The 62,057-nt window shown below is 43.9% G+C and overlaps 3 protein-coding genes, 7 non-coding genes and 1 pseudogene across 10 annotated transcripts; 1 reads left to right on the forward strand and 10 right to left on the reverse strand.

Moving 5' to 3' along the window:
• Positions 1-18,696: 18,696 nt before the first annotated feature.
• Positions 18,697-18,805, reverse strand: LOC124693811. The gene has a single exon (XR_007000266.1). It is a non-coding gene; the product is annotated as a small nucleolar RNA Z118/Z121/Z120 (small nucleolar RNA).
• Positions 18,806-20,507: 1,702 nt separating this feature from the next.
• LOC124691588 (F-box/kelch-repeat protein SKIP4-like) lies at positions 20,508-24,726 on the reverse strand. Its single transcript, XM_047224879.1, has 3 exons — positions 24,556-24,726; positions 21,390-21,876; positions 20,508-21,269 (listed from the first exon to the last, which is right to left on the reverse strand). The coding sequence occupies exons 2-3, from the start codon at positions 21,830-21,832 to the stop codon at positions 20,669-20,671; spliced, it is 1,044 nt and encodes a 347-aa protein (XP_047080835.1). The 5' UTR covers positions 21,833-21,876; positions 24,556-24,726; the 3' UTR covers positions 20,508-20,668.
• On the reverse strand, positions 22,624-22,737 carry LOC124693804 (annotated as a pseudogene).
• LOC124693722 lies at positions 22,818-22,925 on the reverse strand. The gene has a single exon (XR_007000181.1). It is a non-coding gene; the product is annotated as a small nucleolar RNA Z118/Z121/Z120 (small nucleolar RNA).
• LOC124693752 lies at positions 23,036-23,143 on the reverse strand. The gene has a single exon (XR_007000211.1). It is a non-coding gene; the product is annotated as a small nucleolar RNA Z118/Z121/Z120 (small nucleolar RNA).
• Positions 23,253-23,360, reverse strand: LOC124693734. The gene has a single exon (XR_007000192.1). It is a non-coding gene; the product is annotated as a small nucleolar RNA Z118/Z121/Z120 (small nucleolar RNA).
• On the reverse strand, positions 23,449-23,556 carry LOC124693775. Its single transcript, XR_007000236.1, has one exon. It is a non-coding gene; the product is annotated as a small nucleolar RNA Z118/Z121/Z120 (small nucleolar RNA).
• On the reverse strand, positions 23,727-23,834 carry LOC124693719. The gene has a single exon (XR_007000178.1). It is a non-coding gene; the product is annotated as a small nucleolar RNA Z118/Z121/Z120 (small nucleolar RNA).
• Positions 24,003-24,110, reverse strand: LOC124693790. The gene has a single exon (XR_007000250.1). It is a non-coding gene; the product is annotated as a small nucleolar RNA Z118/Z121/Z120 (small nucleolar RNA).
• A 331-nt stretch (positions 24,727-25,057) lies between the features above and the next one.
• On the forward strand, positions 25,058-28,373 carry LOC124689532 (RNA-binding NOB1-like protein; the record flags this gene model as incomplete). The annotated part of the gene is made up of 5 exons (XM_047223049.1): positions 25,058-25,385; positions 25,918-26,878; positions 27,001-27,169; positions 27,673-27,789; positions 27,964-28,373. Coding segments are annotated over 5 exons (1,722 nt in total), but the record flags the coding sequence as incomplete, so codon positions are not given.
• Positions 28,374-45,276: 16,903 nt separating this feature from the next.
• Positions 45,277-46,810, reverse strand: LOC124686261 (transcription factor MYB4-like). Its single transcript, XM_047220240.1, has 3 exons — positions 46,675-46,810; positions 46,088-46,217; positions 45,277-45,901 (listed from the first exon to the last, which is right to left on the reverse strand). Exons 1-3 carry the CDS (start codon positions 46,808-46,810, stop codon positions 45,277-45,279), a joined length of 891 nt encoding a protein of 296 aa, XP_047076196.1.
• Between the last annotated feature and the right edge of the window lie 15,247 nt (positions 46,811-62,057).

Consider the following 62,057-nt stretch of genomic DNA (forward strand, 5'->3'; position numbering starts at 1 on the left):
AAGGGGTTTAGGCAAAAATCCAGAGGTTAAAAGGATGTATCTCCAATTCCAAAGTCTGCCTGCCAACTGTTTGATGAAATGGCCGCATGAAGGTTTTTGTTGAATTTTGGAAATCTTTTTGGTGAATCTCTTTTATATAATTAGAGAGGTAGAATGGTGGTGGTGGTGGTCAATTTGGTGAAGGTTTGCAAGAATTCAAAATGGGGGTTAATCTTCTCTTTATTTCAATGTCTCATCTTGTCAACTCTTTTCTGGTCAACCTGGTCAAAGTCAGCACTGGTGGTCAACATCAAAGTTGTTCACCTTGACATGGTCTTGGATTACATGGCAAGTGTTGACCAAGGTTGGTTTAAGAAAAGTCAAAACCAGGGGGGTAAAGTGGTGAAGATTTTATAAAGTGGCCATATGACCATTATCATATGTAAGTTGCATTTGCAATTTTCTTTGATTTGATTCTGGTTTCTTTGATGCATTTGGGTTTGTAATAGATATATAAGTGTTTTACAAACAATGGCACAAGCCAAAGTGGCCTTGATGGAAGATTTGCAAAAATTGGCTAAGTGTATGTGAGTGAAAATGGGATTTTCTCCCTATTTGATTTCTCTCTTTTTGATTTGATTTTTCTTGACTCCAAAGTGATTCTTATTAGTTTAGGAACATTTCAAACCATTGAAACCATTCCAAATGGTCTAGTAAGATTTGCAAAAATGGCCATAACACATAAGAGGTGATGTGTCAATTTTTCTTAATCTTGTAAATTGTTCCCCTTGCTTTACTTGGGCAAGGTTGAGGGTCAATTTAGGGTTATATTAGGTTTAGAGATGGTTTCACACCATTTGGTCAAGGTTTAAAGGCATAGGGCAAGAATTGAGTATTATGGCTATGTGTCACATATGCCTCTATGCATATGTTGCATTTGAGTTTTAATTTGACTTGGCTTGACCCAATTGGTGTTGTTGAGTGTTGAAATGGTATAGAGGAGTGATCCAACCATTCACAACATGTGTTAGGGTCAAGATCCTTAAATTCACAAATTTGCTATTTTACTCTCATATGCCTCTATGGCATTTTTAGTTTCTTTTTATTTTCTTGTGTTTCACTTTGGATTTGGTTTGATAAGTACTAGGTAAGGTGTATGAAGGTTTTCCAAACCTCTAAACAAAGTAGAAAGGTCTAGGATAAATATTTATAAAAATAGCCATAGGCACATATGCCCTTTTCTTATTTAATTTCCTTTTATTTTATTTCAAATTGGGTGATGAAAAGAGGGGTGAGGTTTAGGTTTTAAGATCAGTTTAAACTACTTTAACAAGCAATCATGGCAATAGCACAAGAATTAAGAAAGATCACTATGTATCAAACTTAATTTAATAAAAGTTTTTGTTGGTTCCAAAATTTGGAACTAGGGAAATTCATTTGTTTTGTTTTGAAATTTTTGGGATGTTACAAACCCTTCCCCCTTAAACAAATCTCGTCCCGAGATTTTAAGAAAGGTTAGGTTCCTAAGAGAGATTCAGCATTTTGGATTAACAGGAAGACATACTTGGCATGGTCTGGGGTGCTTCCTGAGCTTCAGTGGCATTCATGTGGTAGAGATGGCCGTTGTTGTTGTTCTGGTTCCTTCTTCCTGCAAAGCGGCGCTGTTGCTGAGCAGGTGCAGCGGTATTGGCGGCAATCTTGGCAAGCTTCTTGGGGCACTCGTTGGAGTAGTGACCCACAACTCCACATTCATAGCAGTTGATTGTTGCCTTCTCCTTGGGGTGATGGGGGTAGCATTGCTTCCAGTCCTTTGGGCAGTATTGGTGTTGTTGTTGTTTCCATTGTTGTTGTTGCTGTTGTGGTGGTTGTTGTTGGTGTGGCTGTTGTTGTTGTTGTTGCCTCCGGGCTTCGGGGGTCCTCCGTTGTTGTTGGTGTGGTTGGGGCGATAATTCTGGGTAGGGGGCTTGTTGTATCTTGGGGTGAATCCTCCCGAGGAGTTGTTGCGGTACTTCTGGGTATGGTGGGGTCCATTATGGTTCATCATTCTGCGTTTGCGGTTCTCATTGGCCTGATGCAGCTTTCCTTCCATCTGTATGGCTGAGTCCACGAGGGCTTCCAAGTCAGCGAACGGAATGTTCACCAACACAGTTTGCATCTCATCATGCAGTCCGTTCAGCAATCTTTCCTTTCTCTTCTCATTGGTGTCGGTCTCATCCGGGGCGTACCTTGACAGAGTGAGAAACCTGTCGCGGTATTCCACCACGGACATCCTTCCTTGCTTGAGTTCACGGAACTCGTCTCTCATCTTCTTGATCGGTCCTTGGGGCACATGGTACTTGCTGAATTTCAGCTTGAAGTCTTCCCATGTCATCATCCGTCCCGCATTCATTGCACGGGCACTTGTCCACCAGGCTCGGCAGGTCCCGACGGGTAGTGGGTGGCAAACGAGTACTTTTCTCGCGGCTTCAACTCCCGCAACTTCGAGGTTGTTCTCCATGGTCCGGAGCCGGTCATCGGCATCAAGGGGCTCTTCGGTCTTGTTGAACATTGGAGGGTTGGTGTTCGAAAGTTCTTCGACTTTGATCCAGGGTGATCGTGGTTTCCATGGCCTTGATTGTTCCGAGCTATCCGTTGCGGTGCGGCAATGTTGGCTTGGCGTTCAGCTCTTTCGACTTCTCGGTCCGCCATCATCGTCCGAGCGGTTGCATCATGGCATCCTGGGTGGTGTTGCGGGTTTGTGGGGCCATCTGAACATTGAGGTAGATGATAAGATAAGAGGGAAATTTCTATGGTTTGTTTTGTTAAAGTTTAAAAAGTTCATAACTTGAAAATTTGAGTAGTGTTGCGGGGGTAAAAACCAACAACACTTTTTCATTCATACCAAGCATCATACATTACAAAGCTAACACACCGGTGGTTTGAAGAACCATTCATTCGTTCTACGATACAAGTGGATCCTGATACAACTCACACATACGAAAGTGCTTTAAATGAAACTACTCTTCAGGGGGGGATTCTTCATCTTCACGGGTAATGTGCTTGGCGAAAGGCGAGGGCGTTGTCCAACTCCTTGCGGGTCTTGTACAACATGTAGTCGAGGTAGGCAACATAGTGGTTCATCTCCGGGTGCGGGGGCATGATTATTGGTCTTCCCATGGAGTCATGTCCTGGGTAGTAAATGAAGCGGGTATTCTGGAGCTTGTTCATATTCTGTCGGCACAGACGGGCAATTGCTTCCTGCATAGCTCTAACTAGTCCTTCCTTCCAAGTGCTTCCCGTTACAGAAAACCAGATGGTTTCCCATGCTGGGGCTCCAAGCTTTCCTCTCAGATCTGTAGTAACTTCCCACCGAGGTTGTCCTCCCGATGGATGGTTGAGGGGTATTCCGAAGAACTCGGGATACGGACGTCCTAAATAATCAACCAGTTGTTTCAAATCCTTCTCGAACATGAGGTTTCCTCCGTGGCCAAGCTGATAAGACTTGCACGTGTACTCCATCTGTGAAGAATTATGATGAGTAAGTTAGAGAGGTAGTGTGTCAAAAATTTATGTAGTAGTATAAGAAGAATAGAGCATAACTTTCTTATTTTGAAGAAGATCTCAAGGATAAGAGGGAGAATAAGTTTTCTTAAATAGTCACTTCCTTTGTTTTGAAACTAAATTTTTCAGACGTCCATTCTAACTAGGGTCTCCTAAGGTCAACAATGGCTCTGATACCAACTTGTCAACACCCGGATTTTTAAGTCCAGATGCCTATTATGCCATCCCTCGCAATCCCAGGAATATTGTTTTTGCGAGACATAATAGATTGATATCACAACACATCATTCATTACAACACATAATCGTCTTACAAATAAAGGATCACATGATCCAGCCTCATTACGATAATATAAGTTCTAGTGATCCATTACATAACACATAGCGGAAGCGAAAATAGTGTAGTAGTAGTCCATCTATTCCACAGGCAACTGTTGACGTCAAGAGTGATCCTAGTTGTCGTAGACATCCTGCTGTCCTTCTTCCGGGTTCTGGTACTCTTCTTCATAGTCTGGCCATTTGAATAGCCAGGGACACAGCCATGAGTACTTTAAAGTACTCGCAAACTAATACTAAGGTAAAAACTATCAACTATAGTAAGGGGGTTCTAAGCTCTAGTTTTATTTGCATAAAGCCAATTTTATTTTATAAACTCTTTAATAATCCAAGCCTCTCCATTTAACTATCAAGTGAGAACATTAGTGTCATTCCCACAACTCAGTTGTGATTCAAAGTCCAAGTCACCTTTCAATTCAAGTCACAAGTCACCCTTCATATTTTTAGAAAAATTCTGATGACGGAACAGTATGGCATTTCCAACTGTCCATGACCGCGGACGCGGCTATTCGAATAGGTTAAACTCTGCAGAGGTTGTACACTTGGGCCACAACAATTGCAATAGTTCGTCAGGGTAATCGGCCCCGATTTATCGTACGCAGATACGCGAACTACCAATCCTAACCTTTCATTTACATACTCTAGTATAGGCACCTCTCCCCATGAGCTTGGCCTCCCGGTGAAAACAAACCGTCAACCCGGGAACTGCACAGGGCTTGGGTAGTACATTCACCTCATTTCATGTCATTTCACATTCAATGGAGGCAGCCTCGGCATAACCCCTATGACGCTTGTTCAGAGGGAACCCATACTAAAATACATAAGTTTCCAGCTAAGCCTTACCCAGATTCAGGTATTGTGGGGGTACTTGTAAAATTGGAATGGTATCGCATCCGAACCCAACCATCAGTTTTGATAAAATTCACCAAGTCATTCACAAATCATATTCACCTTCAAAATCTTTCAATAGAATGACTCATCATTCCAAGGTTTTCAAAGTCATTTCAATTCACAAGTTCCCAACTAGAATAGTCACTTTTTAATATTGAGCACTAGCAACTAGTTATGAGGGGTGCTAAGTATCTTGGAGCTTGCTAGGCTAAGTGTGATGTTCTTGTACTACTCTATAACTCAACCAAGTGAAATCATAAATTAAAAAGTAACTTTGATAAATAGAATTTAATAAAGCTTGTATAGTAAAAACTTGGGATAGGACCATAAAGTAAAATGTAATGGTGCCTTGCTCTTGTAGAGCTTTGCACAAAGTAGCTTGCATTAGTCTAGCTTGCCTTGATTGTTGATGTGATCAAAGTTCTCTTGCTCTTCCTCTTGGTAGAAAACCTCTTCCTCTTGATAGTCTCCGGTACTAGCGTCTATAAACGAATACAAGGATACAATCACCAAACAACACTTAAGTAGTCTTAATTAGCCTTAATGGCTCACACAATTGATCTAGCATTACTACTTAACATTTATTCCCAAATTATGCTAGGGTTTCTTACTTAGTCTTAGGAAAATAATTTCGTCTCATTGAAATTGGAATTAGGGTTTCTATGTAGTTCTTTGGAGAAATAATTTCCTCTTATTGAATCTTCTTAAGATTTAATCTTCTCAAATAACCAGGGATGATCACATGTTGACCAAGGTCAGCACTTCACACTTATCATCTGAGAAAAAAGATTTAAATGAGATTCATCATCTCATGTGATTTAAATAACCATTGCAATTTAAATACTATTTTGATTTAAGTTCCCCAAGTGAGCAAGTATGAGCCTAAGCAATAGAGGTCATCACATTACTTCATAACACTTGAGAAAATGATTTAAATGAGGTGCTACACCTCATAGATTTAAATTCCTAAAATTTGAAATAGTTTAAATGGACTAGTATTGACTACATAGCCAATATTTTGCTTCTAGCCCATGATCATGTACAGAACCCATATCATATTTTTACATAGTAAATTAGATTTGGTAAAATGTGAATTATAGCAATTGGATTTACTTCAAAATTCAAAATGGTTGATTTTTAAGATTTATTTGAATACTGAAAAGTCTCTGTCTTGTTAATTTTGCTATTCAAATTCTACACAAGATATGAGGCTGAATCCGGTGGAGTTAGCTAGATAATTTCATAAGCTTTCTGGAACATTTTGATTTGCTAAATTGGGACTTGCAGAATTTGAACTATTCAATTTATAGTAAGGGACGAGTATTGAAATATTTGCTGAATCAAATTATTTGAATTAAACCCAAGTGGGCTAGGCGGGAACAGAGAAAGGCCAGCCCAGTAACGACGCAGGCCAGCTGACAAGAGGTCCCACTAGTCAGCGAGAGTAACTCGCCGAATCGGTATGCTCTAACCTGTACCATTGGATTAGATGCAGATCCGATGGCTGTGAGTCGTCGTCACCGACGGGGAGAAGACCTCGCTGCAGCGGCGGAGGTAGGGGGTCGGCGGCGTGCTGGAGCTCCGGCGGGGGGCGACGCGGATGCTAGACGACATTGTCGATGACGAGGAACCTACTGGTAGCCGTGGGAGGAGCGGAGGTGGACGGAATCGTGCGATTGCACGGTGGCGGACTCTGGCGATCGACGACTAAATTGGGGCTCTCTGTGGCGTAATTGGCGTGGAGAAGAGGTGGAGGAGGTCGAGGAGAGGGAGGGGAGCAGGAATGGTGTGGAGTTTGCAGTGCGGGAGGGTCTCTATTTATAGTCGCGCGAGAGCTGTGAGAGGCCGTGGAGGGTCGTCGGCGGCAATGGCGCTCCAGGGCGCGAAGGGGCAAGGTGATGGGGGCGTGGTGTTGCAGGTATCATGGCGGTCATGACGCGCGTGAAGGGACAGCGAGGGGAGGACGGGAGCGTGCTGGCATCGTCGCCGTCCTGGCAGTACGGGTGCGGTAGAGATTGGATCATGGCGACGGCGACGGGTCTTCCTCGAGCTAGCGATCGTGTCTACGGGGTAGAGGAGATGATGGCCAAGCTTGATGCAGAGGGAGGGCTGCAGGGGAGGACGAGAGCGACTGGACGAGTGACACTCTGGCTCGTCCAGGACGTGCCCGTGCGCGCTCATCGCGTGCCTGGCATGTTTTCTGGCGTGTCTGGGCGTGCGTCGGGTGACCAATGCCGTGCAAGCCTTGAGCTAGGAAGAGTACTGGCATGCGTAGAGGAGTGCAGGCATGCTTGATGACATGGTGCTGCTGACCAGAGAGGAAGGGTGAGGTAGGGTGGCATGGTGGTGTCCTTGTGCTCGGCATGGATGCAAAGGTGATCATGTCTCCACTTTAATCAGAGCAAAAGGCAGGGCTTGATGCAGAGGAGGTACAGGAGCAACAATGATCAAAGATCAAAAGGGGTTTAGGCAAAAATCCAGAGGTTAGATTAGGTTTAGAGATGGTTTCACACCATTTGGTCAAGGTTTAAAGGCATAGGGCAAGAATTGAGTATTATGGCTATGTGTCACATATGCCTCTATGCATATGTTGCATTTGAGTTTTAATTTGACTTGGCTTGACCCAATTGGTGTTGTTGAGTGTTGAAATGGTATAGAGGAGTGATCCAACCATTCACAACATGTCTTAGGGTCAAGATCCTTAAATTCACAAATTTGCTATTTTACTCTCATATGCCTCTATGGCATTTTTAGTTTCTTTTTATTTTCTTGTGTTTCACTTTGGATTTGGTTTGATAAGTACTAGGTAAGGTGTATGAAGGTTTTCCAAACCTCTAAAAAAAGTAGAAAGGTCTAGGATAAAGATTTATAAAAATAGCCATAGGCACATATGCCCTTTTCTTATTTAATTTCCTTTTATTTTATTTCAAATTGGATGATGAAAAGAGGGGTGAGGTTTAGGTTTTAAGATCAGTTTAAACTACTTTAACAAGCAATCATGGCAATAGCACAAGAATTAAGCAAGATCACTATGTATCGAACTTAATTTAATAAATTTTTTGTTGGTTCCAAAATTTGGAACTAGGAAAATTCATTTGTTTTGTTTTGAAATTTTTGGGATGTTACAAATTCGCTCCACATGTTGCTAGTGAACACTGGGTCTCTATCTGACACGATTGCCAGAGGCAACCCATGAAGCCTATAAACCTCTTTCACATACAGGGAAGCCACCGAAACAGCTGTAAAGGGGTGCTTGAGGGGTAAGAAGTGTGCATATCTCGAAAACTTATCCACCACCACCAGTATGCAGTCCAACCCCGATGATTTCGGCAACCCAGTGATGAAATCCATGGTGACCACTTGCCACGCTCCCTCTGGTGTTTTGAGTGGTTCCAATAGTCCCGGGTAAGGCACTCTCTCGGCTTTTGCTTGCTGGCAAACAACACAATGGGCCACATACTCCTTCACATGCTTCTTTAGATTAGGCCATGAGAAGGTATGTTTGACCCTATGATAGGTTGCATGGAACCCAGAGTGTCCCCCAATTGGACTTGCGTGTAGAGCATGGAGAATTTTTTGCTGAATTTGAGTATTAGATCCAATCCATATTCTTCCTTTATGGCGGATGATCCCTTGCTGCAATGAATAGTTGCCTTGTGGAGTTTCCAACGCAAGTTGTTGCAATTTCTGTTCTGCGATGGGATCTTGCAAGTAACCCAGTGCTACTGCTTCTAACCAAGCCGGTTTGCATTGAGACACAGCCAACAGCTCTTCTGTATCTGCATGAATGTGTCATGAAAGGGCGTCTGCCACTCTGTTGTCCACCCCTTTTTTATAAACAATTTTGTATGTCAAGCCAAGGAGCTTAGTGAGGGCTTTGTGCTGCCAGGGTGTTGTTAACCGCTTGTCATCAAGGTGGATGAGGCTGCGCTGGTCAGTGCTAATGATGAACTCCCCATGCTGAAGATAAGACCTCCATTTGTCTATCGCCATAAGGATTTCCAAGCATTCCTTTTCATAAGTCGAGAGTCCTCTGTGACGTGGTCCCAAGGCCTTGCTCAGGAACGCTATAGGATGTTTATTTTGCAGCAACACGACACCAATGCCCTTACTGCACGCATCAGTTTCAATTACGAAGGTCTGGGAGAAATCAGGCAGGGCCAGGACAGGGGTTGAGACAAGCGCTTACTTCAATGCTTGGAATGCTGCTTCCTTGTCGGAGTTCCACTCAAAGGGAACACCCTTATTACGAATGAACTTTCTGTAATATCCTGTCATGCCCAAAAATCTTCTCAGTTCTTTGACGTTTTGCGGTGGTTTCCATTTAACAATGGGATCAATTTTGGCCTTGTCAGTGGACACCCCTTCTGCACTAATGACATGGCCCAGATACAGGATTTCTTGCTTGGAAAAGGTGCATTTTGATTTCTTCACCTTCAGTTCATGTTTTAACAAAACTCCTAGCACAACTTCAACATGGGTTGCATGCTCATTCAGTGTCTTACTGTAAATGAGGATATCATCCACAAAGACTAACATGTATTTCCTTAGGAATGGTGATAGAATGTCATTCATCACACTTTGGAATGTTGCAGGGCCACCAGTAACTCCATACGGCATAACTTTGTACTCAAAATGCCCTTGATGGGTTTGGAAAGCTGTCTTGTACTCATCACATTCTGCCATACGGATTTGGTGGTAGCCTGCTCTCAAGTCCAGGCTGGTGAACCATTTCACACCCGATAGCTCATCAAGAAGCTCATCAATCACTGGCAATGGGTACTTATTCTTTACTGTCAGTGCATTGAGATGTCGGTAATCAACACATAACCTCCATGTTAAGTCCTTCTTGCCTACCAGCAGAACAGGGGAGGCAAACGGGCTAGTGCTTGGTTTTATAACACCTTGCGCCAATAGCTCTTTAATCTGCTTTTTGATTTCATTTTTCTGCATTGGGCTGTATCGATATGTTCTTAGATTTACTGGACTGGCCTCGGAAGCAGTGGAATAGTGTGGTCATACTTTCTATGGGGTGGCAAACCAGTTGGCTCCTCAAACACCTCGGCATATGCGTTCAAGACCATGCCAATTATGTGTGGCACAGTTGTTTGTGTTTCACTGTCAGTAGTGAAATATAGATGGACCAGGTAATAGATGGAATCCTGCTGAGACATGGCATGCAACTCTGTAGCTGAAATTTCTTCACAATAGTGAGTCTGTGCTTGTAACCCTTGCAGCTTGCAAGATCTGTCTTCCCACTCAAACTGAAACCATTTCTGTGCCCAGTGTGTTTGCATCAATCCAAATTGTTCCAACCATGTCATCCCAAGAATCATATCGTAACATTGCAGGGCAGGACCTTTAGTGTAGTGTTGAAGGAGTTTCCCTGACAAGTCCAGCCACAATCAGGAATCTCAGAAGTGCCTTGCAATAGACCTCCCCCTGCCACTTTTACTTGCACCGGATGTTGCAAAGGTATAACTCCAGACAATTTAGCCGCCAAATGAGAGCTGATGAAATTGTTTGAAGATCCCGAATCAATGAGGATCAAGACATCATGCCCTTGAATCTGCCCAAGCAATCGCATAGAGTGCAAATTTTCTGATCCATTCATTGCATGTTTGCTAATAGACATGAGCACTTCTGCTGTATCTGCTATGGCATCTTCAAATTGATCAGCTTCCACATAAGAAGGCTCAACATCGGAATCTGAGGTATGTAACATCGCCAAGAGTTCTTCCACTACATGCAACTGGACAGTTGTGCTGCATTTGTGGTCGGGAACATATTTTTCACCACACGTGAAACACAGATTCCTAGCCTTGCGATAGGCCTTCAGCGCTGACACTTTGTTGGATATTGCAGCCGATTTGTCATCAGAATGAATCAAAGCAGGGGGCCTGGCTGTTGGTGAAAAGCTCTGACGAGAGAAAGGTCTTGGTTGCGGACCTTGTCTTCCAAAAAATTTAGGAACATCATCATCAATTTCCTCCTGCAATAAGGCCAAGGAAACAGCAGTCTCGAGGTCCTCGGGGCGTTGAATCATAACAACTCTACAAATATCAGTGGATAAACCTTCTATAAAACGAGTGGTGAAAAAGGTGGGATCTAAATCAGGTTTGTAGGCTAACATGTGATGCATAAGACTGTCAAATTTTTCGATATATGCCACTACACTACCAGTTTGCTTAAGCCTGAAAAATTGGCGATACAACATTTGATACTGACCCCTATCAAAGTGTTTACTAAGCAGCGCACACAACTGATCCCAGGTAAACTCAGCTAGTTTATGTTCCACACTCTGTAACCAAAGAGCAGCGTTACCAGAGAAGTGCATAGTGGCATACTCAACTCTGTAACTAGGATCTACAGCGAACAGGCGAAAATATTTTTCTGCGGACTTCTGCCACAACATCGGATTTTCGCCGTCAAAGCGGGGAAAATCCGTGGGAGGCGGAGCTGGTGTAGTGACATGCTGGTTTGCAGTAACAGGAACAATATCGAGATTTGGTCGACTGTTCGTACCTGTGACCGGGGACGACAGGGTGAGAGCAAATTGCTCGCCTGTCGCACCCCGGTGTTCTGTTTGCACGCCGTGGCCAAGTTGCCCGGAGCCCTGCTCCTGTGGTGATGCGCCCGCGTTGAGCGGCGCAAGAGGCTGGACTAGCGACGCTGCTCCTGGCGGTGTGCCTAGGGCGCTGAGGCCAACACCCACCACCACACGATCGATCTGCTTCCTGAGCGCTTCCACGGACGCGGTCAGATCTGAGACTTGCGAGTCCACGCCATTGCACCATGAGTTGATCGATTGGAGAGAAGTTGAGGTGGCTTCAATTGAGGCCTAAGTCGATCCCAGCTTGGCCTCCACCGCTGTGAGGCCGCTCTTGAACTCCTCCTTCAAATCGTGCGCAAAGCAGCAATTTGCTTGAGGACTTCCTCCATGCTGCGGTCGAGGACGTCGACACGATCCGACGTCGCCCACCGGGTTTGGTGCGGATGATCCAGGGCTAGATCTCACCTTCCGCACCCCAATTCCAGCAACCGATCGGAGGCGTCCCTGGAGGGGAACTTTGTGCCAATTTGCGTGTACAAATCGGCGCCTACCGAGACGGGTTTACTGTCCAGATCGAGGGATTTTACACAGGGAAGCGGTGGATCGAGCGGCTCTGATACCAAATGTTATGGCCATTCTACCTTCCTCTGTATGATCCACAGGTTTGATAGTTGATACAGGTGAATGGGGAAAACAGAGTAGAGAAACAGAGAGGAGGACTAGACAGCAAGAGGAAGGGGCTCAGTTACAGGTTGGTCCAACCACAACCACTACAATGCCACAACCTGTGCTTTATGTATGTCTTGACCTCTGTCCACCTGGCTTGGACGCGACGTCGATGAGATGGCGTGTCCGTCCCTGATTGGCCTTCATGTAGTCCAGTCAGGCCCACAGACGCGGGCTGGCTTCCTTCCTGCGCGTCGAAGCCTTCTTCGCTGCTTGCCTAACACTGATAAGGCCACATCTCGCTCCAGGTCCATGACATCGTCTGTTCCCCAGCAACCCAATATTTCTGAGCTCGCGGTGTCCGCCATGGCCACCCCCTCGAGCTCCCATTGATTTGATTTCAGATGCAATGGCCGCCCCCTTGAGCCCGTTGGCTCGATTTGTGCTGCCGTGGCAACCCCTCGAGCTCCCATTGGCTGGATTTGGAGATGGACGCCGGCGGCGAAGAATCCTGGGCCGGAGGGAGGTGAGGGCGGGGGAGTCGCTTGTTCTCGATCTGAGATGGCCATGGTGGCCGGCGGCGTTCGAGGAGGAGCTGCTGCTAGAGGGATGGGATTCCAACTCGACCCACTGGATTTGTCTTTAGCATGTCACACACAAGTACACAACCAACGCTGGGGAAAAAGAAACGGGGAAATAGAAATAACTTGTTGTCATGTCTGAAATACTAGATTATTTTGTACACAATACACACATTGGGCACTGGTAAATTGCACTATTATTGTCGGTCGGTAGAGTCAGTTTTCAACAACAGCAGTAGTAACAACTACAACAAAGCTTTTTTTTTCAAACAAGTTGGGGCAAGCTAATATGAAACTTAACAAAAACAAAAGAAAACCAAAAAAAAGTAAACTAAGATTCCGACACATGGATTGTCTCCATGCAGCTATCAAAAGCCAAGAAATTAGGTACATTTCAATCCCCAACAATATTACACCTGCGTGAAACTAAAAACCGCTTCCCAAAAAAATATTAGAGTTGCGTGGAATCAAAAACCAACTCGAAAAATGCTAGTCAGTCAAAAAATAAAACCGATCTCAACAATAGAGTAATAATTTTGGAGTCGGGTAATTAAAACCGACTGAGTGGCCCCAGGCAGCACTATATTCGTTGCTGCGATGCAAGTGACCTATACGGCTATACCATATAGTGCTGGTCACATGTTTGGGATCGAGTGACCGGAGCAAACCCACACTTTGCCCTGATCGATTTCAAAGATGAATGAAGAATGAAGAATTTGCCATTTAGTTCTCTGGACGTCAAAAGGTTTCTAAACTGATGTGGTCCGATGATCCGGCTGTGCACAAGAACGTTGGTATCAACTACGAGGAAACAACTAGATTAACAACATTAGTGCTCCGTTGATTGCTCAGGTTTAACAGACAGATGCAACACTGGATTAACAACTCGTCCGCGTCTTTCATCCGGAGCCTCGCACCGGCGTCGCCCGCGCCGGAGATGAGTGAGCCGCCGCAATGGCCCGGATACGGTTAAGATGTGGAAGGGGTGGACGAGCGAGATGGAATTTTGAAGGCCATTGAAAACAGGAGGTGCCGTTTTGGCACCCATTATAGAAAATAATAAAAAATAATTTTAAAAATGTCAAAAAAATATGACATAATTTTTTTGGTATACATCGTGACATCCTATGTTCGTTCACAAGTTTTTGTGGAAAAACAACATTTTGTGTGGTGTGTACAAAAAAGACAAAAAAATGGCCTGTACGTAGTCGTGTTACAGCATCAAAAATTTTCTTTTTTACATGAGCCATAGAAAAATGTTTTTTTCTTTTGAAAACTTGTGTACCAACATAAAATGTCTAGATGTACATGTAAAAATTTAGTTTAAATTTTTTTAACACTTCAAAATGTGGATTCACATAATGGGAGCATATGCTCCTATGAGTCAAAGTGCATTTCCCTTAAAAACATGGATATTCAAAGGTACATAGTTATATAGTTGTTGAGATGACGAATGAAAGTGAGGGGCGGGAGTAGATGTTGGTTCATAACTTCACTAAAATTCACTCTATCTAAGAGGCGGACCATGTATTCAGCAAAGCTTAGCTGGTTCCAGCTACGGGAGTGGTATTTTGGAACATGGGAGCATATGCTCCCTATATTTTAAAATGCATCTGACACATATTTTAAATTTCAAAAAAATTGAAACAAAAAATTCGCACGTACATATTCATGTGCTACGCGCTCACAAAGTCGTTTTATAAAAAATAAACTTATCATGTGACGTATGTAAAAAAGACAAAATTCAGTGCTTAAAACAATGCTTTTCATAGGATAAGTTTTTTTTTTTACATAGGTCACAAAAAATATTATTTTTTCGTGGAACTTGACGCACACACATATATTATGGAGATGTACATATATATTTTTTTCCAAAAAATTTCCACACTTTAAAATATGTTTTGTTGGTAGAGAGAGCATGTGCACCCGGGAGCCGAATTGAATTTCTCCTCCAGCTACCAGCTATTAAAAGAGTATATCTTTATCCAGATGCAAAGGGACATTATCCAGCAACTACAAATGCTTCTAATGGTTATATATAAATAGATTGTGCTAGTAGTAGTGGTCTTGTATTTCAATAGACCAAGGGAAATTGATCCAACAGAGATAACTTGCAACGCCCACCTAAGATAGTCTTGGGTTCGTGTACATAGAACAATGTGGCATGCAAAACCTGAACTATATTTCTCTATTTTTAATTCCCTCAAATGCGAACATGAGAGACCTCGGGATGTTAACCTCTAACTTGTGATCTTCACACTGAAACTTCTGCAAATAGTTTAGCCCTGTGTAGAAGTGCAGAGAATGCTAAAATCCAGATCATCCATCTTTGTAAATATGCTTGGACCGAATTGCGGATAGCTCACAGAGCAACCCCTCAAAGAGTAATGCTTAGTGCAACTGCTAGTCTCTATCTAGTGTGGCAGTTTTGAATTTGGATTTCCGACCTCTTCACGGTTTCCCATCTAAACACCTTCAAAGCTATTGCAACCGTTGATTTGCATTACGAAATGGTTAGCTGCCGGCCATCAAGTATCGATAGAAATAATCCAATGGCATCGTGTTGCGCTGGATTCGTCTCTCCCGGTTTGCACTGTGCATCCAATCATTCCAACTCGAGCATGCGCGTGCGAACCTCCTAGGAGTTAGAGCATCCTCAGCCGTCTCCCCGATGAGGCCTCCAGGACGTCTTTTTTTCATCCGGATGGACGAAAATGGCTCAGTCGTGCCCCTGGCTCCTCGTTTTCATCCGGATTAGGCCTTTCATCCGTCCGGAGAGCCCATGCCATCCCCGACCCCCCGGGGAGCTCGGGGACTCTGGACGAGAGAAAAGCGGGGATGGGTCTGCTCTATCGGCGAGAGAACAGACGAACCCACCACTTTGTCGACACAAATCCCTCCTCCCCTCCTGTTGCTCTGTCGCCACCTACACCACCCCTCGCCAATATGCCGACCGATTGCGTCAACTCCACCGTTCCTCCACCCACCAACCTATATTCCGCCGCCCGTCGTGCCCTCTGCTTATTTTTTGCCGCCGGGCAGCTCCCTCGTGTCGCTCCTCGTCGACACACCCGGTAGGTGTTCGTCCAATTGCCTGGCCGGACATGGACTCCGACGAGGAGGAGGAGAAGATGTTCGCCAAACTTCTTGAAGAAGAAACGGCAGCCACCGCCCAAGACGAGGAGCACCTGCTGATCCTAGCTTACCTGTCCGGCTTATACACCGAAGCGGCCATTGGTCGCCGTGGTGGGTCGGCACCAGGTCGCTGGAAGTGCAAGCCGAGGCAGCAAATGGAGGGCTACTGCATGCTCTACGCCGACTACTTCGCCGACGATCCATTGCACGGTGAGGCTGTTTTTAGGCGTCGTTTCAGGATGAGCCGGAAGCTCTTCCTGAAAATTGTGTATGCCCTTCGAGAGAACGACTCCTATTTTAGATGCAAGTTGGATTGCACCAGCATGGCAGGGTTTTCCGCCCTCCAAAAGTGCATGGTGGGTATGCGGATGCTGGCATATGGAGCTCCTGGTGATTCTACCGATGACTATCTTCAGATGGCGGAGTCCACCGCCATTGATTGTTTCTACCGGTCCTGCAGGGCGGTGCTAGTAGTGTTCGGGGACATCTACTTGAGATGACCGACTGTCGAAGACACTGCTAAGATCCTCGCTGTCAATGAAGCTCGAGGATTTTCAGGGATGCTTGGAAGCATTGACTGCATGCATTGGAAATGGAAGAACTGTCTGTTTACCTGGCAGGGAATGTACAAGGGTCACAAAAACTGCACTGTGATACTTGAGGCAGTGGCTACCCATGATCTCTTGATTTGGCACTCCTTCTTTGGTATGCCGGGATCCAACAACGACATCAACGTCTTGCAGTGCTCGCCGGTCTTCTCCAAGCTTGTTGAGGGTCATGCTCCCCCGATTAACTTTGTGATCAATGGCCGACAGTACAACAAGGGATACTATCTTGCAGACAATATCTATCCAAAGTGGGCAACATTTGTGAAGACTATCTCAAGTCCCACCCTCCCGAAGGAGCAGCAGTTTGCCAAGGAACAAGAAGGTTGCCGAAAGGACATCGAGCGTGCATTTGGTGTCCTCCAGCAGAGATTTGATGTAGTCCGGTTCCCCGCTTTGATTTGGTCCAAAGATCAGATGTGAGAGGTGATGAACTGTTGTGTGTGCTTACACAACATGATTATCGAGGATGAGCGGAAGCATCCGGTTCCTCCCAACGAGCTAGCTGCACCATATATATGACATAGAGGGTCCTCTTGCACAGCCTAACTACCAGGTGTCGGCATCGTGAGCTGAGTTCATCGCTATGCGTCAGGAGATTCGAGACTCCACAATGCATCAGCAGCTGCAGGATGATCTGATGGAGCACATATGGACGCTTCGAGGCAACACCAACTAGTTTCCATTTGATTTGTTTAAAAACTTGTCTTGTTTTGTTGAATTGTAACATTTATTTGTAATAATAAGCCAAATGTTAGCAAAACTGGTCAAATTCGCCGAATTATGCAGGAAATTTAACATCCAGGGACGTTTTCCTCTTTAAATCGCCGAACCTCGGGTGTCTACCGGGGAGACGGCTAAAACTTCGACGCTCCCCGGGTCAAACTTTCGTCCAATCCGCGGTAAATAACGCCGGATTTCGGTCCGGGGAGCCCAACGGTTGGAGATGCTCTTAGCCGACTGTTCTAGAGAACTACAGTCCATGCAAACTTGCAACGTGGGAGGTCTGCCGATAAATACATTTTTCTATTCAAGCTCAAGCGGAGCTAGAAGTTGTAGTACATGCACATGATTATTTTGTAGGGACACCTGACACGACCAACGACTGACCATGAGTTACCCCATCCTGATTTTTCCAATATATACTGTAAAGATTGAAAGAGATGTTTCCCATCTCTTGTTTCTGTGATGAAGGTTTCTTCAGACCCATCTAAATAAATCATTTTTATGGAACGGAACTTGCAGACTTATGTGTGTTAACAAAGACCCACGGAGAAAATCATACTTTGTAAATCACACAAATTTCTCACTTAGATGAAAAATACTTTCTCCATTAAAAAATAAAAGCCTTCGATTTATCTAGATTCGTGTATATCTACACATTAGAACACTTCTAGCTAGATACATGTGAAGTCGCTTATTTTCAAACGAAGGGAGTAGCAAAAAATACTTTTGCACCCACTGTCCTAGCCTCCTAGGCACCCTGGAAGCTCAATGTGGATACGCCCCTGGCGTCTAAACGAGTAAGAAATACACTATAAACGATAACCTTAATAAACAAATAATTTCATCTCACATCGTTAAATTAAAAAGAATTAATATGTTTCTGAATTGTTGACTGATCACTTATCTCTTATTTAAAACTAACTTACAGTAAAAAATCAAATTCAATAAAAAAAATTAGTACGCGATAGAAACAGATCCATAATATTTTTCAATATCTCTGGTAATACTTTATATAAAACTAACTGTAATGATCTAAAGAAAAAACGTAATGACCTTCGATTATAATTTTTTAGAGCGGCATATGTTTTTATTCATTACCATTTCACAAAAAAGTTATACTCTCCACTTAGATACCGTAAACATGCAAATCACGTGCTACTTACTAGTACTAATAAGTGGACTGCTGCATTTGTTGTGTCTGAAATACACTACTATTTTGTACGCACTACAGTAGAAGTTCAAGTATTAGATTCAGTCGGTTTTAGAAGAAGAGAATGGGCAACACTTTTGCCCCGTTTCAAAAAAAAAAAAATGCTCTATGCATCGATTTTTCTCAAAAACCGTCTCCCAAAAAATATTTAGGCCGGGTGAAATAAAAAACCGACCGAAAATTGGAAGAATAGGTTCAGAAAATAAAGCTAATCCTCAAAATTATATTATTGGAGTCGGAATACTTAATAAACTTGACTGAGTGACCCAGGCGGCAGTGTATTTGTTGCTGCGATACCATGTGATGGTCACATGTTTGCGACCGAGTGACCCGAGCAACTAAAGGACGGGCACACCTCCAAAAAAAATACGTTTTGAAGCTAGTAACTAAAGTATCGCATAATAGTGAAGCGACCAACTAAAGGATAAACATTTTTATGAAAGCACAAACATTGGCATCAAATTGAATTTGGACACGTTTGCTGAGAATACATGATCGGTTTAGTGTGCATGCTCAAGGAAGGAGGCTCTTCTTCAACAGATGCCTTACTAAAATACCCTCCTTGTGATTCATCACAACAAACAAAAATGGGTCATTGTACAATGGGTATAACACTAATACTAAATCATAATGAATGTTCACAGTTTCCTATATGTTTCAACATCATCCAAAAAATCTAGCATACCAAAAAAAAGAAATGTGATTGTGCTCATATATTAGTCTCAAATTTGGTATAATTCATAGTGAAGTTCACGTCATCAACTAAATAGAGCAGCTACAACGCGATTGCACATAACGGTTGATACTCCATACAAACAGTGTCCACTTGCATAAGATAGTAAGGTACGTGCTCAATGTGTGCAACGACTAAAAATCAACTCGCTACAGCGCGAGAGAGGAGACAGATAACAAAGTACATCCCGTGAATGATGCACGACTAATTCCAGCTAAGCAAAGCACAGTGCATCGCCTGAGACCTCACATGCCTAATTAAACCCGTGTCCACTGCAGGCGGATCCCCCAACACGAGCTTAGGCAACATATTCTTTTCTAACCGGATCAAGGAAGTCACAAGCGCGCAATACAGTACCATCGGATGGGAAATCAGTCGCTCCTTGAGTAGGTGCGTGCCCATCGGATCTGATGTGATTTGTGTTTTTGTATATGCAGATAGGGAAGGATGAAGAGCGGTGGTGATGCGGAGGTGCAACAGGGAAGACAGCAATCCAAACTTTACTAATGAAAGTAAGTGCAGACCATGTATTCAACAAAGTATAGCTGGTTGCTGCTACCAGCTATATATGGATTATCGCTTTATCTAGAATCAAAGGGACTTTATCTAACAACTATAAATGTTTCTAGTAGCTGTATATAAATAGCTTGATGTAGTAGTGGTTTTGTACTTTCATAGACCCAACAAAGAACACTTGCAGCGTCCATCTAAGACGGTATTGGGTTCGTGTGCACATAACAATGTGGCATGCTAGATCTGGACTATTTATTTTGTTGTTGTCAATTCCCTCCAATGTGAGCATGAGAGACCTCGGGATGTGAACATGTACGTTGACTGAAGCTTGCAAAAATAGTTTAGCCCCATGTACAAGTGCGGAGATTTCTATAGTCTACCTCATTCATCTCCGTAAGCATGCTTGGGAGCAAATTGGGGATCGCACACGAAGCAAACCCGCATGAAGTAATGTTTTAGTGCACTAAGTAGAGTATCAAGCTTTCGCTGAACTCAAGATTGCAACAAGCAGAACGCGCTCCCTGAGTTGGTTTATTGACAACCAATGACTCTAGAGAAAAAACCTATTCAAAGAATATATTTTTGGAATCGGCAAGAAAAAAACCCCACTTAAAAATCCTAAAACTGTTGTAAAAACTAACAACCTCCCAAAAAATATTAGAGTTATGTGAAATTACAAACTGATTCAAAAAATGCTAGAGTCAGTCAAAAAATAAAACAGATCCAAACAATAATAATATTCGAGTAGGGTAATTTAAAACCAACTGAGTGACCCCAGCCAGCCCGATATTCGTTGCTGCGATGCAACTGGCCAAACAGATCCAACCCTGGCCAAGCAGAAAAAGGCCATTCATGGTTGTACTGCACTGAATGGTGATGATATTATTAATTATCTATCTTAACTTCTTGCATTTTTAAAATTTAATTTCTGGCAAAGAATTTGCACTACCATGGTTACATTTGTTTCATTCAGTGAGAACAGAACAGGACTACACTCACAAAGCACAAACAGAAACATCAGTCAGGGGTATATTGCACACTCTGAAATTCATGTTGTTACTGTTAAAACATCGATATACAGCCATCTCAAAATGAGTAGTCAATATACATCCACTGTTACAGATCATATGAAGCAAATTTACTAAGAAGATCGTCTTTATTTCATATATTAACAGGCAAAGTCAATTACACTGTTGGTCTTTCAGATGGTGATCACCCTACATCTCTCCGGTGGTAAGTCATGCTCCATCAGCGGGCCAGTTGACGTGGACACCAGGAAACCATCAACCCTGGCCGCCGTGTCAACATCGACCGTCACTGTGCTCAGCCCCCTTCCAATCACGTAGATCTTCCTCCCGATGGCCACAAGATCACAAGGGGGGCGTGTGAGCTTGTCTGACAGCCTGCCTAGCATCACCCACTCCTTGGTCTCATTCAGCCACATCATCAGCTTCGTGCCCAGGGACTGGTCAAGCATGTAGAGGGTTCCATCATCCAGAACAACGGTCGGGCCAGACCAGCACAAGGCAATCTCATTCGCCGTGCCCCTCCAGGTCTGGTCAACAGGGTTGTATATCCCAGCAAAGTACATCTTGTTCCAGGCAGCCTTGTGGATGGTCACCAGCTCACCACCCAAGGCCACAAACTTTACTATGTCAGGGGTGAGCATTGGATTCTTGTGCGCAAACCAGGACTCTGTGGCTTTGTCATAAATGTCCCAGGAATTAGGTGACTTGTCCGTCAAACCTAATCCACCAGTAACATAGAGCTTGTCTTTCAGAGCTGCTGATACAAAATAACACCTGAAATCATTGAAGCAGTGTGCATGTGAGTGGTCCATCCTATACCCCACAGGAATAGCACGCTACATAATGGAACAGAAATTAAAGTACATGGAGGAAGAACTATGCCAATACAAATACCTAGCAGTAGGCATGGGAGCTGCTTTGCTCCAGGAATTTGAAGAAGCATCATAACAATACACTTCATCATTAGCATCCTTTAGCCAGCTACAACCACCCAACAGAAATAACCTCCTGTCCAAGGCCTCTATGGAAATGCCTTCACGCGCTGAGCATGGAGGTTCCATGACTCGGATGACTTTCAAGGTACGAGTTGCAGGATCAGGAGCAAGAACATAGCACTTGCAGCCAGTACCCCTACATATCACATATATCCAAGACTCGTCCAAATTGTTCCGCTTGCGGTAAGAGTGCCACTCTTCACTGCATAACAATGCTTTCCATCTCCTTGAGACACATCTGAGAGCATTATGACAATGCCGAGGAACCCTTGCTAAGCAAAGAAGGGCAATCTCATCAGGAAGACCATGTAAAAGTGGGGTGTCAAGGACAGCAGATTCCATCTTCCTACAGGTCAGCTTCCAGGGATGCACTACTTTGTAGGATCCTGACAAAGAATAAAGCAGATGAGAACACTGCTGGTCTACTTAAAAGATATAATGATAGGAACATTGTGGTACAAAACATAGAACATCTAAAATTCTGGTACAAAACATAACCATTAGCCTTCACATAACTAAAGATAAAATGATTTGAGTAAAATGGAAGGATAGATTAAAACATGCCACTATTGCATAGTGAGATTGTAAAACAAAAGCATAAAAAATAATGAACATTATACTAGTGCAAGAATATAGGAGAACAAAGACAAGCAACTAAGCACAAAATAACGTATTGTTAAGAGATAATCAGCTACAATAAGGCACAATAATCTAAGAACAAATATAAATATAAATACAATACCAATACTGAGAGGGAGCACAACTTTTCAAAAGAAGTGCCTGTTTTGGATATATCATGATTGACCAAAACAAATTTATAATTGTCAATTTTATAAGAAACAAATAATACTATATTATTTATTCACATTGTTTAGGCACACTTGCTCAAGAACATTAGATCAGTTTTGGATGTACAACCAAACGAAGGGTGGGAATATTCAAGAGCCATCCTTCAACACCAGAGTTTTTCATTTTATTCTGCTTGTTTGCTGTCAAGAAGTCTTTCATTTGAAGAAGCACATACATGATACATTTGCATTGATCAGGTGAATGCTATGAGGCCCAGTGTTTCTTTGAATTGAGATAAAATGTAAATAAAAATCATCATAATAGCTGTATTAATTGTTCACATACATTTGCTCAGAGTCTTTGATCAGTACAGGGTGTATAATCAAGGAAGGATCACTTTCTAAAGAGACACCTTTCTCAGATACCGTCCTTTCTTTCTCATTATTTCAAGACAGATAACGTAAAAAAAAAGATAGCAGTTTGCTCGAAAAGCACAAACAACTAGTGAATTCATTCTAATTCCAGATATGCATGTGTGTGTTTGCTCAGAATGTATGATCAGTTTAGGATGTGTAATCAATGAAGGAGGACTTTTTCAAGAGCTTCCTTACTCAGATACCGTCCTTGTGATTCATCACAGCAAACATGTAGATGCACTCAATGTTTCAAGAAAGAAAACATGACAAAAAAAAAGGATACAGGCTACTCTAAAAGCACAAAAAGGGGTAACTGCTTTTAATTTCACAATTGCAGTGTTGTTTGCTCAGAATATATGATCAGTTCAGGATGTGTAATCAATGAAGGAGGACTTTTTCAAGAGCTGCCTTACTCAGATACCGTCCTTGTGATTCATCACAGCAAAGAGGTAGATGCACTCATTAGTTCAAGATAGCTAACATGCCAAAAAAATGATAACAGGTTGCTCTAAAGTCACAAAAACGTGGGATCTTCTTTTAATTTCAGAATTGCAGTGTGTCTGCTCAGAATATATGATCAGTTTAGGATGTGTAATCAAGGAAAGAGGCCTTTTTCAAGACTAACCTTACTCAGATACCGTCCTTGTGATTCATCATAGCAAACAGGTAGTTGCGCTCAATATTTCAATATAGATAACATGACAAATAAAAAGGACAACCAACTGTTCTAAAAGCACAAAAAGACTTTGCATGTGTTTGCTCAGAATATAAGATCAGTTTAGGATGTGTAATCAAGGAAGGCAGCCTTTTTCAAGTGCTAGCTTACTCAGATACCGTCCTTGCGATTCATCACAGCAAATAAACAAAAAATTAATACCCATGGAGTAAGTGAAGTATTGGGTATACATTTCAGGTATGAAAGAATGAAGAAGGAAACATGATACATTTTTGAAGCAACCCACCAAAGGATAAACATTTAGTTTGAAAGAAGAAACAGCTGGTGGATTGCTGCCAAATTAAAGATTTGTGCATGTTTGCTCAGAACATATGATCAGTTTAGGATGTGTAATCAAGGAAGGAGTCCTTTTTCAAGAGCCACCTTACTCAGATACCGTCCTTGTGGTTCATCATAGCAAACAAACAAGAAAACACATGTTCTTTGATTAACCAATGAACTAAGCTAAGTATATTCTCTAAATTCAAAACAAGGAAACAAACACCATTACAAAGCAACCAACTGAATGATAAAACTTTTCTGTTGGAAAGCACAAAGAGCTACGGATTGCTGTGAAAATTAAGATTGTGAATGTTTGCTCAGAACATATGATCAGTTAAGGATGTGTAATCAATAAAGGGAGCCTTTTTGAGGTCAAACCCTTCTCAGATACCGTCCTTGTGATTCGTCACCGCAAACAAGCCAAAACAGAAGTCATGCTCAGAATGCATCGAACACAATCAACTCCAGTAACCAATGAACGCAGTTTAGCATGTCGGGAAATAACCAGGGGTACAAAAAGGTATTGTTCTCTGGAGCTGAAATGAAGTGAAACATTGCTAGTTCGAGTAACTCGTCTCCGACTGGATAGTGGTCACAGCAACACAACAAGCTACACGGCAGACAAGGACCGTACATCCGTAGGAACAACGACCGCGTGCGGAAGATGGTACGCTACTTTCAGTTCCATACACTGTACCGACTGCTACTAACCAAAATAAACTGCATCGCCCGATACCTCCGATTCCTAAATCAACCGCGGACGAAACCCGCGAAAACGAGCTCGTATAACACGATCTAAACGGATTAACGAGGTCACCCACGAGCGAGCAATACGATACCATCGGATGGGAAATCAATCGCACCTTGTGAAGGTGCATGCTCATCGGATCTGAAGAGGTTCGAACACAGGGGTGAGCAGAGTCGGAGGGTGGAGGCCAAGACTGGAGTGGAAACCCTAGATCTGGCGAGGATCGGTCGCGGGATGGGGAGGCAGTGGCGGCGGGGCTAGGGTTTGGGTTCGGCCATGGAGGCGGCGGCGGCGGCGAGGGATGGAGATGGAATGGCTCCGTCTCGACGCCATTATATCGTGGCGGAGATGGAACTTATCTTACAGGTCCCTCGTGATCTCCTAATTGACACAATCTGAGTAGCTCTGCCTGCAGAGAGATACATGTAAGATTTTGAAAACTTTAGGGTACTCCGATGTAAAACGAGCAGCGTATTAAGCGCCAAAATAACAGAGCGAAGAGGAGAAACTCGGAACCCTAAAACACTAGCGCGCCGCCGCCGCAACTCACCGCGATGGAAGCCTTCCCGCCGCTCGCCCCGGCCGCCGGCGCCGCGCCCTTCCCGCCACCTCCTCCCGCCGCCGCCGCTGCCGGCGGCGGTGCGGCCCCGTGGGCGTGGGGCGACGCCGCGACGGCGCGGAGGGAGACGGCGCCGAAGGAGTCGGCGGCGCAGGCGGTGAGCCGCATCGTGTCGAGCTGCGCCGACTCGGGCGGCGTGGCGGTGGCCGTCGTGGACGCCAACGCGGTCATCTCGGGGGGCGCAGCGCTCGCCACCACCGCCGGCCGCCTCGTCACGGTGCCGGAGGTGCTTGAGGAGGTGCGGGACGCGGCCGCGCGCCGCCGCCTCGCGCTCCTGCCCACGCCCGTGGAGACCGTCGAGCCCGCCCCTGAGTTCGTCAAGAAAGGTCCACACCGTCTTCCTGGATTATAATCTGTTCATTCATGCTCTGCCTGCGCTGTTTTTACTTGTGTTTTTGTCGTCAGAAAAAAATTAGACCTCTAGTTAGCGTCAACAGTCGCTGTATGACGACTTGTTGATAATATACTGTACTTCACTCTATCAATTGATGAAACGTTGGAAAGCAAGTAGCCATTGTAGTTTAGGCGCATCTTGATAGCCTTATTGCTTGATTCTGATTGGTGTTAGTACTTAGAGTAACCTTGCATGCTATGTTGAGCGGGCAGTAGGCATATAGTATATGGAACAGCGAGCACAGAGCAGTTCAAAATGATGCTGGAGTGTCAAGCTACAGATAATAGCAGATGTTTGATGCCATCATTGTTTGTTTTTCCTACTATACTATGCTGAGATACGGTCACACGTACCCTAGAACTTACATCTATCGAAAATAATTACCCTATTACTATCATCATTTCTCTGGTTTACCTATCCATATTGATAGGAGAGACTAACTTGTGTACCTTCATTGCTTGCAGTTGTCAAATTCGCCAGGGAAACAGGGGATCTCCAAACACTTTCAGATGTCGATATGAAGATTATCGCTCTAGCTTACATGTTGGAGGCTGAGATCCACGGGACCAGCCATCTGCGGGAGCACCCACCTCCGCTGCATGTCGTCAGCGTCCGGAGCTTGAAGGAGGCTCCGCTGCCGGGCTGGGGCAATAATGTGCCAAACCTGGCGGAGTGGGAGGCGTTGGATAAGATGTCTGAAGCACAAGGGGATCTTAGTTCTCGGATACTTCCGCTGAAGGATCTTGAGAACCAGCATGTCCCCACAAGTGAGACCAACAGTATTTCTGAGACACCTGGGGATGAAGAGTTTCAGCCTTCGAAGAGGGAGGCCTGTATACCTTGGGAGGATGACGAGAATAATGAAGGGTGGTTTCCTGCTGTTAGCCGTACCACGCACAGGAAATACTTACGGAGGAAAGCGAGGCGTGATGCCCTCAAAGGATCTGAGCAAAGTTTTGACACGAGTTCTATTGCTCCATCAGTCGATGATGATAATGATTTATCTGAAAATGGTTTGGATCCAGTGGATGACACTTCTGCTGTTCCAGAGAAAACAAGGTCAAATACTGATATCTTGCAGTCCCGGGAAGAGAATAAACCCCAAATTGCTGGAGACCATTTCCACTCTGACCAACTATCTAATGGAGATAATGGGGTAGGCAACGCTGCTGCTGTTGAAGGGAGAGATGCTACTGATGCATGCACTGAGCAATTGGGTAACTTAGATATAAAAAGTGAGACAGAGGAAGGCCTTGAGGCTTCTTTTGTAGATGATGAGAGCAGTGAGCAGAGTTGGGCACTGAGGTCCTTATCTGAATCTACTGTAGCGTGTGTTACTAGTGACTATGCCATGCAAAATGTTATCCTGCAGATTGGTCTCCGTCTCTTGGCACCAGGTGGCATGCAAATACGCCAGTTGCATAGGTATTTGAGTTTTAACATTTTCGGACCTCTTTGGCTTGTCAACAGCCATTTAGATGTGTATTCTATTTATAGAAGCTTACATGCTCTTATATGTCTCTCATATGTTGCTGCTGATTGGGCAGATGGGTTCTGAGGTGTCATGCTTGCTACAAGGTCACCCAAGAGATTGGAAAAATATTTTGTCCAAAGTGTGGCAATGGTGGCACCTTGCGAAAGGTTTCGGTAACAGTCGGTGAAAATGGGATCACTATGGCTTCACGACGGCCACGTGTTACACTCCGAGGAACAAAAGTGAGTGCGGTAACTGCTCACTTGTTTATTTTTTTCCCCGTATTGCCTAGTCATTGTCTTGTTTTGTCACTTCTCTGTAGTGTGGCCATTGTGATTGATTGTTTTCTGTATGGTCTGCTATTCTCCAAGAAACATTTGAAAATACACATGGGACAATGTTATCATAGAGCATGTTAATATTTCTTTCTGTGGAGGTCAGAGGTGTAGCAGTGAAGAAATGTGTCCTTTCAAATCATTGGTGATGGATACCCAGAACTCTGCTAGGAGTATTTCGACAGTTCCTTATGCATGGCTTGATATTAGAACATCCGATCTCTCTTCAGTGAAGCAGATTTTAAATATGTAACAGTGTCATGGTTTTCCATGTGGGCTTACATGTTCATTTCATTACTTGTTCTTGAATACTTGGGTTGAAATATTTCCATGTGCCGGCTACCTTTGCTGAGTTGATTCACATAGTGATGTTGACAATGGTGTAACTAATTGCCTTTTTTGCTTTGCAGTTTTCCCTCCCAATGCCCCAAGGTGGAAGATCTGCCGTAATTAATAACCCCATTTTACGTGAAGATCAACTTCCCTCAAAGGTTCTGCATCCTAAATCAAAGAAGTCGAACAAGCTGGTTAGTGCCCCTGCTTTACATGATCGCCGTAACAAGGATACATAGTTAAAAATTCTCAGTTGTAATTTTTTACAGCTTTCCTGTTATTTCTTTGTTTGGAATGCTTCAGTCTGTTTGTAGCAATGGAGTTCTTCATAGAGGAACAACCCTTATAACCATTACTCTTTGCTATAGGGGGATGATTTCCTGGGTGCCGAGGACATATTTACCCACAGCGGCGAGAAGAAAGTGGAGCTGAAACCCCCAGTTAGGAAGGCACTCGCAATGTTCAGTGGGAAACGGAATCCTAATGACAACCACTTTTCTCGCAAGAAGGGCTAAGTTCATTCACATGTGCCCTTCTGTTATTTTGTCATCATGGTCTCACATTATGTAACGAGAAAACCAGAGTGTTCCCTGGACCTCTTCTGTTGGCTAGTGTGGAGAATGTTAAGACTCGGGGCATGGAAACTTTAGAGTTTTGCAACACCTATGTAAGGTTTACTTTGAAAAGAACATCTATGTAAGGTTCTCTTTTATTACAATTATTATACTACTGAAGTACCTAAAACCAGGATATGTAAGAAGTAATGGGAGGGTAGCAAGTAAGGCATGATCTTATTGAGTAAGAGTTATATTATTCCTGCATCCATTGGATTCATCTCTATAAAACTAAGCGTGTTTTTGGTTGATGACTACATAAGGGCCGGATTGGATCATTCCTGTTTTTGTGGATGGGATGGGGACCATACCTGTTTCTGTTTGGTTTGAGGGGTATGAGGTGGATGGATGGAGTGTGTTTAGATTAGCTTTAATTGCATTTTAGCAGGTTGTTAACTTTAGTTAATCAAACATTATTTGGGCCTCATCCCCTCTTTGCTGGCGTCCCTCTCTGTTATCTCATCGGCATTCTCCTTGAAGCTAGCGCATTCAAATCTTGGGGGAGCAGTTGTCGGACGAGAAGGGGAATCGTGACACTCGACGAACGAGGCGGAGGATGGCCCGAGGTGATGATGAGGAGGATTGAAGTCGGGATCTGGCACCTGCGCTAGCCGTCTGGTGGCGGGGTGCCGTTCATGTGTCTGCAATGGTAAAGGAGGTTAGCCAGAAAGTGGGATCGGGATCGATGGTCGGGGCAATTTTGGCGGACCTCTCGATCCACGTTTTCTAGTGAATATTTCCCTTTCCCATCCACCTCATCTCTAACCAGACACTATCAAAAAGTAGATGGTCCCATCCCATCCCTCCTCTGGCCAGCAACCAAACGCACGCTAAAACAGTAGTTTACATGCTAGAGCAACTAGGATGAACAATTCACTCGAAATAAACTAAAAAATGTCCTGATCACAACTCATATTTTCCTTGGCAATGGCATCTCGTTATTTCTCCAGACATGCTCCCTAGTTAGTCCTGGGAGGCAAAGGAACGCACATATTCCCTAGTTAGCCAGGCCGGAGGAGTTAAGCATAACTCAGTGAATTTTTGGTCGTGAGATACCAATCTTTTTAGAAAAAAAAAACAACGCTTAATTAATCATTAATATTATTTTAGACAGTTTTTAACCGAACCTGGCTGCCGTAAGGGGGTTGATTTTGAATGCCTCTCTCTTTTCTCGAGTTTCTATTTTGTACGATGCTTTCAATAAAATGAAAATTGAACCTAATGGAACATAGCTAGCGCATAGTAGCCTTCCATTTGGGGAGAGATATAAAATCTTCCTGAAAACAATCCCAGTCTTCCATCTTGAGCTCATCAATTGATACATTTAGTTGATATTAGTGCTTCGACGTCTCCTCACACGAACAGTCATTTTGAAGACAAAACACTTGGGCTGTTTTTGACTATTACTCTTGCAAATGCAGCAAGTGTATCCAACTGTGCGTGATAGTAACTATGCCGCAAGAAAATAGAACATATCTTCAGCAATGCAGCAAGAGTACGGCAACCGAGAACCGACACCTGTCCTCCCATTGATCACAGTACGAAGTCTTCATGCACAATTTTCCACAGTAATGACAGAAGACCTCAAAGTTTGGAGAACCAGGGTAGGTAACAAGTAATGGGAGGATAGTAAGTATGGCCTGATCTTGTCATTTCTTCAAGAGATTGTATTCCTGCATCCTTGGACGCAACTCTATAAAACTGATACAACCGGGTAATAGGTTTGGACAAGCTAGAGCAACTCGTATGTCATCTCATTATTTCTCTAGACATGTTTGCTAGTTAGGGTTGGGAGGCAACGGGTAACTGAGGAACACATGCTTTTCTTTTTCCACTGTTCCACGAGTTCTAGTGCAGACCGGCTTGCATGGAACTTCGATTTCCATGCGTTATATGGGTTGACTTCCAGTCAAGTGCAGCACTCGATTCGGAAGGAGAACGACAGGCCAATCAGGTCTGATCAGGAAATTTTACAAGACTTGGTCGGCTTGGCACATAAGGGTCGCGTATCATCACAGTCGCAGGAGACTACTGAGTGTAGTTGTCAGATGGTTGCCGTCCAGGCTTCCTTGCGGCGGTGTCTACAAACCTTTTTTTTTAGAAATATCCGCGGGAGTCAACTCACTCATGCTAGATGAAGGATCTGATCACGTTTCTGATTTCAGTCTTAAAGTCCTTCCTGCAAAAGTCCAGGGATGTGTTTGTAATTTTTTTAATGTTCTAGGTCCTGATGTAAACCATTGTGTACTGTTATCTCCTTATTGATGCAGCGTCAGGGTCCTCGGAGGCCCTTCTTTGTTCAAAAAAACCCACTCCAGCTAGCGCAAAGTTTTTGTTGCTTCGTGAATGCCAGCTGTGTATATCAACTGGATAATCCCAACTTCATGTTCACCTAGAAATCGATCTCAGATCGACGGAGCACGACGTAGTAGAAGAAACACATGGCAATATAGGGCACGGTTGGTAGGTCACACGACCCCTAAACAGGCCCTCGGAGCCAAAAACCGGGCAATTGGAAGCCTAAGCTCCCTCAAAATATTTGTCCATGCGTGCGTTAAAGAATAATGCTAGACCTACGGAATTTTTTGTTACGGGCAGTTGTACGGAAGGACGTGGTGGCTGCTGCTTGGTTGAAATCTGGTTTCCTTCCGTGAGTTTAGGAACGTAGATCTGGGACTAATCACCACGTCAGCGCGTAAGTGAGTTTTTGTAAAACTGAGCCCGTAGATGTAGCATTACTGTGCGTTAAAGCAGTCTGGCCCAGCTGCTACGCCTGATTCGACCGTTTCCACGGATGTAGGCCCCCTGAGTGCAAAGTGGGGCTTCCCAGCACGCGTGAGGAAGCGGCGCGAGACGTCGCGTCGGTTTGTGTCACGCGCCATAAATTTCCTTCGGCGCCCTCTTCCTCATCTCACTCTCTTGTCTTACACCCTTCCCCCAAACTCCTCGGCGGTTCCTTTGCCCGTGATGAGGCGTAAATTCCCCGCTGTCTCTGTTGCCACTGAACGATCTTGAGAACCAACGCCAAATCCCTATATGTGAGACCAAGAGTATTTCCGAGACACAACACTATGGGAGAGATGCCATGCGCCGACGGCCCCGCACCATCGGCACAGAACATTCAACCGTCGGCACCGTCTGTGCCGACGGTGACCGTCAGCACACCATCGTCGGCACAACTCTGGTCGGGCTAGCCAAGGCCACTGTCGGCACAACTGGTCACCGTCGACACAGCTCTGCACCGACGGCTGGGAAGGTGGCCGTCGGCCGTGCCACCGTCGGCACGGTACATTTCTCATCCGGCACGCGTAACGGCGCCGGCGATGCACGTTAGGCTGTGCGACGGTGTTGCCGTTGGCACAGTTGCTCCCTTTTGTTTCCAGAAACGGCGCGAAGCGTGTCCATTTCAAACTTGGAAAAAAGGCGCGATGTTGGGCCGGCTGTGCAGACGGTGTCACCATCGGCACATACCCTGCCCAGTTTTTTCAGTTTTTTTCCAAATTGGTTCGACTAGCTCAGAAATTGCAAAAAATGCAGAGGAAATATCATTGAATGTTCCAGTAACATATATAGCACAAATATATGACCATAGAGCACAAATATATCAACATATAGAACCAAATCCCACAAATATAGCACCAAATCCCACATATAGCACAAATATAGCATACAAGACCATCGTACATACACGGGATCCACTACAAAGATAGCAATAGTCATCATGTAGCTAGTACAATGTAGCAACTATCATGATCCACGCGGAGGGTAGTAGTCACGCAACTCGTCTCAGTTGAAGCGAGGTAAAGGTACTTCGACGGTGCTCGGGGAGGTAGAACCACGATGAGAGCCACCGGAAGTAGAAGCATGCCGAGCTGCGCCAGAAGCACCAGGAGAACATCGACCAGGGTGCATCGGTTTACCATCAGCAGAGACGTTCCCGGATTATCCCAATCCCTACATGTTTGATACCACTTGTTATAAAAGCGACAAGCAAATAAAGAAGAACGAAACAAGAACACACGCAGGGGACACAAGATTTAACGTGGAAAACCCCTTCCAACACAGAAGGGGAAAAAATCACGGGCGCCAGCCAGCAAAACTTCACTATATCGGGGAGTGTTTACAAACGCCGTGGGTTATCTTATAATCTGATAAACCCTAGCCGGCGGCTTACAAGATGTATATATAGGCGGTGCCAACGATCCGTACCGTACCGCGGGGGCTGCCGCCCCCCTACGGTCCGGTCCAAGCCTCCAGCGACGGGCCTCGCTCCGCTCGTCAGAAGTTAGCCTTCCTTTAGTATATGAATTTGGATCACAATACAACACATGCCACTAGCTAAGATAGCAGCATGGGCAGCCTCAGGTACAAAGTCTTCACCCATCCACAGTAATGACAGAGGAAGTAGTACCTAAAGTTTGGAGAACCAGGGAAGGTAAGAAGTAATGGGAGGATAGTAAGTATGACTTTTGTTATTGATGTAAGAGATTGTATTCCTGCATCCTTGGATGCAGATCTATATAACTGGTACAACCGAGTAATAGGTTTGGACAAGCTAGAACAACTCGTATGGCATCTCATTATTTTTTCAAACATGTTTGCTAGTTAGGGTTGGGAGGCAACGGATAACTGAGGAACACATGTCTTTTCACATTCACTGCTCCTCGAGTTCTAATGCACAATGTCTTGGGTGGAACTTCGATTTCCATGCATTATCTGGGTTGACTTCCAGTCAAGTGCAACACTCGATTCGGAAGGAGAACGACAGGCCAATCAGGTCTGATCAGCAAACTTTACAAGAATCGGTCGGCTTAGCACGGGAGGGTCACGTATCTTATCAGCGGAACGCAGACGATTAATGATTGTAGTTGTCAGATGGAGATGGTGCCGTCCAGGGTTCATTGTGACGGTGTCTACAACCTTCTTCAGAAATATCCTCGCGAGTGTTTAGAACATGCTAAAGCAACTAAGATGAACAGTTCACAACTCTTATTTTCCTTGACAGTGACATCTCGTTATTTCTCCATTCATGCTCCCTAGTTAGTCTTGGGACGCAAAGGAACGCATATATTTGCTCATCTCGCGTCTGCAGTTTATTGGATGGAAATACCCTATCATGCAGTGATCCTATAGTGGCCTCCCAGTTCCAAAAATAAGAAGATATAACATTGCTCTTGTTAGTTCAACATAGCCAAGCCTGAGGAGTTATGATTGCTGAAGCCCTTTGATTCAGCATAACTCGCGACTTTTCGGTCATGAGATACTAATCTTTTTAGGAAAAACTGTGCTTAATTGATCATTAATATTGTTCTAGACAGTTTGTAACCGAACCTGGCTGCCATAAGTGGTTGATTTTCAATGCCTTTCTCTTTTCTTGAGTTTCTCTATTGTACGATGCTTTCCATAAAATGAAAATTGAACCGAATGAACATAGCTAGCCTTCCATTTGGGGTGAGATATAAAATCTTCCTAAAAACAATCCCAGTCCTCCATATTGAGCTCATCAATTGATACATTTAGTGCTTCGACATCTCCTCACACGTACATAGAAGACGAGAAAATGTTCTTTATAGTTCACTAAACATGCGTGCTTTCACAAAAAAGAATTTGTCATTCTGAAGACAAAACACTTGGACTGCTTTTGACTGTTACTCTTGCAAATGCAGCAAGTGTATCCAATTGTGCGTGATAATAGCTATGCCGCAAGAAAATATAACATATCTTCAGCAATGCAGCAAGAGTACGGCAACTGAGAACCGACACCTGTCCTCAGATGACCTCAAAGTTTGGATAACCAGGGTAGGTAAGAAGTAGTGGGAGGATAGTAAGTATGACCTGGTCATTGATGTAAAAGATTGTGTTCCTGCATCCTTGGATGCAGCTCTATATAACTGACACAACCGAGTAATAGGTTTGGACAAGCTAGAGCAACTCCTATGGCATCTCATTATTTCTCTAAACATGTTTGCTAGTTAGGGTTGGGAGGCAACGGGTAACTGAGGAACACATACTTGTTCACATCCACTGTTCCACGAGTTCTAATGCACAATTTCTTGGGTGGAACTTCATTTTCCATGCATTATCTGGCTTGACTTCCAGTCAAGTGCAACACTCGATTCGGAAGGAGAACGACAGGCCAATCAGGTATGATCAGGAAACTTTACAAGAATCGGTCGGCTTGGCACGGGAGGGTCACGTATCTTATCAGCAGAACGCAGACGATTAATGACTGTAGTTGTCAGATGGAGATGGTGCCGTCCAGGGTTCATTGTGACGGTGTCTACAACCTTCTTCAGAAATATCCTCGCTAGCTAGTGTCAACTCACTCGTGATAGCACAACTGGTATCCTAGAAAAGGTTTTTGTTTTTGTTTTTTGTTTCGTGAGTGCCAGCGTTGTATATCCACTGGATAGCCCCAACTTCATCTTGAGCTGGAAATCGATCTCAGGACGGAGCTCGGCATAGTAGTAGAAGAAACGCGGCAATATAGTGTTCGGGAAACTGATGGATGCACCTGACTACCTGAGCACTAGCTAGCGTGCCATCTTTTAAAAAAACTTTATCTTAACATATTTTTTTTAAAATGGTCCTATACATATAAATATACTAGATGCACTCATTGTGCACTCTCACTGTTTTGTTTGTTGAATTGTGGTCTGGATGAGCAAGTAAAGTAACGAGGTCATCTTAAAAATTTGAACACCATTGTTTTGATTTATAGTTGCATCGGTTGATTAGCTGAAGTTTTTTTCTTAAGTAAATCTACCGATGTAGAGCTGACCACAACCATGTGTTTGTTCTTGTTGTTGAGGACGTTCAGGTTAGCAGAGAAGCTGGCACACCTGTAGTAGTAGGTAGTAGCAGACTGGTGCATCATTGTCACCTGTGAGAAGCTGGAAGAAGACCCATTTGTATGCTTGCCGCAGCATTGGTCTCGCTGCCAGCCATGATGTCAGATCCGAGGGAATTTTTGTATTTCATGCTGTGTTATAATGGTTAACCATCAGTTTTTTTTTGAAATGGGGGAAATATCGTCCCAGCTTCTGCATCCATTTTTTTATTAGATTATTCACAACACCTTACAAGAGCAATACAAAAGATCAAAACTCGAAGCCACCTCGCTAAACCTAAAGAGGGATGAGGGGGGTGACAATTCACCAACTCATATCATCCAAAAACCAAATGCCTTCCCAGGCCGCCCAATAGCAGATGAGAAGCACATCCAGTCAAGCAGACTCTCAGCATAAGCCAACGCACACACCGTAGAAGTTGCTACCGCCGTCTTCCTCGACTCCATCTTCAAGAGAGATCATCGCATTGACCATGCCAGACCTGCCATCGATGCCGTCACGGCGCCAGACGACTCCACCATCCTGCGCGTGTCCATCACACTGCATCCGTCCCGAGACACCACTGCACCATATGCCATGGCGACTCGATGACGCCGACACAGCAAAAGCACACCGCTCCACCTCAGCATCACCGCCATCCGTTGTCTGCTCCAAAAAACGATACCCCAATAGGGAGAACGGCGTTGCGCGCCGCCATCGTTCGATCCGGGAGACCCGAGTCTGGGATTTCCCTCGGAGCAGCCCAGACGAATGTAGCTGCAAGAACAATGCCTTCAACAAGGATGCAACGAACAGGCGCCGCCATCGTCCGCCATGACTGCAGTCAAGACCGGTTTTCACCGGCAGCCACGCCGCCGTCTGGGACTAACGCAGTTGCAGGAACAATGCCTTCAACAAGGATGCGACGAACAGGCGCCGCCATCGTCCGCCATGACTGCAATCAAGGCCGGTTTTCATCGGCAGCCACGTCTCGCCATTGGGGACTAGATGACGGATCGCGAGACCCGCCAAAATAGCCACGAAACTAGCCGATCCCCTCCGACAAAAGAGGAAACCGCCACCGCCCAAGCTTCCTCATGCTGCAGATCAGACCCAGGAGCACCGTCGACAACCAACATGGACGCCAGAGATGCAGGTGTACACAACCCGACCACGCCCTGATGGGCTCAGACCTGGCCCGCCTACCCGCAGCCATGCCCGTCCACCGCTGGAGTTCACCGAGGAGCCCTGGCCGCCGCCGCCGCCTGCAGCAGTGCCGTAGATGGCCGGAGCGGGCGCCGCCGCCACCACGCCATGCCGGCGACCGAGGAGATCTGCCGCCGCCACCACGCCAAACGGGCTTTGCCCGGCGGCGGCTCCGGCAGCGGCGGTGGGCGGGGATGAGCACAGGGGAGGGAGGGAGGATGGCCGCCGGGTTAGGTCGGGGGTGGGAGGGGTTAGGTCGGGGGTGCAGCCTTAATCCTTCTACCTACCAATGTAGAAAGTATGAACATTATCATTATGCCGTCAGTGTCTGTCCCAAAACTTATTTGATGCCCTGCGGATCTTTGGCTTTGATGTGCTGATCATGCTGGTCGAGTTTGAGTCTTAAAATGATTATATATGCCGGCCTGTGCAAATTGGTTTCTCACTGTTTTGCTGTGTGCTGGGGATGTCCAGAAATGGGAGGTCATGCCAATTTTTTTATGCTTTTGCCGATTAGTTGCCTTGACTATGTCTTGTCTACCTTTTGTAAAAAAATTCAGATTTTCCCGGAGAAACATATCGTGGTGAACATGAATTGGCAAAGTGATTTAAGCTTGCTTTATTTTTTATCAGGCAAGAATCATCTCACATGATGTATGTAGTCATGCCAAATTGTCAAGATTTTTTATTGGATGAAAATCTTAAACGCCCCTGTTTTTTCCTTGATGTCGTTCATTGTCTCGCCAGAATCCCTGTTTTTTTTCTAGCTATCTAGATTGGGACGTGAGCCAGCCTCTGTTTCAGCTGCACATAGCGCGTTTGAGGCGTGAACATGGGTAGTAGTTCGCCGAATAGGTGCGAGCAGAACAAAGAAGTGCTCCCCAAGTTCGTTCGTGGCAGCGCCCAGGGCTGGAGTCGATGAAGACTATACTAGGGAACCAACGGCAGCCTCCGCCATCGGTGGTGGTATGCCTACCCGAGAGGCTAGATGTATTCATGTCTGAAAGCGGCTGTGCTCGGCGAGACATGAGATAGAAGAGAGAGTCGATGTTAAGAAAAAGAAGGCCAACAAGAAGAAAAAGTTTAAGCCCAATTGTGATAGACAAACATACAAGTCTTCGACTAATGACGCCACTAGACCTGCCCACTCGTACTAGAAAAGCTACATCCCCAGTATACCCGCCCGAGAGAGAGAGGGGAGATAGTCAGCCACCCCCATCCCTACCCAACCTCGTCAAAGTCACAAGCCACACGCGCAGGGGGTGGTCATTCTTCATGAAACAATCCATGAGTTACACAATAAGAAAATGGATGGGGTTTTGTTTAAAATTGATTTCGAAAAGGTTTATGATAAAGTCAAATGGCCTTTTTCACAACAAACGCTGAGAATGAAGGGTTTTGCTCCGGAGTGGAGTAGAATTTTTCAGCGGTTTGTTCAAGGGGGAAGTGTAGGAGTCAAGATTAATGATGATATTGGTCATTATTTCCAGACCAAAAAAAGGCTGCGACAGGGGGATCCTCTATCTCCAATGCTCTTTAATATTGTAGTAGATATGCTTGCCATCCTGATTGAACGCGCTAAAGAAGATGGTCAAGTAGGAGGACTTATCCCTCATCTTGTTGAGGGTGGTATCTCCATATTACAATATGCTGATGATACGATCCTTTTTCTAGAACATGATTTACAAAAGGCGGTCAATATGAAATTAATTTTATGCCTGTTTGAAGAGCTTTCAGGACTTAATTAATTTTCATAAAAGTGAGATTTTTTGTTTTGGAAAGGCCAAGGATGAGGAGGACCAGTACAGATAGATCTTTGGATGTGACGCTGGTTCACTCCCCTTTAGATACTTGGGTAATCCAATTCATCATAGAAAGCTCAGGAATTCTGATTGGTATCCGGTGGAAACCCGATTTGAGAGCAAGTTGGGTTGCTGGAAAGGAAAATTACTATCCTATGGTGATAGGTTTTTTTTTTGAAGCATATACAGTAGGGAAGACCCCTACTGCTTCATTTTTCATTATATATCAGAAAACAGCGGACATTTACAAAGGAGAATAGAAAAAACTCCTCAAGAAAAAGGAAGAAGAAGAAGAAGAAAGAAAGGAGAAAAGAAAAACAAGTCATTTACAAGCTGTCAATCCATTGTTGCATACCCTCTTTTAGACTTGGTTTTGCTCTATGCATAACAAGAACAAAGTATTCTTTGAACATAGCAAAGCATGTCTGCTGACTTCTGTCTTCATTATCGAAAATAATTCTGTTTCTATGGTTCCATAGACTCCAAGCCCCTATGATGAGAATTTCCTTGAAACATATACCACCATGTCTTTGCTTCCCATCCTTGAGCATATCAACAAGAGATAGATTAGTATTCCATTCATATCCAAGTCTCCACCAGAAGTTCTGACTAAAGTCACATGCAAAAAAGAGGTGTAGAAGAGATTCATTGGGCTCATCGTCACATATCACACAACAACTATCTTCTACATAGAAGTGTTTTCTAGTCATAAGGTCTTTGGTGTTTAGTCTGTCCAGAAGTAGCAGCCAAAAGAAAAATTTATGTTTGGATAAACAACATGATTTCCATATCCACTTGAAAGGACTAGAGACCTGAGGAAACTCACTTATACTTTCATAAACCTTTTTGGTGCTGTACTTTCCTCCTCCTCCCCATGTAAGATTCCATATATCATTGCCTAGATTCATGTTTAATGGCTCCACTGCAGAAATTAATTCGTGACATTGATCATGAGCAATGGTGGATAAGGGCAAGTGGAACATGTCAAAGAAATTTGATTCACTGTAACCCTTTGCATGGCTAATAGATAAATCTATATTTTTGGCAAAAGAATGTAGCTGTGGGTATTTCAGTTTCAAACATTCATCTAACCACTTATCATTCCATAAGAGAGTAGAATTTCCAGATTTAACTTGAGGTGCAGCAACTGATTTGAACAACTCAATTAATTTTGTACAATCCCTCCACCAGAAAGAGCCCTTGCTACTTTTTTCTTGTGGTATTTTCCCATCACTGTAATATGCTTCCCACAGTAAATTGACCCAGGGGATATCTTTTTTGTTGAAGAACTTAAACAGAAATTTTATGAGTAGAGCTTGATTCTGTTTTCTTAGATTTAACATTCCAAGTTCTCCATTTTTCTTTGGACTGCAAACAAGATCCCATTTTGCCAGACATTTCCCTCTCTTGTGAATATCTTTATCATTCCATAAGAAAGTTCTACAGGACTTTTCCACATGATCAATGATAGTATAATGTAGCTTGATAGTACACATTGCATATATGGGCATAGAAGATATAATAGATTTGATAACCTCCAGTCTGCTAGCATATGACAACAATCTTGCAATACCTGCAAGTCTTTTGTCCACTCTTTCAGCTATATATACCATGTTTTCAATCTTAGGTTTTGTAGTGCCCATAGGAAGTCCTAGGTATGTGAATGGCAAGCTTTCTGTCCTGCAACCCAAAATATCTGCCAATTCTTTACATCTTGCAGCTGTGATGTTTATAGGGACAAGAGAGCTTTTATGGAAATTAACTCTAAGTCCAGTTGAGACTGTGAATTTATCCAGAATTTCCTTTATCTTATTGAGCTGAATTGCATCAGCTTGAAGAATGAACAGTGTGTCATCAGCATACTGTAAGATAGGGAAGTCTTGGCCATATGAATTATTAACTGGTAATTGAATCTCTTCATTATTCCAGGCATTATTAATAACAATCTGCAATAACTCAGCAGCCAGGACAAACAGAATAGGTGACAGGGGATCCCCTTGTCTAACTCCTCTCATGCATTTTATTGATTTACCTGGAACCCCATTTAATATAATAGATGTAGTTGCTGTACCAAGAATACTTTCTATCCAAGATATGAATTTGTCCCCAAATCTTAAATATCTGAGCATACATATGATAGCATTATATTCTACTTTATCAAATGCCTTTTCAAAATCCACTTTGAAGATAACAATTTCTTTCTTTGATTTGTGGCAGATATCCAAATATTCATATGCCCAGGCAAGACAGTCTTGTATGTTTCTGCTCTTAATAAATCCATACTGATTTCTGTGTATGAGGGGAATAATTACATTCTGCAACCTATTTGCAAGAAGTTTTGTGATCACTTTTAGAGCCATACTGACTAAAGAGATTGGCCTGAAATCAGAAACAGTCTCTGGACAATCAATTTTAGGAATGAGAGTTATATATGCAGTATTTATGCTTTGAATATCCAGATTCCCATTGTGAAAAGCTTCACAAAGTTTATAAAAATCATCCTTGATAGTATCCCAGCATTTTTTCATGAACAATCCATTAAATCCATCTAGTCCAGGAGATTTGTCACTTGGCATGTGCTGAATTATCTCATCAATTTCCTCATGAGTGAAGGGTCTCTCCAACTCAGTAAGCTCAATATTGTGATTACTAGTGCCAATCTCAAATTGCATATTAGTCTGAGCAGATAAGCCAAGCCTTTCTTTATAAGATTCCCATAACAGAGCAGCTTTATGTGCATGCTCAGTAATAATTCTTCCATCTTCAGTTGTAATACTAGCAATATAATTATGCCTATAATTCCTTGTTGCTATAGCATGAAAGAACTTTGTATTTTCATCACCTAGCTTTGCCCATTTGATGTTTGCCCTCTTTTTCCAATATTTTCTTTTTGCCTCCAAAAGATTGAGTGTATGCTTCCTGAGGGCAACCCTGAAATTTCTTTCTATGACAGAAAGAGCTCTTTGATCCTCTAACCCATCAAAAACTGCAACCACATAACAACAATTTCCAATAAGTTTGTTTAGCATATGGTGATAGGTTAGTCCTTATTTATTCAGTTCTGACTAGCTTACCAATGTTTATGCTGTCCTTCCTGCAGATACATGTTGGGGTAAAGAAACGTTTGGACTTCTATAGATCAAGGTTTTTTTGGCAATCTAAGGAACAAAAAAAGAAATATAAACTCACGAAATGGAATATTGTATGTAGACCTAAAGATCAAGGGGGTTTAGGTATTGAGGTTCTCGACATCAAGAATAGATGTTTATTAAGTAAATGATTTTTAAAACTTCTTAATGATGAAGGGGTGTGGCAGGAACTATACAAGCCAAATATCTAAGACATAAGACCCTATCTGAGGTCCAAGTTAAGCCTACTGACTCTCTCTTCTGGAAATGATTGATGGGGGTTAAAGATGATTTCATTTCTAGAAGTTTTTTTAAAGTGGGAAATGGTAAAGGAACCTAGTTTTGGGAAGATATATGGCTAGGAAAAGTTCTTTTAGCGCAGCAATATCCCTCCTTATATAATATTGTGCGTCACAAAAAATGTAACAGTAGCTCACGTGTTAGCTCAAACCCCTCTGAGTTTTCGGCGGGTATTGAATGGTAACAAATGAACTTCTTGGCTACAATTGTGTCACAAATTAATGGCGATAAATTTGAATGAAGAAAAAGATATATTTGTTTGGAATCTCTCACCAAATAGCTTATTTACGTTCAAGTCTATGTACGAAGATCTTATAAGTGACCACACCCCTTTTTTGCGAAAGTATCTCTGGAAGGTTAAAATCCCTCTTAAGATAAAGATTTTCATGTGGTCTCTGAGTAATAAAGTACTGTTAACTAAGGATAATTTAGCCAAAAGAAAATGGAATGGGTGCACCAAATGTGTTTTTTGTGGAGATGAGGAAACTATTCAACACCTTTTCATTTAGTGTCATCTAGTTAAGCTTCTTTGGCACATAGTAAATTTCACATATGATCTTCCTCCTCCAACCAATATTACTAATATGTTTGGTAATTGGCTGAATGGAGTAGATAGACAATCGAAAGCTTTTATCCATATTGGGGTTTCTGCCTTGTGTTGGTCTATATGAAGGGTCAGAAATGATATCATCTTGAACAAAAAATAATCCTTTCACTTTTTGCAGGTTATCCATATGGTGTCTCACTGGGTCCAGCTTTGGGCTCTCCTATCGCCGGAGGGACAGCGGGATGCCATGGTTTCTAGATGCACTTGGCTCCAGATGGTCGCTCAGGATATTTGGTGCCAGGGTGGCTGGTGTCACACTAGGAGACTACTTTGAGTTGTCAGGGTAGTTTTATACTTTTTTGTTCGCTTGATGATTTTTGTATCATTTTTTGGCGATGTTTGAGTTGTAACACATTACTGAATTTGAATATTTTTAATAAATAACCGTGTGCATCATCATGATGCAGAAGCCGGGGTTACTATCCCCATTTCGAAAAAAAGCTCGCACGCGGCTCTAGTGAGAACAACCTCATATATAGAGAGAGGAAATTTGAGGGTGGATGCAACTCAGATCTCTCACTACAGATCAGATGGCCATAGGGTAATGCGCGAGCTATTGGATGGGGGAGGAATGGATGGTTCAGATCAACAAAAATGGGGTAATCTGTGGGCAGTGGACTTCTATCATCTGATTGGATGGGAGAGGAAAGGAGCAGACGATGTGATTCTACTTTGCTATTGGCTTCCATGTGAGCATGCTGAAGATAGCACCAAACCATGAGCAGAAAAGGGCACCAAATCTGCATGAACAATGAGCTCGTGTCATATGCGTAAGAATTTGGTTTGTTTCAATTTCATATAGTTAGACTTTTCTTAGTGTGAAAATTCAAAATGTGTTCTTGATTGGTTGTGCCAGCCAATGACCTTGTTGATGGCATTATTTTGTGAGCACGGACTCTAGACGCTATCTTCGTAGTGATTTGTGTTTCAGCTCGGGATCTTTGGTTTTTCTTTATCTTCTTATTTTTTTAGTAGGGTTGTGTGTATTTAGGATATGTTGTATTAAAATTTAAAACATATCCTAAGAATTCCATGATTTTGATGTTTCTGTTGCTGCCCCTACACCTCTTTTGTCAGACAGTACCGATGCTTGTGCGTGATTTGGTGAAGCATGAGCTCACCAAGAACATAGGTTGGATGCCTCATTTGCATGCGCTGCTACGCAGAATCAGGTTAGGTGTTGTCTAGGGTGGCACTCGGAGTCTTCAGCTCGCGCTACGGCTGGGCACCAACTCGGAGTAGAATTGGTGTTGGATAAAAGATAGAGGCTTGGTTAAGTTTATCTTGATATGTTTTGTTGCTGGTCCAGCTCCCCTAGGATGAAAGGGTGGCTATAGTTGATGGTTATAGTTTTTCTTTAGTATATTTTGATGTTGTATTGGACTGTAATGCTAGGAGGTTTTAATGTGTATGTCGTGGTGTGCTATTGTGCTGGGTAGTTTGCTAGGAGCTAGTGGGGTTTGACCGTTTGAGCTATATTGATCCGAATTAGAACTTAGTACATATTATTAGTTTCATTTTCAATGAAATCGGGAGCTCTGGCTCCTCAGTTCGAAAAAAGGTTGCCGGGGTACGTAGACACAACACATCAAATACCATGCGGTTCTGCTCTTCCAGGTAATCCAGAGCACCCGCATTACAAAATTATAAGACTGTAAGCATGCATTTCACTTTAGTCAAACATGTACATAACCATATGTTTTTCAATCATGTAGATACCAAACAAGTGTGAAGTATTCCAATGAACTGTTGTATTGTGATCCAAATTTATATACTAAAGGGAGGCTAACTTCTGACGAGCGGAGCGAGGCCCGTCACTGGAGGCTTTGGCCGAAATTGGCACCGCCTATATAATCTGCAGCCCCCCGCGGTACGATACGGATCGTTGGCACCGTCTATATATACATCTTGTAAGCCGCCGGCTAGGGTTTATCAGATTATAAGATAACCCACGGCATTTGTAAACACTCCCCGATATAGTGAAGTTTTGCTGGCTGACGTCCGTGGTTTTTCCCCCTTCTGTGTTGGAAGGGGTTTTCCATGTTAAATCTTGTGTCCCCTGCGTGTGTTCTTGTTTCGTTCTTCGTTATTTGCTGTCGCTTTTATAACACGAACTAGCAACTTGGACAAGTCCTTGTGCACCGCCAATCATTCATCCTCGGGTTAAGCATTTAATGAGAAGGATACATACATATTAATAAAGCCCTTCAGAAGTGCCGATGGAGCTATTTGAGCAAAAGTTGGCTAGTACGGCACCCTCCTACATATGGACCATATGGCCTCACACAACACTCACTTTCTCACATTAAGGCTTGGGAAGCACCAGACACAACATTTTACTTCCTATTATAGTGTGACTCGCATTGTTTATTGAACTAGAGACACGATGAGAATTTGAATGCATTTTTTCATGAATTTAGGGTTTATTCAACATTCAAATATCCCTGTACATCAACTTCTTCTTCTTCTCCTTTTTGAGTAAATCAATATGCTTTTTTATTGCAAAAGAAAAACAAAAGAATTATGGCACCCCTCCTACATATTGACCATATGGAGTTGTGTGTTCGGGTAGAATTTAGCTAGTATGGCACCCTTCCTAGCTCCAACATACGGACCACACTTACTTTCTAATATTTAGGTTTGGGAATCACCAGAAACATTGGCATCTCAGCGCGCAACATTCTGCTTCCTATTATACTCTATATTTATCAGACACACGACATGATGAGGTAACTACTGCCAATGAGGTCGAAGGCTTTTTTTCGTGAATTTAGTTTTTTTGTAGAACGTTTTAACTGTTTACCATAGTTAACTCAACAATTAAATTTCCTTGTAGATCCAAAAGAAGAAGGAGAGGATCCATGTGTCAGGGGATCAAACATGGGAAAATGATAGTCCCAGTCTGGAGTCTCGACCTGGCATATCGCTGGTCGTCCTTCGTGAAAATCAGAAGGAATTTGCACATTGCACAATACAAATAGACATGCTTTTTTATTGCAGGAAAAACAACAACAAAAGAATTATGTCCAACCTAGGGAATTCCCTCCTACATGATCACATTTTCCTTACAGAAGAAGAATGAAAACAATCAACCAGTATACCCCACGTACCTCCTTTCCATTTTCATGCACAACATTAACACGATCGAGAACAAACATTTATGTCACAGGCTTTCATGCGTAGCACCAGAAATTTCAGAAGAGCAAGTCGTCGTTCGTCGAGGTGAACCCGCCGTAGATGTCGCCCATGTTGAGCAGGTCGAAGTACCCGCCTCCGGCCACCATGCCGGCGCCGGCACCGCCGTGAGCAACGGCTGCGGCGCTTTGGTGGTGGTGGTGATCCTGCTGGTGCGGATGCTGGTGATGCTGCAGCGCGTTGCCGTAGCTGCTGCCGCTCATCTGGTCCCCGACGAACGCGCCGTGCGACGGCGTCACGTTGCCGGAGCTGGCCGTGGAGGCTGGCCAGTGTGCGGACATCGTGTAGCTTTCGGGGCCCGCCGCCGCTACCGCAGCCGTCGGCATCCAGTCGGCGAATACGAAGTTCTTGGCCTCGTGCTGCTGATCGATGAATGGCTCGGCGGGCGAGATGGCGTGTTGGCCGTGGCTGCCACCGCTAAGGTTGGCGTCGTGGTCCCCGTGGGTCGACGTGGCCGTGCTGCCGCCGCCGGTGTTGGCACTCATGGAGGTGAGCCGCTCAGGGGGCGACGGGCTCTTGCCGGCGTTTGAGGAGCCCATCACTCTCTTCTTCAGGTACGAGTTCCAGTAGTTCTTCACCTCGTTGTCTGTCCTCCCGGGCAGATGCATCGCTATCTGCGACCACCTGACCAAACAAACAGTACTCGAATCATCAGCACCACCATGATTATGTTATACTTATAGCGAGTGGATTTTGTACACCCACCCCTGCATTGCCTTAATCTTCTGTTTATGGACATGACAAATGATGAGAATGTAGGATGAAGAGGAGTGCAGGTGAGTTGTTTGAGGTGATAATTATGTTTCTTACTTGTTTCCCAACTTGGCTTGGAGGTTGATGACAACATCCTCCTCCTCTTGGGAGAACATTCCGCGCTTCAATCCTGGCCGCAGGTAGTTGATCCAACGCAACCGGCAGCTCTTTCCATTTCTCTGAAGACCTATCAGGAAGCAAACCAAAAACAGGGCAAACAGTTTCAGGCATAATTCATGTAAAATGTGATTCAGGGATAGCACTTAGCTCAAATTGGCGCATCACTTTTTGTGCTAGAATTTTGACTAATCCAGGGACCGTACTGAAAGTTAAGTCGTGTGATGGTCAAATGGAGCTTTAAGCAATTATTTGCTCAAGTTAATTGTTGCTAACCTAACTGTGGATCAGCCTAGATTTCACAATTCACCTATACAAAGACTAGATCATGCATTCAGAATGGAACTCTAAACAAAATACAAAATATCCATTAGAAAGAATGCAAGTTCATCAAGCTATTGCTAATACGAGACTAGACTAGAATTCAAATAAAAAATTTGTTGTTTATGCAAGCATTGGCATGCAAAAATCTCCATGAAAGGGGGAGGAAGTAACAACCATTCCTATATTCAGGGAGAGGAGCTCACCAGCCTTTGAAGGGACAGCACTCCAGCAGCCAAGGCCATGCTTCAGGATGTAGTCCCTCAGCCTCTGGTCCTCCTCAGGCGACCACAGCCCCTTCCTGTAGTTCATCTTCGGCTTGTCGCAGGACCGGCACCCCATTGCCGCCTCCTTCCTCTCCCTTCCACTGATATACTCCCTAACTTGCTGCTCCTGTCTTCTTGTCTCTCAGAAGAAGAAGATGAGCTGTTGCAGTAGTAGCAGTAGACTTCCCCAGCTCCATGTGCTCCCTGTGATTTAAAGGGGTCTGCCTGGTTTAGTTTAATCTTTGTGGAATTGAGTTGGTGATGCGATGCCTGCACATGCTTCAGATCATGAGTTCCGAGGCTTGGTCAGAGGATGTCCACCTCCCTCTCGAGATTCTCCAGGGTTATTCACTCGGTTTTGGCTTTGCGCTAATGATTATGTGGATGGATGCTTGCTGGCACTAGGATAGGACACACATTTTGTTCTGGAGTCAGTAACTGAGATGTTTCTCTAATCAGCAGTTGTTTATGCAGAAGCCACCTAGATCATCAAATTTTTTTTTTGAGAAAGATCATCAATTTTGTTATATATGTTCTTCTACAGTTTGTACTGAACCAAAATCCGGAGAGGATTTTTACGCAGGCGGTGCTACTATGAGAATCAACCGTGTTTTTTTATCAGCCTACGAGGGTAACAGCATAATGTTAATCAAATTTGTCTAGTAAAAAATACTGTTATCCAATAATCGCAGCCCTAAAGGTCGGACTTTCCTCCCTCAATGATGGGTGAAGCATTGACATTAGCTGTTCCTGCAATGAAACAGGCTCTTGGATTAGTAATGGCATAGCCTGATTAATCCCCTCTTGCAGATATCAATCATTAGGAAGGGCCAAGAATAGAGAGCCAGGGACACAAACAAGATGAGACAGACCAGTTAAGATCCAGAAGGATATGCACCGCAAGGATCAAGAAGGTGAAATGGATATATAAACAAGGACCTCCGATGCCAATCACAGTGCACCATTTCACATTCACCCAGTGTTGGAACAACTGAGTTGGCAGACCGACTTCTTCAGGCCATGCCGCAGGTAATATTCTTCGAGGCAGAGAACGGTGGAAATCGAGCTGTTTTGTGTGGTTTTGTGTGCTCGTTTAGGAAGACTCTAAAGTGTTTTCTTGCTCTCGGTATATGTCATTGGGTTAGTAGGACTGAGATTGTGCTAAATTGAAAATGAACCACCAGCTTCAGTTTGGCAGCAAACATCAGCATGCATTGCTGAAGACTTTGTCCTGTCTGCACACCAGTTCTTTTCATGAAATCTTAGTGTGTGGGGGACTTTGTCCTCTCTGTACACCAGTTTATCTTCTCTGCTTAACCTACTCCTGCTCGATCCTGAAAAAGAAAGACCTTGTCTAAAGCGACAGATGAACAAAAGGCAAGTTTTGGTTCATGCAAAATAAAAATTCTAGATTTTTGTACGCCGACAACTGCTTTGCTCTAGGATTCATGGAAAGTTCAGACTTGGAAGTTCTGAATGTCCTAGTGCTGCCAACATTCTCTGCATGAGTCCAGAACGTTTCTGTTCTGCAGAACCTACACTTTTTGGTTCTTACGGAACAGGAGAACCGAAAAGAAACAGCATGATTCAGCACGTACGTCCCATTATTAACCAAAAACACAGAACTTATATCAGTGAAGTTTCCGGCCAGTTAATTCCTTGACTAGGGGGTGATTAATCATATGGCATGAGGTCCTATCTTTCTCTGGCCACATTTAAGTACACAGCAATGACCTACAGAAGAGGACGACCCCATGTGACCCTCAAGGGCGTCCTAATCTCCCCACCGTCAAACAAGGGGATTTTCTGATGCTGATGCTAAAAAAGAAAGAAGAAGAATCAGAGATTAAAGATTTCTCTCTTTGTAATTAGCCAACACATATATAAACTAGGAACCTAATTGACTTGGGCACAAGTGCATGTGGGCAAACACCTAATCTCCATACAAATTCAGCATCTTGCACAATACATTATGCACCACTGGTTAAACTAATGGAATTCTTCTCAGAAGAAGTATAGGAGGAATCTTCTGTCCCAGCGAGAACAGCTCCCTGACTTGCAAGAGGACTTTGCTGCTCTTTTAACATCTTCTAGATTAGTGCAAATGTGAAGACAATTTTTAAATATGTTTTTTAATATTTCCGGCGATGATTAAATAATGGGATGTGCAAAATATGCTGCTAATTAAACAAATGAGCCTAGAACATGCAGCGGGAAGGAGGGGCTTCTGATTTGTAGGAGCAATAGCAATGATGGGATGCAAGTCAATGCTTCGCTCCAGAGATTAATCCACAGATCAGACAGGCAAGATAGCCCAATTGTATACACAAGCACAGCTCATGCCATCATGCATCAATTACTTAATTAAATCCACTGCAGAATTGTGTCAGTATATCTTTGCAGGATTAAGCAGAAGAACAAGAGAGCTAAAAAACAAGTGCCAACTTGCTAAGCATGCACACTAAAAAAATTAAGAATTTTTTTTAGGATTAGAATTTAGAAGAATTAATGCAGGCATCATGCATGATAGCTGACACAATTTGAGGTAATTTGGTTTTCCTTGTGGCAACTAATGCTAACAAGTACTCTTTCTTTCCTCAAGCAATAGAAAATTAAATATGTACGTGACCTTGCATATGTTAGAGTTGTATTTGTTTTACCTTTCGTATACCATACAAACTGTGTATTGGATACGGTTTCGTTGTGTACTTCTATACCCCTATATATTAACACGTAACCCGTACTAGCTCCACGTACGGTTCAACCCTAATATTTACATGGTATCAGAGCAGCCTTCTCCCCTCTAGCTGTCTCGCCGACAATCCGCCGCCGCCGCCATTGGCCGGTGAAGCACCAAACAACCACAAAACTCTCCGGCCGCCTCACGCCGCCAGGAGCCTCAAACACCAAACCAGAAAACACAGACAACCCTTCCGATCGTCCTTGATCGTGATTCAGAAAACCAAAACCCAAAACCAAGAAAAAAAAAACCCTAGATCGTTTTGCCCGGCCGCCGCTGTTTGCCGCCGTGAAGCACCACATCCCACACACAACCAATGGCCTCGTCTTCGTCTGCTACCGCCGCCGCGAATCTTGCGGCCGCCCTTGGATCGCCGCCTACAGAGAAACTCACCCGCCAGAACCATCTGTTTTGGAAAACTCAAGTCCTCCCAGCCCTTCGTGGTGCTCAAGTCCTCGGTCTGCTTGATGGATCTGATGCTGCTCCCTCCAAAACCCTCGAAGTTGAAGACAGCGAGAAACGAAGTCCACTGTTCCCAATGAAGCCTACGCTGTTTGGCTGGCCCGAGATCAAACTGTCACGAGCTACCTAGTGAAAGGGCTTGACATCGATCTCCTCTCTCATGTTGTTGGTCTCGAATCTGCTCATCAAGTCCGGACAACCATTGAAGGTCTGTTTACCTCTCGGTCTCGTTCTCGCGTTAATATGCTTCGAGGTGCCCTTGCCAATACCAAGAAATTAGAGCCGACGAGTGCCACGGTTTATCTCCAAGATGCGCGGTTTTGCATCCGAGCTTGCCGCCGCGGGAAAATAGTTGATGATGATGAGTTAAAAGGATACATATTGGGAGGACTTCGGGGGCCTTATACCCCCTTTGTTGCATCAATGAACGCCACACCCAACACCACCCTCACGGACATGTGTGCTCAGCTTCAAGCGTTCGATGATCGTGAGGTATTGCTAGCTGAGTCCAATCAGATTAATCCTGTTTTTCAGACCTCTGCCAATGTTGCTGCTCGTGGAGGTCCTCCGCCTCGTTCAAACGAGCCACGTCGTGAGGGTGGAGGATACAGAGATGATGGTGGTTACCGTGATGGTGGCTATCGGGACCGTCGTGACGACTATCGTCGTGATGACCGTGGAGGTGGATACCGTGATCGTCGAGATGATCGCGAAAATTGGAGACGTGATGATCGTGACCGTGGCAATTACAGGCGTGATGATCGCCGTGATGTTCAGCGCCGTGATGGTGGAGGTGGTGGCCGCGGACGTGATGACCGTGGTGCACCCAAGGGAGGTCGTGGTCGAGGCCGGACCCCCACACGATTTGTTGATACCACATGCCAAATCTGTACCAAGTATGGTCACCCCTGCAAATGAGTGTTGGTGGCGCTACTCCGATCGTGATGATGATGATGATCGCCGCAATGGCCGTGACCGTGCTGAAAAAGGAGCCTATGGCGTTGATACAAATTGGTATATGGACAACGGCGCCACTGATCATATCACTGGGCAGCTGAACAAGCTACATACTCATGATGATTATCGAGGTCGCGATCAAGTTCACAATGCAGGTGGTACAGGTATGGCAATACAGCATATTGGTAGATCAACATTGCATACACCTCATAGTTCCCTTCAATTAAATAACATTCTTCATGTTCCTAGTGCCACCAAAAATCTATTATCTGCTCATAAAATCACTCTAGACAATGATGCCTTTATTGAAATTCACCCATTTTTCTTTTTGATTAAGGACCAGGCCACCAAGCAAACAATGTTTAGAGGTCCATGTCATGGCGGCTTATACCCTCTTGTGCCCACTACTGCTGGTTCTGACAAGCATGCTTTCATCACCATCAAGCCGTCTTCATCCACTTGGCATCGTCGTCTAGGTCATCCGTCGTCCTTCATTGTTCAGCAAGTCCTTAGAAAGAATAATCTCCCATATTCTCCAGAAATAAATCCCTATGTGTGTGATCCTTGTCAACAAGCAAAAAGTCATCAGTTGCCATACCCCACTTCTACTAGTGTATCTACTGTTCCTTTGGAACAAGTGTTTTCTGATGTATGGGGCCCTGCTCCAGTTTCTGTTGGCAAACACAAATATTATGTAAGTTTTATTGATGACTATAGTAAGTTTACATGGATATACTTGATTAAGCAAAAGAGTGATGTGTATCAAGTCTTTCTTAATTTTCAGCAACTTGTTGAGAGAAAATTTGGTTGCAAAATCATTACTATGCAAACTGATTGGGGTGGTGAGTATGAGAAACTTCATGGGTTCTTTCGGAAAATTGGTATCACACATCATGTCTCTTGTCCACATGCTCATCAACAAAATGGTTCTGCTGAACGCAAACATAGACACATTGTTGAGGTTGGCCTTGCTCTTCTTGCCAATGCCTTTATGCCTTTGAAATTCGGGATGAAGCCTTCCTCATTGCTACCTTTCTAATTAACCTTCTTCCCACCAAAGTCCTAAATCTTCGGTCTCCTGTTGAAAAACTTCTTCAAGTCAAGCCCAACTATGATGCTCTTCGCACCTTTGGCTGTGCTCGTTGGCCAAACCTTCGCCCTTATAATCAACGCAAGCTCTCCTTTCGCTCAAAACGCTCGTGTCTTTCTTGGATACGGTCCTATTCATAAAGGAGTCAAATGCTTAGATATCTCCACAGGGCGCGTCTATATTTCTCGTGATGTTGTTTTTGATGAAAACATTTTTCCTTTTCAGTCATTACATCCTAATGCTGGTGCCCAACTTAGGAAAGAAATTTTGTTGCTTCCCGAACATCTCACATCATCATCGCATGCTAATTATGAGGGTGCACATGTTGATCTTCCTATGCATATTGTTCCTGTTACTAATCCTACACAGGTTCATGATGGTAGCCCTGAAGAAAATCGCTCAACTTCTGATGCCAGTACTGAAGATTTGAGCTCAAATGATGAAGAAATTAATTCGCCACATAATTCCCCTGGCGCGGATCCCGAAGCAGATTCTGCTGCAGGGACAGAACCTTCCTCGCCTGCGTCGCCTTCCTCGGGTCGCGCCACGTCGCGCCCTGTCTCCAACCCTGCACCCGACCAAGCTGGGTCCCGCCGCGCACATGCGGAAGATGACACCGTCGAGCGCGGGAATTCCCCTCCGCCTGGGTCCCGCTCGCCATCATCACCCCCTGCGTCCACTCCTGGTTCGTCACGTGGCGCGTCAGCATCAGGCACGGCAGGCGGAGCTGATTCCCCTGTCGGCCAGGACAGTGCGGCCGGATCCTCTTCGTCGGCCTCTCCTGCGGCTTCTCCTGTGGCTACTGCCACGCCAGCGCCAGCTCAACGAAGACCGACTACACGTCTTCAGCAAGGGATTCGCCAACCAAAACAATACACTGATGGAACTATTCGTTATGGTTTATTTTCTCGCTGCGGGAGAACCCGACAACTTGAATGAAGCACTTACGATACTCAATGGAAACGAGGCAATGACGAGAGGAATATACAGCCTTGATGGACAACGGAACCTCGGCATCTTGTGCCACCAAGTGCAAATAAAAATCTTATTGATCGCAAATGGGTCTATCGAGTAAAGAAGCACGCAGATGGTACCATTGAAAGGTATAAGGCACGCCTTGTTGCCAAAGGCTTCAAACAGAGGTACGGAATTGATTATGAGGATACCTTTAGTCCTGTTGTTAAGGCTGCAAGTTGTTAGACTTGTGTTATCAATTCGTTGTGTCTCAAGGGTGGAATCTAAGACAGCTAGATGTCAAGAATGCGTTTCTTCATGGCGTTACGGAGGAGGAAGTCTATATGAAGCAACCCCTGGTTTTGTTGATCCTCGCTTTCCGCATTATATTTGCAAATTGGATAAGTCACCTGTATGGTCTTAAACGGGCACCGCGTGCGTGGTATGCGCGGCTCGGTTCCAAACTGCAAGAGTTGGATTTCACTCCATCCAAGGCTGACACATCTCTTTTCTTATACAACAAGAGAGGTATCACTATGTTTATGCTTATATATGTTGATGACATTATTGTTGTGAGTTCATCTGATGAAGCAACAACAGTCTTACTTCATAATCTCAGTACTCACTTTGCTCTTAAGGACTTGGGTGAGTTACATTTCTTTCTAGGCATTGAAGTTAAGAAGTGCTCAAATGGAATTCTTTTGACACAAGAGAAATATGCTAAGGATTTGCTAAAAAGGTTGGGATGTTACACTCGTACATCATGTCCAACTCCATTGTCTACTGCAGAAAAACTCTCATTGACGGATGGTACACCTCTTGGCTCCGAGGATTGTACAAATTACGAAGCATAGTTGGAGCATTGCGGTATTTGACCTTGACACGGCCGGATTTATCTTTTCTGTCAACAAGGTCACGTCGGTACCTTCATGCTCCCACCACAGCCCATTGGACAGTCTGTGAAGCGCATCCCGAGATATATTCAAGGAACTATTCAGCTTGGTCTCAAGTTTCATAGATCATCATCTACTCTACTTAGTGCCTTTTCGGATGCGGATCGGGCAGGAGATATTGATGACAGACGTTCCACTGGTGGTTTTGCTGTTTTCTTTGGTCCAAACTTAATATCTTGGAGTGCCAGAAAGCAAGCCACAGTCTCTCGCTCTAGTACGGAAGCAGAATACAAATCTTTAGCTAATGCAACTACTGAATTAATATGGATGGAGAAACTTATTCGTGAATTGGGAGTACCACTAAGGCAGCGTCCTTGTATTTGGTGTGACAATCTTGGAGCAACTTATCTTTCTGCTAATCCTGTGTTTCATGCTCGTACCAAGCATATTGAGATTGATTTTCATTTTGTTAGAGAAAGAGTTGCTGAAAGACTTCTTGACATCAGGTTTATCTCTACAAAAGACCAAGTAGCTGATGGCTTCACAAAAACCTTAGGTGTTAAAGATCTAGAAAAGTTTAAGCATAATCTCAACCTCTCCCGAGGTTTAGATTAAGGGAGGGTGTTAGAGTTGTATTTGTTTTACCTTTCGTATACCATACAAACTGTGTATTGGATACGGTTTCGTTGTGTACTTCTATACCCCTATATATTAACACGTAACCCGTACTAGCTCCACGTACGGTTCAACCCTAATATTTACAGCATACACACTAGCAAAGAAAAAGATTATCCAATTGATACAAGTATATTATCATGGGTTCATGATAGTTAATGCAGTGCAAGGAGATTAGTGGGGTACTATCCCAAATTAAGTGGCAGAGAAGAGGGAAGCCATGAGCACACTAGTAGCACTTAACCCAAAACTAGATCAGATAAATCTAGTTTACTTAAAAACTTCATAAGTCTAACTGACATTTTTTTTCGAAATGGGGGTAGCCTCGGCCTATGCATCGGTTGATGCACACATCCTTTCATTAAAAATATGAATAGTCAAGAGTTAAAAATCATGGATCAACGAGGATCGATAAAAATATCAATCATCTAAAAATAAGAACCATGCGAAGCATTCTAAGCATCTTCCAATCTCTTAATAGGCCGCCAAGTAGCCTGGTAGAAAATATCCTGGGCAACCATTTAAAGGCCATTGCATCCAGAAACCATGGACTCCCGCTAGTTCTCTGTGAGCAAGTAGCACCAAAGCTGGATCCAATGTACCATAGTGTCAATAATCTGCAGAAAATTAGTAGAATTCTTTTTGTTAAAAACAATATTATTCCTGCAATTCCATATCGACAAGCCGAAACACCAATGCAAATCCTAACTTTGTCTGTTTTGTCCGTTCCATTAAGTCAAATCCCAAACATATTTATGATATTGGCTGAAGGTGGAATATTATATGCAGCAAAAATTACTCGCCAAACAAGTCTAGCAAAAGGGCATGAAATAAACAAATGTTCAACTGATTCCTCGGTATCATAGAAATAACATTTTGTATTTCCATTCCAATTTCTCTTTGCTAGATTAACACGAGTCAAAAGAACTTTTTTACTGAGGAACCACATGAAAATTTTAATTTTTAGTGGAATTTTTAATTTCCAAAGATATTTGCGTAGGTATCTTGTATGACCATTTAACATATCAGCATATAGACTTGACGGTGAAAATCCCTGATGATGTTAGATTCCAAACAAACATGTCTTGATCCTTATTTAAATTTACCCATTGATCCCATTTATTACCCATAAGTTACCTCTGAAAACCAATATTTAACGGAACCGAACTCATAACAGTTGCCACTGTATCATGTTTACGGTGAACTATGTTATATAGCTGTGGGTATTGAGATGCCAGGGTTAGCTCTCCTAGCCATATATCTTCCCAGAATCGAACTCCTTCTCCCGAGCCGATTTTAAAACTCCCCTGCTAAAAAATTTCCCCTTAACTTTCATTAATCCCTTCCAGAAGGGTGAATCAGTCGGCTTACTTGCGACTTCAGCCAAAGTCTTTTGCGATAGATATTTGTTTTCTAACAATTGTTGCCACAAACCTTTTTCAGAACGAAGCTTATATATCCATTTGCTAAGAAGACAAGAGTTCTTTATCTTCGACACTTCAACTCCAAGACCACCTTGGTCCTTAGGTCTGCAATTCAATTTTTACTTAGTTAACCAATATTTCTATTTATTTTCCTCACATTGGCATAAAGAAGCGTGATCAAAAAAAAAATCTTCCTTACCCCTTTACGTATGTCAAAGAAAGGTAACATAAATATTGGTAAACTAGTAAGAACAGTGTTAATCAATATAAGGCCATCATCATATAATAATATCTTCCTCGCCCAACATCCAAGTTTTCCTTCGAAACGACTTTCAACAAGATTCCATTCAGAGTTTTTAAGCTTTCTGTAATGGATTATTATACCTAAATACCTGACTGGCAATGAACCAGATTCACAACCAAACAATTATTTGTATTGCTCTTCTTCTTCCTTAGCCCTACCAAAACAGAAAAACTCGCTTTTCTGGAAATTTATTTTTAACCCTGACAATTCTTTAAAGAAGCGTAATATTAATTTCATATTAACAGCTTTTTCAACATCATGCTCCATAAAAAGTATAGTATCATCGGCATATTGCAGTATAGAAATTCCTCCCTCAACAAGATGAGGAATTAGACTTCCGATCTGCCCGTCCTCCTTTGCCCTTGCAATTAAGATGGCGAACTTATCTGCAACAATGTTGCATAACATGGGTGCCAATGGATCAACCTGTCGAAGACCTTTCCTGGTTTGAAAATAGTGACCAATGTCATCATTGACCTTGATCCCTACACTTCTGCCTCTAACGAATTGTTCGATGAGTTTGCACCATTTGGGATCAAAACCTTGATAAGTCTAACTGACATTAGTTCCTTTAGTTGTCCGTGTGTCGGTGTGTGTATCATCCTGAAGCTGATCCTCTAGTGTTGTGATCATTGTCGACTAGCTGGTCTGCTGCTGCTGCCTGCTTCCATCTAGGCTTCGAGCGAGAAGGTCTTCGCTAGCTACAAGCTGGGCTTGTTTCATATGTGTGTGTGCTTGTGACGCATTGTAAGCTGTTATCAACATCCTTGTACTTGTGGCCGTATGGCTTTATTAATTTGAAGCTAGACATTTATGCCTTATGTTCTAAAAACTTAGTGGTGCTTTTTACGGCAAAACATGCTTAACTTTGTCGAATAATAATGTTTACAGGTATAAAGACATGATCAGGAGATGGATTAGCCTTAAATGGCACCGTTTGTTAAACACAATTGTTATGTACATTGTGTATGTCACGTGTTAGGAGATATGGTAGTTAGTTGTTTCAGTCTTGATGTACACGGCATGATCTGAACTATAAAGATCATGCCGATCTTATCTATCTTCTCACGTTGTAATCCTTCCCTTGTACGCAACCTGCCGTTGGCAGCCTATATAAACATGCAGCCGATGGGAGTTCCAACCATCGTTCCCACAATACCTCTTGAGCGATCATATGGTATCAGAGCCGATTTCCTAAACCCATCTATGTGCCTCGCTCCCAACTCCCTCACCACCATGACCGATCCCCTAGCTGGCATCACCGTGAGCGAGAAGTTGACGAGAGCTAACCATCTCCTATGGCAGTCCCAGGTCCTGCCCCCCATCCGTGACGCCCGCCTGTTGAGTTTCCTCGACAAGGAGACGGTGCTTCCGCCAGAAACCCTGGTAGTGGAAAAGGATAGCAAAACCACCAAAGAGCCGAACCCCGCCTACGACGCGTGGGTGGCTGCAGATCAGCAGGTCCTCACCTTCCTGCTCAGATCGCTGACGCCGGACATCCTCGTCTCTGTGATCGGGATGGACACGGCTGCTGAAGTCTGGGGGGGCATCAAGGCAATGTTTGCCTCCCAGTCAAGGACGCGGGTCTCAAACCTGCGCGTCGCCCTCGCCAAGACGAGGAAGGACAACATGACAACGACGGCCTTCTTCACCAAGATGAAGGACTTCGCCGACGAGCTCGCCTCCGCGGGCCGGCCCATCGATGAGGAGGAGCTGGTAGAGTACCTCCTCGCCGGCCTCGACGACACCTACAATCCGTTGTTCGCCGCCATCGGCATCAACCGTGGCGAGGATCTCACCGTGAGCGATCTGTATGCTCAGGTGACTGCGTACGACAACCGCATGGAGATGTTGACCGACGGTGCCTACGACAGCTCCTCCTTTGTCAACTCCGCTCAGCGTGGGCGCGGAGGACACCATGGACGGAACGGACACCGTGGAGGCCGCGGTGGCAACCATGGCCATGTTCTTGGCCAGCGTGGCAGCGGTGGTCATCGTGGACGTAGAGGCAGGGCCAGCGGCAAGGACCGCGATCTCGTCACCTGTCAGATCTACGGGAAAGCAGGTCATGAAGCCTGGAAGTGTTAGCACCACTACTCCGACGACGATGAAGAAGAGGAGGAAGAAAAGGGTGCCAATGCCTTGTCCAACTCCTATGGCGTGGACACCAATTGGTATGGCGACACCGGCGCCACCGATCACATCACCGGTGAGCTCAACAAGCTCACCAGGAAGGAGAAGTACCAGGGCCGTGATCAGATCCATGCGGCCAATGGGCAAGGTATGAGCATTAGTCATGTTGGTCATGCAATCGTTAATACCCCCTCTAAAAATTTGCACCTCAACAAAGTTCTTCATGTTCCACATAGCCTTGTTTCCATTCGTTTTACTCTTGACAACAATGTTTTTCTTGAGTTTCACCCATGGTTCTTTTATGTGAAAGATCAGGCCATGAAGAGGGTTCTTCTTAAAGGACGATGCATCCAAGGTCTCTACCCCTTCATATCTTCATCACCAATCAAGAATAAGCAAGTTTTTAGCGTCACCAAGCCTTCAGCTTCACGGCGGCATAGTCGTTTAAGTCATGCTTCCTTTCGAATTGTTCAACAAATCCTTAGTAGACATGAGCTCCCATGCTCCAATAAAGTTAGTGTTGAGTCTGTTTGTGATTCATGCCAAAGAGCAAAAAGTCATCAATTACCATATGAGAGATCCCATAGTGTTTCCACTGCCCCCCTTCAACTTGTGTTCTCAGATGTCTGGGGACCTGCACCTAATTCAGTAGGGTGCTAAACATACTATGTCAGCTTCATTGATGACTTTAGCAAGTTTGTACGGATCTATCTCCTTAAGAAAAAGTCTGATGTTTTCCAAATATTTCACAACTTTCATCACCTTGTTGAATGCCAATTCGATAGAAAAATACTTGCTTTACAATCTGATTGGGGTGACGAGTATGAGAAGCTCAACTCCTTTTTCCAGAAAATTGGTATTGAAGACCATGTATCATGCCCTCACGCCCATCAGCAAAATGGGTCAGCTGAGCGCAAGCATCGCCACATTGTCGAACTAGGACTTGCTCTCCTTGCCAATGCTTCCATGCCATTAAAATTTTGGGATGAAGCTTTCATAACCGCCACATATCTCATTAATATGTTACCCTCCAAGGTCATCAATAATCAAACACCCATGGATCGACTTCTTAACAAGACACCTGATTATCTATCTCTTAGACCTTTTGGTTGTGCTTGTTGGCCTAACCTCAGACCATATAATAAACGTAAACTCGCCTTTTGGTCAAAACAATGTGTCTTTCTTGGTTATAGCCCCATGCACAAAGATGTCAAGTGTTTAGATGTCACATCTGGTAGAGTCTATATCTCCCGAGACGCTGTCTTTGATGAAACAGTGTTTCCTTTTGCCAACTTACATCCTAACGCTGGTTCACTTCTCCGTCGGAAAATTCTTTTTCTACCCGAGTTTCTCCAAAATCCGGTGTCATCTCATGAGGGGAATAAACGTTGCATTGATCTAACACCTAATGCTGCTAATATACCTGGTCTTGTGAGCCCTTGTGTGCAGGAAACTAGAGAAGAAAATTGCATGCAAAATGGTGCAAAAACGAGCTCAAATGAAGCTAGCATACGTACTAGCATGGCTGGCGCTGAGCACGAGGAGCATCATCATCGGATCACGCACGAACATTCTCCTGGTAGCGTATCTGCGCGTGCGTCAGCCGATCGAGCAGAGAAGCAGCCTCGGTCACCGGCTCACCAATCCAGCCCCGCCACGTCGCGTGGCCCTGCCACTACCAGTTGTTTCCCGACTGCGTCGCCATCCACCAGCACATGCATTGAATCATCAAGCGACGCGCGGCACTCGCCGGTTGGCTCTTCGGGGGAAAGCGTGTATGACGCTGGCGCTGCTCCGACAGAATCTCTATCGCCCGTGCACCTAGAGGGATCCACTGTGCCGCCTCGACCTGCAGCTCCACCCGTGGCCGTTCACAGGACAAGGTCAAAAACCGGTAACTTAAAACCAAAACGGTACACAGATGGTACTTTGCGTTATGGTTTATCTTCCATTACTAGTGAACCTGACAATTTGCAAATAGCTTTAGCTGATAAAAATTGGAAGCAAGCTATGGATGATGAGTACAAAGCTTTGATAGATAACAAAACTTGGCATTTAGTACCGTATAAAAGTGGTATAAATTTAATAGATTGCAAATGGGTCTATAGAATTAAAAGAAAATCTGATGGTACTATTGATAGATATAAGGCTAGACTAGTGGCAAAAGGGTTCAAACAAAGATATGGATTAGATTATGAGGATAATTTTAGTCCTGTTGTAAAAGCTGCTACTATTAGATTTGTGCTAGCTATTTCAGGGTCAAAAGGATGGAGCTTGAGGCAACTAGATGTAAAGAATACGTTTATTCATGGCGTTCTGGAATAAGAGGTCTACATGAAGCAACCACCTGGGTATGAAAAATCAAATGCTCCTCATCATGTGTGTAGACTTGACAAGTCTCTATATGGGCTCAAGCAAGCGCCAAGAGCATGGTTTGCTAAGCTGAGCTCCAAACTGCAAGAGCTACGTTTTCTGGCATCCAAGGCAGGTACATCTCTTTTCATATTCAACAAGTCAGGTATCATTATTTTTGTGCTAGTCTATGTGGATGACATTATTTTTACTAGTTCCTCCAACAAAGCAATTGCATCACTTCTTCAAGATCTCAGTTCATCATTTGCATTAAAAGATTTTGGTGATTTGCACTTCTTCTTGGGCATTGAGGTTAAAAAGTTCAGTCAAGGTATTGAATTAACTCAAGAAAAATATGCTTTAGATTTGATTAATAGGGTTGTCTTCAAGAACTGCAAGTCATTGCCAGCACCACTGTCAACATCATAAAAACTTTCTGTCACAGACGGAGAGCTCCTAGGACCAGAAGATGGTTGATACGTCTCAAACGTATCTATAATTTCTTATGTTCCATGCTACTTTTATGATGATACTCACATGTTTTATACACACTTTATGTCATATTTATGCATTTTCCGGCACTAACCTATTAACGAGATGCCGAAGAGCCAGTTGTTGTTTTCTGTTGTTTTTTGTTTCAGAAATCCTAGTAAGGAAATATTCTCGGTATTGGACGAAATCAACGTCCAGGGTCTTATTTTTCCACGAAGCTTCCAGAAGACCGAAGGAGTCACGAAGTGGGGCCACGAGGTGGCGCCACACTAAGGCGGCGCGGCCAAGGAGGGCCCCGCGCCGCCCTGGTGTGTGGGCCCCTCGTGATGCCCCCTGACCTACCCTTCCGCCTACTTAAAGCCTTCGTCGAGAAAACCCCGCATGCGAGAGCCACGATACGGAAAACCTTCCAAAGACGCCGCCGCCGCCAATCCCATCTCGGGGATTCAGGAGATCGCCTCGGCACCCTGCCGGAGAGGGGAATCATCTCCCGGAGGACTCTTCATCGCCATGATCGCCTCCGGATTGATGTGTGAGTAGTTCACCCCTGGACTATGGGTCCATAGCAGTATCTAGATGGTCGTCTTCTCCTCATTGTGCTATTATTGTTGGATCTTGTGAGCTGCCTAACATGATCAAGATCATCTATCTGTAATGCTACATGTTGCGTTTGTTGGGATCCGATGAATATGGAATACTATGTTATGTTGATTATCAATCTATCATATATGTGTTGTTTATGATCTTGCATGCTCTCCGTTGCTAGTAGAGGCTCTGGCCAAATTGATACTTGTAACTCCAAGAGGGAGTACTTATGCTCGATAGTGGGTTCATGCTAGTAGAGGCT

This window comes from Lolium rigidum, chromosome 2 (genome assembly GCF_022539505.1).
Source record: "Lolium rigidum isolate FL_2022 chromosome 2, APGP_CSIRO_Lrig_0.1, whole genome shotgun sequence".
In the NCBI taxonomy this organism is placed as follows: Eukaryota; Viridiplantae; Streptophyta; class Magnoliopsida; order Poales; family Poaceae; genus Lolium; species Lolium rigidum.

Bases quoted from the DNA above. Each gene is read 5' to 3' on its own strand.
- LOC124691588 (XM_047224879.1), bottom strand. From the start codon at position 21,832: ATGGAATCTGCTGTCCTTGACACCCCACTTTTACATGGTCTTCCTGAT. The intron at 21,270-21,389 runs GTATTTGTATTG...CAATGATTTCAG, and splicing joins GCTCCCATGCCTACTGCTAG to GTGTTATTTTGTATCAGCAG.
- LOC124686261 (XM_047220240.1), bottom strand. From the start codon at position 46,810: ATGGGGTGCCGGTCCTGCGACAAGCCGAAGATGAACTACAGGAAGGGG. The intron at 46,218-46,674 runs GTGAGCTCCTCT...GCTTCCTGATAG, and splicing joins TGCTGTCCCTTCAAAGGCTG to GTCTTCAGAGAAATGGAAAG. The intron at 45,902-46,087 runs GTAAGAAACATA...TTGTTTGGTCAG, and splicing joins CAAGCCAAGTTGGGAAACAA to GTGGTCGCAGATAGCGATGC.